The sequence below is a fragment of the Capricornis sumatraensis genome, chromosome 1 (genome assembly GCF_032405125.1).
Source record: "Capricornis sumatraensis isolate serow.1 chromosome 1, serow.2, whole genome shotgun sequence".
Classification (NCBI taxonomy): Eukaryota; Metazoa; Chordata; class Mammalia; order Artiodactyla; family Bovidae; genus Capricornis; species Capricornis sumatraensis.
In genome coordinates, this window is record NC_091069.1 from 102,129,235 (window position 1) to 102,190,182 (window position 60,948).

At 47.4% G+C, this 60,948-nt stretch overlaps 1 protein-coding gene across 1 annotated transcript; it reads left to right on the forward strand.

Moving 5' to 3' along the window:
• The first annotated feature begins 11,727 nt into the window (after positions 1-11,727).
• Positions 11,728-60,748, forward strand: CRACDL (CRACD like). Its single transcript, XM_068967361.1, has 11 exons — positions 11,728-11,797; positions 23,285-23,453; positions 33,065-33,200; positions 33,534-33,711; positions 35,175-35,181; positions 39,252-39,426; positions 43,530-45,083; positions 48,121-48,145; positions 58,066-58,229; positions 59,204-59,348; positions 60,587-60,748. Exons 1-11 carry the CDS (start codon positions 11,728-11,730, stop codon positions 60,724-60,726), a joined length of 2,763 nt encoding a protein of 920 aa, XP_068823462.1. The 3' UTR covers positions 60,727-60,748.
• Positions 60,749-60,948: the final 200 nt, after the last annotated feature.

Genomic DNA, 60,948 nt, shown 5'->3' on the forward strand with positions numbered 1-60,948 from the left:
GCCCCTTTTCGCTTCTGTTCCTCTTCCTTTCAGTTGTTGATGCCACAAAATAAGATCTTTAAGCACTGTGTGTCTAAAAACATAAATTAATAATTTGAAAAAATACAGTAACCTCTTAAATTAGATAGAAAACAAAATGTGGAGTTACATACAAAAGTTACAATAATACTAGCTCTTAGGCTACTAATTGCTCTTTACAAATGTGTAAGTGTCTTAAATTATGTGGAAAACAAAAAGTGGAGTCATGAATCAACCATAAACCAGTGTTGACCCTTGAACATTGAGGGTTGTTGTTAGGAACAGCAGCCCTCCACACAGTCTAAAATCTGAGTGTAGCTTTACCACTGGCCCTTCATATCTGTGGCCTATCCAGGGATTCCACCAGACATGGATCATGTAGTACTACAGTACATACTTGCTGAAAAAAAAAATCCACATATAAGTGAACCTGGGCAGTTCAAACCCATCTCGTTAAAGGGTCATCTCTACTGGCTTTTATAATTGCCCAGGTATTTCCCTCTACTAAGTTTTTAAGTTGGTTTTTTAAATTGAAGTATAGTTGATTTACAGTATTATGTTACAGGTGTATAATGTAGTGAATCACAAATTTTAAAGTTTATGCTTCATTGATCATAAAATAGCAGCTATATTCCCTGTGTTGTACAGTGTGTCTTTGTAACTTGTTTCATACCTAACAGTTTGTACCTCTTACCTACTTCCATAGTACCCCTTCCCCCTTCTCCACTGGTAACCACTTGCTTGTTCTCTATGTCTGTGAGTCTGCTTCTTTTTTGTTATATTCACTAAATCTTGTATATTTTAGATTCCACATATAAGTGATGTCATACAGTATTTGTCTTTGATTTATTCTTCCAAGTCCATCTGTGCTATTGCAAATGACAAAGTTTCATTCTTCTTTATGGCTGAGAAGTATTCTGCTGTGTTTATCTTCTTTATCCCTCTTCTTTATCCATTTTTAAAATACAGTTTCAAGTTACTGTCTAGCTCCCTTTTATTCCAGCCTGCAGGGCTCCCTTGAACATTTCCTGCAGGGCATGTGTAGCGGTAATGGACCCCTTCATCTTTTATTTATCTGGAAATGTCTTCATTTCTTACCATACTTTTCAAGGACAGCTTTGCCACATTTAGGGTTAGTGGTTGACATTTTTTTCCTTTTAGCACTTTGACTATATCCCCTTCCTGCCTTCTACCTTCCAGAATTTCTGATGAGAAATTTGCTGATAATCTTACTGGGGATTCTGTGTTATGTGATGATTTGCTTCTCTCTTGCTGCTTTCAAGATTCTTTATCTTTGGCTTTCAACTGTTTAATTACAATGTATCTCAATTCATTGAGCTCCTTAGGTGTTGTTATTTGTGTCTTTCATCAAATGTGGGAGGTTTGGGGCCATTATTTTTTCAAATATTCTCTTTACCCCTTTTTCTCTCTCCCACCTCCTTCTGGGACTCCTACAATGTGTATTTTGATCCATTTGATGGTGTCCCATAGGTCCCTTGTACTTCCCTTGTATCTCAGACAGTAAAGAATCTATCTTCTATGTAGGAGACCTGGGTTTGATCCCTGGGTTGGGAAGATCCCCTGGAGAAGGGAATGGCCACCCACTCCAGTATTCTTTCCTGGAGAATTCCATGGACAGAGGAGCCTGGTGGGCTACAGTCCATGGGGTTGCAAAGAACCAGGCACTAGTGAGTGACTAACACTTTCATTTTCATAGGTCCCTTACGCTCTGTTCAGTTTACTTCAATGTTTTTCTTTCTATTCCTCAGACTCTAATTATCACGACCTGTCTTCAAGTTTCCTGATTCTTCTACATGCTGAAATCTGTCTTGGAAACCCTCTACTGAATCTTTCATTCCAGTTACTATTTCAGTCGCCTTTTTTTTAGCCCCAGACTTTTTCTTCCTTGTTAGGCTTCCTCTCCTTGTATTAACACTTCCATTTTGTCCGTACGTTATTTCCTTGAGTTTCTCTACTTCTTTAGTTCCCTGAGCATCTTTAAGATCGTTGTTTTTAAGTCTTTGTCTAGTAGATCAGCCACCAGATCTTCTTCAGGGACAGATTCAAAACTGGGCATTTGAATCTAACAGTATGGTAACTCTGGAAATCAGTTCTCCCCCTTCATCTGGGCTTGCTAGGCTTTATTTTTTGTGCCAAGGATTGGCCTGAGGTATAATCTTAAGGGCCTCTAAGATCTTTTATAAGCCTGTGAGTTTCCCTGGGCATATGCAGTAACTTTCTCATTTCCCCCATATATACAATAGCTTTTGAATGTCCTTGGAGTCAATGTCTGGCTCCCAAAAGGGGAAATCAGAAAACTGAAGTGGGGAAGGGGGACATGGGGCACCCAGCCCAGCCCTTTAAACCTCCTAGAGGTTAGTGCAGCTAGAAGGGGAGGGGCTTGCAGCAGGAGGGAAGGCGCAACAACAGTGGCAGCCCACCACCTTGCAACTCTGTCCTCGTCAGCACTAATCACAGCACAGATCTCTAGCATTTGGAGAACTGGGTCCTTTTTGCCCACCATGGTTCCTTCAAGCTGTGTGCAAGCTGCTTTCAGATGCGTGGCTGCCTGTCAAGAGAGCTGGGAATGGGAGTGAGTAGATGCTATTGAACTTAGAGCTGAAATTGACTGAAATTACCTGCAGTTTACATACCAGCCCTCCTCTGGGAGTTGCGAGCCTTAGATGGACTCCGAAATAGCTACACCAAACAGATTCTGCCAGTGTAGTTGTTGTCTAGGTGGGAGAGAGATTCCTGGTGCCTCCTACTCCATGGTATTCCTAGAATCTTTCATAGACATATGTGTTTATTTCTCTAAGGTAAATACCTAGGGATGGAATTGCCAGACTGTATGGTATCTTTATGCTTTATGAGGTTTCTTCCCCAAGGAGCTGTTTTCCAAAGTGTCTGTAATGTTTTGCGTTTCCGTCAACAATGAATGAGGGTTTCAATTTCTAAATGTGCTTGCATCACTTGTTATTGTCTGTCTTTCTATTGAGCGAGTCTAGCGAGTGTCGAGTAGTATCTCACTTTGGTTTCAGCTTGCAGTTCCCTAGTGATGGGTTTCCTTGGTGGCTCAGTGCTAAAGAATCCACCTGGAATGCGGGAGACAGGGAGGATCCTCTGGAGAAGAAGTGACAACCCTTTCCAGGATTCTTATTTGGGAAATCCCATGGACAGAGGAGCCTGGCGGATTATAGTCCATGGGATTGCAAAGAGTTGGACATGATTTAGCGACTAAACAACAAACAATGGTCAAACATCTTTTCATATGCTTATTGGCTGTCTGTTTTCTTTCTTGTACAAGTATCTGTTTAAATCTTTCATCTACTTTAAAATGGATGTCTTTTATTATTGTTATAAGAATTATTTTTGCATTCTGGATACAAATCACTTCCCAGATACACGATTTGCAAAAATTTCTCACAGTATGTGGGCTCCCTTCACACTTTCTTGATAGATGGGTTTGAAACAAAAAGTTTATAAATTTGGCCTTTTAGTGCTGCATCTCAGTAATCATTGCGTAGCCCAAGATATAAATTTATTCCAATGTTTTCTTCTAGGAGTTTTTATAGGTTTAACACTTACATTTAAGTCTGTGATCCACTGTGAGGCAATTTTTATGTGTAGTGTGAGGTGGGAATATAACATGTTTTGGATGTGAATGTCCAGTTGTTCCAGCATTTGTTGAAAAGACTGATTCTTCCCACACTGAATTATCTTGGAACCCATGGTCAAAATCAGTTGGCCATAAATATATTTTATTTCTGAACCCTGAATTCATTTTACCTATATGTCTATCTGTATGCCAGTACCATGCATTCCTTTTTTATTTTTTAGTTGGAGGATAATTGTTTTACAATGTTACAATGTGTTGATTTCTGCTGTGCCATAATGGGAATCGGTCATAAGTATATACATATATATCCCCTCCTTCTTGAGCCTCCCTCCCACCTACGCCTCTAGTTGTCACAGAGCGCCAGGCTGGGCTCCCTGTGTTATATAGCAGCTTCCCACTTTCATTTATTTTTAATCAGAGGATAATTGCTTTACAGTGTTGTGTTGCTTTCTGCTGTACAACAATGAGAATCAGCCGTAAGTATACATATGTCCCCTCCCTCTTGAACCCCCATCCCACCTGCCCCCCAGTCCCAACCCTGTCGGTTGTCACAGGGCACAGGGTTGAGCTGCCTGTGTTATACAGCAGCTTCTCTCTTGCTATTTTACGTATGACAGTACCATGCATTCTTGACTGCTGTAGATTTGTGTCAGTTTTGAAACTGAGAAGTATGAATCCTCCATCTTTGTTTTTCACTTTCAAGATTGTTTTGGGTCCTTTGTTTTTCCATAGGAATTTTCAGATCAACTTGCCAATTTCTGCAAAAAGAAAAACAAAACAAAAATTTCTGGGGAAAAACAATCCACATGGGATTTTGATAAGGATTGCACTGGATCTGTTTTATCAATTTGGAAAGTATTGCCATCTTAAACATGTTTTTTCATCTGCGAACACTGGATAACGTTCTGTTTATTTGTGTCTTCTTTAATTTCTTTTAGCAATGTTTTGTAGTTTCCAGAGTACAGGTATTCTGCCTCCTTGGTTAAATTTGTTCCTGAGTAGTTTATTCTTTTGTATGCTATTGTCAATGGAATTTGGTTTTTTTAGACTTCATTTTTGGGTTGTTTACTCCTGGTGAGAGAGCAATGGATGTGACAGGCGTCGAAGCTCACAGCTTTGAACGTAAGGGCAGTGGTAGGCAGATACCTTACAAACAAGTTGCTGTTGACGGTTGTGGTGAGCACTGTAAAGACAGGTACAGGGGCTGAGAAAGAATATCAAACAGAGGTAAGCATAGCCTGGAGGGTGGTGTGGAATGAGTGGGTCTGTAAGAGTGAACACGAAGCCTTTTTTGTACATAATTATGGGCTCAGGGTCATGTACTCAGGATACAGATGTTTTTCTTTGCATTGTGTAGAGTACAATGCATAGGTCTCTTTAAAATACCGTAGTTAAAACCTGTTCTCATTCTTCACATGCATAAACTTCTGTAGAATTTTTTAGTATGAGCTGCAGCTAATGATAGAATTCTGCCAAAAACTGGGGAGAAGCCTGTGGTGAGTTAGGGTTCAGAGAGCAGGAGTGGGAGCAGCCCCCACAGGATCTTTCTTTGGATCCAGGACCCCCTTGGATTCTGTAGGCACCCAGTGCACACTGATGAGTGCTGTGTGGAGGGGGCTGGAGGCCAAGCACCCTCTGGAGTTAATGAGAACCCCTGAAGAGGCCCCCTCAGGCCCAGATTTGAAGAACAAGTTTTTCTGTTCTTGGACTTGTGCTGTCAGAGCAACAGAGTGGGAGGGGGGAGGGCAAAAGCTGGTTGAAGGAGTGTTGGGACCACTTGATCTGAACCTTGAGTTCCAGCAAGAAGCAGGAGGGATCCTGGGAGATACGGTATTTAACACATTGCTTTTCTATATAAAAGGGCTTCCCTAGTGGCTGAGATGGTAAAGAATCAGTCTGCAATGCAGGCAATCTGGTTCAATCCCTGGGTTGGGAAGATCCCCTGGAAGAGGGCATGGCAACCCACTCCAGTATCCTTGCCTGAAGAATCCCCATGGACAGAGGAGCCTGGTGGGCTACAGTCCATGAGGTCCCAAAGTGTCGGACATGACTGAGCAACTAACACTTTCTAATTAAGATTCTCCTGGCTGTTTTTTGAACTTTACTCAGGTGGGGGAACGTGTATTCAGCAGTACAGGTTATTGGGCTCAACAGAGAAGACATTCCCTTTATAATAGCTGCAGAGTGTTTGTGCCTGAAGCATCCAAGTGGAGGGGCCGGTTCTCCATCCTTGCACCCCAAAGTCTCAGGGGGTGGACATGCCTCCGTGGCCTGGAATATAGTTTCATCTGTTACTTGTAATAGCTGCAGAGTGTTTGCCCCTGAAGCATCCAAGTGGAGGGGCCGGTTCTCCGTCCTTGCACCCCAAAGTCTCAAGGGGTGGACATGCCTCCGTGGCCTGGAATATAGTTTTTCTGTTGCTTGGCAGCAGTTTTATTCATGATCCATTGAGCTATGGGGGCATTGGGAAGATCAGGGCTCATTTAGGAGCCCAGGTGTTTTCATCTCTGACACTGGTGGCTCTGAAGTGACCTGTTTGCCCAAGGAGACTGTGCCTTCATTGGACAGAATGGACCATCCCCAGGGTATACCTGTTATGTATATTCTTGTCTGCAGTTGTGCAGAGGGGTGAGCCTGTGGTGAGAAACGAGGTGTAGAAACCAACAGCCCTTCTCACCGGGTGCTTCTATATGCTGTATTCTCAGTCCCATTCAGTTAAAGTGTTACTTGGCTGTGTTTTGTAGATGAAGAAACTGAGGCTCGGCCCTCATCAGTGCTAGGGTGCAGCTTCAGCTCCAGGCCTGCCTCACTTTCAAGTCTTTTCCTTTTCTTCTGCACCATATTGACTGGTTCAGTCATTCTTGAAGGAAATCAACCCTGAATATTCATTGGAAGGACTGATGTTGAAGCGCCAATCCTTTGGGCACTTAATGTGAACAGCCGACTCATTGAACAAGTCCCTGATGCTGAGAAAGATTGAGGGCAGGAGGAGAAGGGGGTGACAGAGGATGAGCTGGCTGGACAGCATCTCACCACCAATGCAATGGACATGAACTTGGGCAAACACTGGGAAATGGTGAGGGACAGGGAGGCCTGGCGTACTGCAGCCCGTGGGGTCAGACACAACTCGGTGATTGAACACCAACAAGCACACCGTATTGCATTCTTATTCATAAGAAGACGAACGAGCAGGTTTTCAGACCTCCCACGTGCGGTGAGCCTGGCTTGCCGTCCCTTCGTCTGTGGGGTGACTTTTGCCTCCGAGCCTGAGTCTGTGAGCAGCCTTGCATCTGGTGCTGCTCTCTGCATCCGGGTCCAACGAGAAGAGCCCCGGGCTCTCCTCTAGGGTCCCCCGCCCTCCTTCCAACCTGCTCCTGACCCCCTGCCCTGGCACAAGGCTTTATCACAGCCACGTCCCTCAACCCAGGGAGCAGCACGTCAGAGCTCCTGGGTCTGTTCCACACTCAGTGGGGTGGACGCCCTCCTGCACACCCACCTCAGAGGTTTGTGCACACACTCACGTATGCCTTCACATTCTCAGCCCTTTCCAGAAAGGAGCCTTTTATAAAATGTGCGGATTTTGTGGCCAGTTTTCCATTTGAATTTTCAAAGTTTATAAATTTATAGCAGTAAAACTGTTGGGTACTGATTTCCCTCGTGGTGCAGTGGTTAAGACTTCACCTTCCAATGCAGGGGGTAAGGTTTGACCCCTGGTTGGGAAGCTAAGATCCCACGTGCCCCCTGGCCAGAGAACCAAAGCGCAAAACAGAAGCAGTACTCTAACAAATTCAATAAAGACTTTGAAAAAATATTGTGCAACAACAACAAAAAATGTGCCGAGGTGGACATTTTGAAGGTAATCGCATGGTTTCTCAAAGGCGTTAGTTGATAAATTATGGCAGCCTCAACCCCCGTTCTCTGGACTAAGATGCCCCGTCTGACCCAATGGATGGTCTCATGGGGCTCTTTCAGCCTCTGGACTCTGGCCTAATCCTAGACAGGGGCTACTCGGCAGGCGGAGCCATCTCCATGGGAGACCAGTGTCTTTTGGATTTCCCAGCTCCCCTTAAGCTTCTCTGGGGACAGCTCAGGATGCTCCTCTCCACTGGGTCAGCATCAGTCTCACACAGCCCTGCAGCCCCAGGCTTCAGAAGTGCCTTCCCATGCTGGGGATGCAGGCAACATGCATGTACAAGCTAGCATCTCTGCTTCACTGTTTTGGACCAGTTAATACATTTTTGTTGTTCTTGTTCAGTCCCTAAGTCGTGTCTGACTCTTTGTGACCGCAGGGACTGCAGCATGCCAGGCTCCTCTGTCCTCCACTGTGACCACAGAGTTTGCTCAAATTCATGTCCATTGAGTCAGTGATGCCATCCAACCATTTTGTCCTCTGCCACCCTCTTCTTCTCCTGCCTTCAATCTTTCCCAGCATCAGGGTCTTTTCCAATGAGTCAGTTCTTCGCATCAGGTGGCAAAAGTATTGGAGCTTCAACATCAGTCCTTCCAATGAATATTCAGAAGTGATTTCCTTTAGGATTGACTGGTGTGATCTCCTTGCAGTCCAAAGGACTCACAAGAGTCTCCTCCAACACCACAGTTCAAAGGCATCAATTCCTTGTTGCACCACCAAGGAAATCCCTACCCAGTAGTTTTACTGCTATAAATTTATAAACTTTGAGAATTCAAATGGAAGCTTGCCACAAAATCCACATATTTTATAAAACGCTCCTTTCTGGGCAAGGCTTGGTGCCCTTTATGAACCATCTCTCACATCCAAACGACTCCTGGAAAAACCATAGCTTTGACTATACGGACCTTTGTCGGCAAAGTGATGTCTCTGCTGTTAATAAACTTACCTGATACCTAATACAGGATCTCAATTTCAAAATGAGAATACTTAGAGTTCTTGGGGATTAAATGAGATAATTCAGTTGATAAGTCATTGCAGTTGTTAACTACAAATTCAGACAATAGAAAGCTCGAGCGCTTGTACTTTCTAGCTCACTGGCAACCATGGAAGATGGTACCCAAGGTAGTAGTTGGCACTTAACCAATCCTCACCATTTTTATTCTCCTTGCTCCTTGTATTTTTCTGCTTTCCCTTCTCTACTGCATCTTCCTTCAAATACTCTGGTAGCTGCCCCTTCCCCTATAGTAACTTTAAGCAGCAGGAGTCTATGGGATCAAGGATTCTGATGGAGTTTGCATTCAATCTGTAGATTGCTTTGGGTAGTATGGACATCATAACAATAATAAGTCTTTCGTTCTATGAACATGGGATGTCTTTGCACTTACTGACATTATTTTCAGTCTTTTGGCAACATGTTTTAGTTTTCAGGGTATAAGTCCTTTGTCTCTTTGCTTAAATTTATTCCTAAGTACTTTATTCTTTTTGATACTATTGTAAATGAAATTACTTTTTGAATTTCCTTTTTGGATTGTTCATTGTTATTTTATAGAAACAACTGATTTTTGTGTGTTCATTTTGTGTTCTGCAGCTTTGCTGAATTCATGTATTTCTTCTAATAGTTTTTTGTTTGTAGGGTGTGGATCTTTAGGATATAAGATCATTTCATCTATGAACAGATATAATTTAATTTTTTCCTTTTCAACTTGTATGCCTTTTATTTATTTTTCTTGTCTATGTGCTCCAGCTAGAACTTTAGTACTGTGTTGAGTAGATATGGTGAGAGTGTCTTGTTCCTGATGTTAGAGGAAAAATTCAGTTTTTCACTGTTGAGTATGATGTTAGCTGTGGCCTTTTCATATATGGCCTTATTACATCGAGGTAGTTTTCCTTTATTTCTAGTTTTTAAAATTTTTTGTCATAAAAGGTGTTGAGTTTTGTCAAATGGCTTTTTTGCATCAGTTGAAATGATCATATTTTTTTTTTCTTCATCCTGTTGCTCCAACATTTTTGTAAAGTCAAATTATATCAAAATCAGGAAGCAAGGCTTATGAATGCTTATTCACCTTTTAAGGAGTTGGCTGATCAGGGATGGACTGTTTGACATTAATATTAAAGGAGACCTAAACATTAGACTCAACTCTAGCGAAGACCTGCAACTTCTTTCCTCTGTTAAATATTTTTTAAAAATTTCTCCCATCATTTCCTATTGTGTACTGTGTATAAGTGATAAATGTTAATTCATTAGTTAAATATTTTAGCTCCCTTTTAAAGTGGGAAAATTCATAATGATTGCCAATAAGAAATAGCTTTCCAAGTAAATGATGAGTTAGTCTGTGTAGGATAGAATGTGCTGTTTTAAAAGTTAGCTATGGGGACTTCCTGCTAATTCAGGGGACACAGGTTCGATTCCTGATCTGGGAAGATCCCACGTGCTCGCCAGACAGCTAAGCCCCTGTGCCACAACTACCGAGCCTTCGTTCTAGAGCCCACGCGCTGCAGCTGCTGGAGCCCTCTTGCTCCAGAGCCTGTGCTCCGCAACAAGCGAAGCTGCCGCAGTGAGAGGCCTGCAGCCCCTGCTCCCTGCAAGCAGAGAAAGCCCATACACAGCAGTGAAGACCCAGCACAGCCAAAATAAACATATTAATTTCTTTAAAAAGTCAGCTATGGGAGGCAGGGGCACAGCTCAGTACTCTCTGGCAGGAATATTGGCCAGTAATCATTTTGCAGCCCACCAGGCTCTTCCATCCATGGGATTTTCCAAGCAAGAGTACTGGAGTGGGTTGCCATTGCCTTCTCCTCCATGAAAAGTCAGAGGTTTTTAATTTAGGAAGAAGCCAAGTCCTTATGGATTAAAGGATGATAGTGTCTGGGATGATTCACTTTGAAATGACCTGGCGGAAGTGGGAGGGGATAAGGGGTTAAGATGAGCAAGAGTCATATGTATTAGGTTCATTACACATTCTGTGTACTTTCGTTTGAAATTTTTCATAAAAAGTTCTAAAAAGAAATAAGGTAAATAAATGATGGTGCAGCATCCAATCCAAACATAATGTAGCCATTACAATAACACATCAAGGATTTTACTGATGTGGGATAAGAAAATCAGGAAGTCAGTCTTACTAATGTGGTGCATGTGTGCTTGGCACATAAATATTTGCATAGAAAAATATTGGAAGGAAAAATATTAAAACATTGGCTGTGGTTAGTCTTCCTTGATTGGTGAGATAGTGATTTTCTTTCTCTGTGTCTTTCAAACTTCCTACAGTGAACAAGAGAAAAACGTAATTTCTTTTTTTTAAATATTAATTTATTTATTTTAATTGGAGGTTAATTACTTTACAATGTTGTATTGGTTTTGCCATGCATCAACATGAATCTGCCACAGGTATACACGTGTTCCCCATCCTGAACCCCCCTCCCACCTCCCTCCCCATACCATCCCTCTGGGTCGTCCCAGTGCACCAGCCCCAAGCATCCAGTATCATGCGTCAAACCTGGACTGGCGATTCGTTTCATATATGTAATTTCTGTTTAAGTTTTCTTAGGTTGGATTACAATTGCTTTACAGTGTTGTGTTGGTTTCTGCCGTACGGCAGCACGAGTCGGCTGTGTGCACACATGCGTCCCCTCACTCCTGAGCCTCCCTCCCACCCCCGCACCGCAGCCCTCTAGGTCCTCACAGAGCACCGAGCTGAGCTCTGTGTGCTGCCCAGCAGCGTGCCACGGGCTGGCTGTTTTACATGCGGTGGTGTAGATGCACCGGTGCTCCCCTCTCAGCTCCTCCCGCCCTCTCCTTCCCCCGCTGTGTCCACAAGTCTGTCCTCTCTGTCTGCGTCCCTATTCCTGCCCTGCAGATAGGTTCATCAGGGCATAGATTCCATATTAATACCCAGCGTTTGAGCAAAACATAATTTCTGAAAATTTTCCTTTCAAAGAAAGAAACCAAATCTGCATTGTATAAATTGGTGAAGCTTTCCCAGCTTTCTGTTTTCCATTAAATGGGTCTGGTCAGTGGTTAGATAAACACTGATGTGGTTACGAATCTTGAGCCCTGGACCTGTTTTTTGGCCTCTGTCTTTGCCAGGGTCATGGGCAAAAGTCAGTCACCATCTCAGTCATTAGCTTCAGTTAGACTTGTTCCTCTCACATGGCTTTCTCCCTGATTTTTAGTGAGCTGGACATGATTTCCACGAGGGTGATGGACATTAAGCTTCGGGAGGCTGCAGAAGGCCTTGGGGAGGACAGCACAGGTAAGGCCTTCTTTCACTCTCCCTGCCCTGGGAGGACCCTTGTTGGGTTGTGGGGCTGGCACAGGGGCTTCCGAAGAAGGGCTCCAGGTTCTCCGCGTGGAGAGTGGGTTCAGTTCAGGGTGTTCAGACACCCCCAGACGCCTCCCAGGGGCTGGAGAGCCCGTCCAAGACTGTGGATGGCCACTTGAGGGCCGTGCTCCTTTGCTTCTCCATCAGACACACCAGGGACAACGTGTGTGTATGTGTGTATGTGTGTGTGTGTGTGTGAGAGAGAGACCAAGAGAGAGATTAAGTCCTTTTCCTCGTTCTTGAAGGTGAACATATCCCTGGGTTTAGTTGACAGAAGCAGAGGAAGAGAGAGGCAATGGAATCATTCCTCATCCAGGAACATCCAGAGGTTTCAGTGAGACATTGGGCAAAGTCTTGGATGGTCTAAACATCCAGAAGAAATAACTGTATCAAGAGAGAGCCTTTGGTGCCTCTTTTATGGCTTTTATGCTCCTTCCAGAGACCTTTATTGTGCTTTTCTATGGAGCTGAATTCCAAGTCCATGAATCATCATCTCAAAACACTCCACAAGTTACCCAGTTATGTGGTTGGTTTACTGGTATCTGTAGATTGCTCTGTGTGTCTTGATAGAGGTGGAAAATTGACCTTAGGAAACACATGTGATCTCCCCACATGAGCCTCATATCAGCTATTTGTATTCACCTTTTTTTTTGTGGCAGAGGTTTCCATTTCTCTCTCTGTTATTTTAAGTCAAAGTACTAGTAGTGATTGTCTTTAGGTAGTTCAGGTGAACAGCTTCCAAAAATATTAAACCCTAGCTCTTAACTCTTAGCTTCAGATACTAATTTCATTAAAGACTTTGTTTCATATAATACAGATAGATTTTTCTTATTATCCTATATATTAGGATTACTTTTTTCTCTCACATTTCAGTACATGCAGTGGTGATTTTCTTTTCAACAAATGGTGCTAAAGCAGTTGGACATTCGTATGTTAAAAAAAAATGAAATTTGAAAGTTCACAGTTGGTTTGAATTCAAATGAGGGTACAAAAATTAATTCAAATGTATAATCAGCATAAATGTAATACTATAAATCTTTTATTAAAAGAAAACATAGGAGCAAATATTTATAACCTAGGATTAGATAAGAGTTCTTAGATACGATACCTCAGACTCTAAAAGAAAAGGTTGATAAATGGAACTTTCTCAAAATTTAAAACTTTTGTTCTGTGAAAGATACTGTTAAGAAAATGGAAAGTCAAGTCACAAACTGGGAGAAAATATTTACAAATCACATTTGACAAGAGCACTCAAAATTTGACAGTAAGAAAACTAACAACCCAATTAAAAATAGGTAAAGAATTTTTAAAGATGTTCTACTTAGGATATGCAAGTGGCAAAAAGCACATGACAAAGCACTTAACATCAATAGCCATGAGTTAGTGCAAATTAAAGCTATGATCAGATACCACCATACACCGATTAGAATGGGGAAAAAACCAACAGAAACACACTTGACAGCAGCAAATGCTAGGAGAACTCAAAGCAGCTGAAACCCTCTTACACTGCCGATGAAAATGCAAATGGTACAGCCACTTTGGAAAGTACTTGTCAGTTTCTTGTAAAATTAAACACGCACTTAGTCTATGATTCGCCAGTCTGACTCCTAGGTATTTACCTAAGAGAAATGAAACCGTATGGTTACACAAAAGCCTATGGCAGTTTTACTTTTGTTTACCACTTTGTTTATATCTATACAATGGAACCAACTCTTTGGGACCCCATGGACTATAGCCTGCCTGCCAGGCTCCTCTGTCCATGGAATTCTCCAGGCAAGTATACCAGAATACCAGAATGGGTTGCCGTTTCCTGCTCCAGAGGATCTTCCTGACCCAGGGATGGAACCCGCGTCTCCTGCATCTCCTGCCTTGGTAGGCGAATTCTTTATCCACTCTCCCACCTGGGAAGCCCCATGCAATGGAACAGTACTCAGCAGTAGGTAGGAACAAGCTGTTGATTGATGTAACAACATGGAGGAATCTCTAGCGTGTGGTGATAAGTTTAAAAAGCCGAATCAAAAGGATGCATGCTGTCTGAATGACTCTGGAAAAGGAAAAACAATAAGAGCAGAGAAGATATTAGTGGTTTCCAGGGGTTAAAGATAGGGGAAAGGTTGACTATAAAAGACAGCACAAGAGGGTGATGTGTAATTTTGGTGGTGATTATTCAACTCTGTGTACCCCTGAAAGAGTTAATTTTATTAATAAAAATTTTAAAACAACTTTCAAATGATGTACAGTAAGTCCCCTACATACAAACCTTCAACTTTCAACTTTCAAAGATGGGAACGTGTGTGCCACCCCCTGTATGGCAGCTGTTGTACTTTTTAAGGTACTGTGCTGTAATTTTGGACTTCCCTGGTGGCTCAATAGTAAAGAATCCACCTGCAATGCAGAAAACACAGGAGACACGGGTTCAGTCCCTGGGTTAGGAGGATCCCCTGGAGGGGGGCACAGAACTCACTCCAGTGCTCTTGCCTGAAGAATCCCATGGACAGAGAATCCTGGTGGCCTACAGTCTGCAGGGCCGCAAAGAGTCGGACACAACTGAAGTGACTCAGCACAGACATGCACGCATGCGCTATTAATAATAGCCAATTGTGTTAGTTGGGGTCCTAGGCTAACTTTGTTGAACTTGTGAACGAAAAGTTTACTTATGAACACATTCTTGGAACAGAACTCATTAGTATGTAAAGGGGCTGGATTTGAAAAATAATCAAGTGGGTTTTTTAGAAATAAGTAAAACTTTTACGATGAAAGATTCAATTGATGAGTTTATTAGCAGATTATATCAGCTTGAGGGAGATCACAAGGAAGTACACAGAATGTATCATAAGACAGTAAAAGGAAGGAAAATACAGAAAGAGGACAAGAAGCATGGAGATAAATGAAAGGGTATAACGTGCATTTGAGCACTGTCTTAGGAGAGGAGAGCATAGCTGAGAATTTTCTGGAATTCAGTTAAAAAAAAAAAAAAAAGATGATCCAATCTACAGATTTAACAAACTGAATGACTCCCAGGAAGGATAAATAAAAGGAAATCCACAAAGAATGAAAAAAGACAAAAGTGAAAAATCTTAAAATTAGTCTGAGAGAAAAAAAAAAAAAGGACCTTAAGAGGAGCAAGAAACTGAATTCTTGACCACACAACAGAAGCCACAAAACAGTAAAATGATGTCTTCAATATTATTAAAAGAATAACTTAGAAAAAGTAACTGCCAACCTAGAATGTGAAACCTAGAAAAACGATGTTTCAGGAAGGAGCTTCAGGAATAAAGTCATTTTCAGATAAACAAAAACTGAGTTTGTCACCAGGAGATCCTCAGATTCCAAAGGAATCTGCCTTCAGGCAGAAGGAAAATCATACTCTGTGGAGGGTCTGGACAAAGAAGGAGTGGCAAGCAGAGAAGATAAGAAACAAGCAGACACATCCAAGCAAACATGGAGGGACTTCCCTGGCGGTCCAGTGGTTAAGATTCTGCGCTTCCAACGCAGAGGGCACAGGTTCAATCCCTGGTCCCAGAACTAAGATTCCACCTGATGTGTGGCATGGCCAAAAACTAAACAAAATAAAAATTTAGCAATAAACAAAAGCAAATGAATATGGAATAGTATCTGTGAATTTTTAAAGATCAGAATGAAAACAGTAGGGTATTAAATAAGATGAAAGTATTCTAACTGACTAAAGAAATGACTTATTTGAAAAGACCCTGATGCTGGGAAAGATTGAAGGCAGGAGAAGGGGACGACAGAGGATGAGATGGTTGGATGGCATCACCTACTCAATGGACATGAGTTTGAGTAAACTCTGGGAGTTGGTGATGGACAGGGAGGCCTGGTGTGCTGTAGTCCATGGTGTCGCAAAGAGTTGGACATGACTGAGCGACTGAACTGAACTGAACTGATTCTAACTTTCTTATTTTGTTCCATAATAGAATGTGTAGTATAATTTCTAGGGTAACCCCTGAAAGAACAGAGATAAAAGACAAAGTTTACAAACTAGAAGTGGGAAAAAATGGAATGTTCTTTTAAAGTCAGTTAATCCAAAAGACAGAAAGAAAGATTTTAAAAGACCACAAAGATGGTAGACTTGTTTTTTATTAACATGGCAGTAACTAGAGTAAGGGCTTCCCAAGTGCCTCAGCTGGTAAAGAACCCACCTGCAATGTGGGAGACTTGGGTTTGATCCCTGGGTTGGAAAGATCCCCTGGAGAAGGGAAAAGCTACCCACCCCAGTATTCTTGCCTAGAGAGCAGTCCATGGGATTGAAAAGAGTCAGACCTGACTGAGCGGCTTTCACTTTCAAGTGATTCACTGGTAAGGAAGCTGCCTGCCAATGCAGGAGAAGTGAGTTTGAGCCCTGGGTGGGGAAGGTCTCGTGGAGGAGGAAATGGCAACCCACTCCAGTATTCCTGGCTGGGAGATCCCATGGAGAGGAGTCTGGTGGGCTGCAGTGCATGCGGTTTCAAAAGAGTTGGACGTGACTTTGCGACTAAACAACAGCAAACTAGTGGAAGTGGCAGTAGCTAATTATACTCATGCTCCAGTCAGAAGTTAAAGGCCAGATTGGTTTTCTGAAACTCTGGTGGTGGTTTAGTCGCTGAGTTGTGTCTGACTCTGTGACCCCATGGACCCCTCCAGGCTCTTCTGTCCATGGGATTCTCCAGGCAAGAATAACTAGAGCGGTTTGCCATTTCCTTCTCCAGAGGATCTTCCCGACCCAGGGATGGTACTTGTGTCTCCTGCATTGAAGGCAGATTCTTCACCACTGAGCCACCAGGGAAACCCACTCTAAAACTCTAAATCTCTTAAATATAAGGATTCGAAAAGTTTTAAGATAAAAGGGTGGAAGAAAATGAAACGTACTAACACTGGGCCAAAGGAAGCTGGAATGGTTCTATCAATAGCAATCAAAATTAAGTTTAAGGCAAAAAGCATTACTATTAATAAAGAGGGGCATTTCACAAAAGGTTCACTTCTACAGGAGGATATTAATTCTACCTTTCTATGACATTTATCTGGAGAAGAAAATGGCAACCCACTCCAGTGTTCTTGCTTGGAAAATCCCACGGACGGAGGAGCCTGGTAGGCTGCAGTCCATGGGATCGCTAAGAGTCGAACACGGCTGAGCAACTTCACTTTCACTTTTCACTTTCATGCACTGGAGAAGGAAATGGCAACCCACTCCAGTGTTCTCGCCTGGAGACTCCCAGGGACAGGGGAGCCTGGTGGGCTGCCGTCTGTGGGGTCGCACAGAGTCGGACACGACTGAAACGACTTCGTAGATGACATTTATCAACATAATGTCCAAAGTTATAGAGTAGAAATTGGCAGTTAAGTAAAAAGATAACTCTACAATCAAACTGGATTATTTTTAATACACCTAATTGATAGGACAAGTGTATTAAAAATTAAAGACATAAAGTACATGGACAGCACAATTAAAAAGAAAAAGACCTTGTCCTAATTGATGTGTGTGGGCCAGTGAAGAGAATACATTATTTTCAAGCACTCTAGGAGCATTTTCAAATTTATGGTAAGCCATAAAGCAAGTCTGAACAAATTTCAATGGATTCAAATCATGTAGTGTGTTCACTGACCGCAATGCAATTAAGCTAGAGTTCAATAACAAAGATTATAAGAAAATTCCCAAGTGCTTGGATATTAAGACATACTTTTCTAAATAACCTATAGGTCTAAGAAGGTATTATAATGAAAATTAGAAAATATTTTACCAAATATAAAGAAACTACATATCAGAACATGTGAACGCAGCTAAAATAGATTTAGCAGAAAATGTGTTTCCTTGAAGGTGAAAGTGTTGGCCGATCATTTGTGTCTGACTCTTTGCAACCCCATGGGCTATAGCCCACCAGGCTCCTCTGTCCATGGAATTCTCCAGGCAAGGATACTGAAGTGGGTCGCCATTTCATTCTCCAGGGGATCTTCCCAACCCAAGGATTGAACCAGGGTTTCATGCATTATGAGCAGATTCTTTACCATCTGAGCCACCAGGGAAGCTATATTGCCTTAAATGTGTGTGTATATTATAAAAACAGAGAACCTAAAAATTAATTAGCTAAGTATTCATCTCACTTCAGTTCAGTTGCTCAGTCATGTCCGACTCTTTGTGACCCCATGAAAGATAGCAAAGTAAACCCAAAGGAAAGTAGGAGAAAGGAAAGAAAAACTAACACAGAAATTAGTGAAATTTAAAAAATATTGCATTCATATTGTTAATGCAATAAAAATATTGCACTAAATTTTTAGTGCAAAAATCTTGCACTTATTCTTTTCTCATGTGAAAAGAATTAACAAAGCCAGACTTTTTTTTTTAAGGCAAATGAAATTGACAAACTTCCTATGTGATTGATCCAGGAGAAAAGGAGGTGCAGATAATACCAGGGCCAAGAAAAGGGGGCTATATTATAGATAGTACAGATGCTAAAGTAAAAGGCTGTTATTAATAACTGTATGCCAATACATGTGAAAATGTGTGAACCTAGAGTCTGTCATACAGAGTTACATTGTCAGAGAAAAACAAATAATCATATATTAACACATTATATGAACCGGAGAAAAGTGGTACTGATGAACTTATTTGCAGGGCAGGAATAGTGATGCAGACAGAGAGAATGGAATTGTGGACAGAGTGGGGAAGAGAGAGTGGGAAGAACTGAGAGGGTAACACTGAAATATATACACTCAGTTCAGTTCAGTTCAGTTCAGTCGCTCAGTCTTGTCCGACTCTTTGCGACCCCATGAATCGCAGCACGCCAGGCCTCCCTGTCCATCACCAACTCCCGGAGTTCACTCAGATTCACGTCCATCGAGTCAGTGATGCCATCCAGCCATCTCATCCTCGGTCGTCCCCTTCTCCTCCTGCCCCCAGTCCCTCCCAGCATCAGAGTCTTTTCCAATGAGTCAACTCTTTGCATGAGGTGGCCAAAGTACTGGAGTTTCAGCTTTAGCATCATTCCCTCCAAAGAAATCCCAGGGTTGATCTCCTTCAGAATGGACTGGTTGGATCTCCTTGCAGTCCAGGGGACTCGCAAGAGTCTTCTCCAACACCACACTTCAAAAGCATCAATTCTTTGGCGCTCAGCCTTCTTCACAGTCCAACTCTCACATCCATACATGACCACAGGAAAATCCATAGCCTTGACTAGATGGACCTTTGTTGGCAAAGTAATGTCTCTGCTTTTCAATATGCTATCTAGGTTGGTCATAACTTTTCTTCCAAGGAGTAAGTGTCTTTTAATTTCATGGCTGCAGTCACCATCTGCAGTGATTTTGGAGCCCAAGAAAATAAAGTCTGACACTGTTTCCACTGTTTCCCCATCTATTTCCCATGAAGTGATGGGACCAGATGCCATGATCTTCGTTTTCTGAATGCTGAGCTTTAAGCCAACTTTTTCACTCTCCTCTTTCACTTTCATCAAGAGGCTTTTAGTTCCTCTTCACTTTCTGCCATAAGGGTGGTGTCATCTGCATATCTGAGGCTATTGATATTTCTCCCGGCAATCTTGATTCCAGCTTGTGCTTCTTCCGGCCCAGCGTTTCTCATGATGGAGTCTGCATATAAGTTAAATAAGCAGGGTGACAATATACACTACCGTGTATGAAATAGACAGCTAGTGGAAAGCTGCTGTATAGCACAGGGGGCTCAGCTCGGTGCTCTGTGATGACCTAGAGGTGTGTGGTGGGGGGGGCGGCTGGGAGGGAGGCTCAAGAAAGAGGATATATATATTTACATATAGCTGGTTCACGATGTTGCACAGCAGAAACTAACACAACATTGTAAATCTACTATATCCCAACTACAAAATAAACAATAAAATAAAATTAGTGATGAACCTGGGGGAAAAAAATGAAAAAAGCAGATAGTTAGAAAAATAAAATAATAAAATGAGTTCAAGAAGCAGGAAACCCAGACAGTTCCTATAACCATTAAAGAAATTAAATTAAAAAGCCTAGTAGGTGAACAGATACAACACACAGGCCCCCACTGTATGGCCAACTAATCACGACAAATCAAAGTGTTCAGCCACTATACTGATCTTTGTAGCCACTCCCTTTAATCCCGAAGCACTATCTTCAACTGTAAAGGACTGTGAGGCTGCATGTTTGTTCCACCCTTCTAGGATGCATATCTACCTGTCAACTGACAAAGGCCAGGTAGTGTCCCATGATTCAGAAAACTCTGAGGAGCCTTTCCAAATAATAAGCTCTCTCTGAGGCCCATCAGGCTTCCCTGATAGCTCAGTTGGTAAAGAATCCGCCTGCAATGTGGGAAATCTGGGTTTGATCCCTGGGTTGGGAAGATCTCCTGGAGAAGGAAAAAGCTACCCACTCCAGTATTCTTGGGCTTTCCTTGTGGCTCAGCTGGTAAAGAATCTGCCTGCAATGCGGGAGACCTGGGTTCGATCCCTGGGTTGGGAAGATTCCCTGGAGAAGAGAAAGGCTACCCTACCCACTCCAGTATTCTGGCCTGGAGAATTCCATCGACTGTACAGTCCATGGGGTCGCAAAGAGTCAGACACGACTGAGCGAAGACCCATCAGTTAATAGCATGAACATTTTGAGGTTATAAAGGTTAAGGAAACTTCCACTAGAAGTTAAGAAAGGGTTTCCTGGATGGCCCAGTAGTTGAGAATACACCTGCCAATGCAAGGGACAGGGCTTCCATCCCTGGTCTGGGAAGACTCCATAGGCCCTGGGGCAGCTAAGCCCTTCAAAGCCCTAGAGCCCTGGCGCCGTGCTCCCCAGGAGGGACCACTGCAGTGAGAAGCCTGAGCACCACAAGTAGAGAGTAGCCCTGTTCCTGCCACTGGAGAAAGATGGCAAGACCCGGCACAGCCAAAACGTAATTAATTAAATAACACGTTAAAAAAGAAGTTAAGAAAACTTGACTGAACTGAGTAACACTTTAAAAAAGAAGTTAAGGAAAGGTGACTGTAGAACTCATTTCTTTTGGGGTACGGATATACTCCCCTTAAGGTAATACAGTAGGTACTCCTGCTATAGGATAATCCTAAGAAATTCTCCACGTGAAGGCAAGATCATGTAAACTTCCCAAGGCAGGCATTAATGTAAACAAATTATAAAGATCCTACTTTTTTTAGAAAGGAATTCACCTTACAAAATGATCTACTTATCAAATGAATCAATTGTGATCAAATTTTCAGGATATACTAGACAGCGTCCTGATAACTGGTGATGTTCCATCCTTCTGTTAGTTGTCATATTCAGAAGGAAAGGAATCAACGTTGCTGAGCTACTGAAATCTCAGGATCCTGAATATGATGGGAATTTGTGGGTGAGGACGAAGGCGATGTCAGAGAAGAGATCACGAAATGTTTAGAAGTATAGACCAGCAGTCCCCAGCCTTTTTGGCACCAGGGACCGGATTCTTGGACAACAGTTTTTCTATGGACCGGGGCTGGAGGGATGGTTTGGGGATGATTCAGACACATTATATTTATTGTGTACTTTATTTCTATTATTATTATATCAACTCCACCTCAGATGATCAGGCATTAGATTCCAGAGGTTGGGGACCCCTGGTGTAGATTCTGACACTCCAGGAAGCATGACAGAGCCAGCACTACCACCGCCAGTTGATGGGTTTTCTCCCCAAACGTTGTTAGCTCATCACAGCATTTGGCACTCCAGCAGCCCCTCCTGCCCCTGAGGCTGGGCCTCCTCTGATTGTCCATGATGCTCACATCCATGCTAAATGAAGCACTTGAGGATTTTTAAAATTTTTATTTTATTGAAGTATAGTTGATTTATGTTGTTGGGTTAATTTCTGCTGACTCACCTTATATACACACACACACATTCTTAGCATTTGAGGATTATTTTGAAAAATGATTTGAGTTATCATTATGGTCTTTACCTCGGCAAGACTTTTTGTTTTTGACCATTTTTATTTTAGGGATTAAAATCTGATTTTGCTTATACAATGGAATATTGCTCAGCGTTTAGAGAAAGGAAGACTGGAAAAAGCATGCATCTCCATGCAAAATCTCAAACACAATATATGGAGGGAAAGAAGCAACACACAAGCATATATGCTGTATGATTCTACCCAGAATGTGCTGTGTGGATTCAAGAATGGGCAAAACAAATATGGTGCTATCAATAAGAACAGTGGTTGCATCAAAACAATTGGGGATGGACATGTACACACTGCTGTATTTAGGATGGGTAACCAATAAGGACCTACAGTATAGCACAATAAGGACCTACAGTATAGTATAAGGAACTCTGCTTAATGTCCTGTGGCAGCCTGGAGGGGAGGGGAGTCTGGGGAAGAATGGATACCTGTGTATGTATGGTTGAGTCCCCTTGCTACTCACCTGAAACTATCACAACATTGTTAATTGACAGTGTGAAGTGAAAGTTGCTCAGTCATGTCTGACTCTTTGTAACTCCATGGACTGTACAGTTCATTAAGTTCTCCAGGCCAGAAGACTGGAGTGGGTAGCTCTTCCCTTCTCCAGGGGATCTTCCGAACCCAGGGTTTGAACCCAGGTCTCCCACATTGCAGGCAGATTCTTTACCAGCTGAGCCACAAGGAAAGTCCAAGAATCCGGGAGTGGGTAGCCTATCCCTTCTCCAGTGGATCTTCCTGACCCAGGAATTGAACTGGAGTCTCCTGCATTTTATACCCCGAGACAAAATGCAAAGTTTTTGAAAACAAACTCAGAATAAATTTAAGGACTTCCCTGTTGGGCTTCCCTTATAGCTCAGTTGGGAAAGAATCTGCCTAAAATGCAGGAGACCTGGGTTTGATTCCTGGGTTGGGAAGATCCCCTGGAGAAAGAAATGGCAACCCTCTCCAGTATCCTTGCCTGGAGAATTCCATGGACAGAGGAGCCTGGTGGGCTACAGTCCATGGGGTTCCAAAGATCAGACACACCTGAGCAACTAACACACACTGTTGGCCCAGTGTTTAAGACTCCACACTGCCAACACAGGGGGCCCAGGTTCAATCCCTGGTTGGGGAACTAAGATGCCGTATGCCATGTGGCAAGGCCAACGGATAAAAATAAATAGATCAATTTTGGAAGGAGTAATACAAATTTTTAAAAAGAATAAATTTAATAACCAAGGAAGTGAAAGACCTGTTGAAAATGATTCATTTTAAGTAAGAGGAAATTTGCTTGTGCTTTTGACTCTGTGATTCATGTTCCAAAGCTTTCTTGACTCCTTCATTCAATGTCCAGAATAGAAATCAAGATTTGTTTTCAGGTGTGAAAAAAAATGGTATGCTGTGTGCTTTGTGTCCTCCTGTGTGGGAAAAGGACTTACTGGAAGTGAATAATTTGTTTGGACAGAAATCTTACTTTTTCTCCTTGCACACATCTCATCCATGTTTGGCAGATACTTACGTGCATTCTTTCTGTGTAGGAAAGAAAAAGTCCAAATTCAAAACGTTTAAGAAGTTCTTTGGGAAGAAGAAGAGAAAGGAGTCGTCTTCTTCCACAGGAAGTAGCACCTGGAAGCAAAGTCAGGCGAAGAACGAGGTCATGGCCATTGAGTCAGGACCAGTGGGCTACGGCTCAGAGGACGAGCTGGAGTGAGTTGTCTTTTCCGTCCTTCAGGCTTGTGTGTTCCAGGGAGCAGAGGAGGACACAGGAGGACCCCAGAACTCAGGCTTATTGTCATGGTTACTCGATGGACTTCTGAGCCCACTCTCCTCCTAAATAATTCCACAGAAGGTGTTTGAGATTCTTCCATAGAAGTGGTGTTTTCTGTCTTTTTGTACACAGGGATGCAGAAAGTTGGTGGGGGGAGATTATTAGGTACCTGTTATGTGCCAGGTGTGTATGTATCAGACTTCTGCAATAAATGTAGGAGGGGAGGTAAGAGATGCCATCTTATAAGTGAGTAAACCAAGCTTGGGAGAAATTTCAGAAAATCCGCCCAGTGTCCTGCTCTGCAGAGTGGCAAGATTAGGATGTAATCCCTGATTTCATTTGACTTAAAACACTTTTTGAGGACCTGGATATTTTACCAGAAAAATACATCTGTCTAAGCCTAAACCTTGAATAACCGAAGAAGAAAATTTTCCGTTAGAGAGGAGTAGGGGGAAGGCTTTTTACTTTACTTCTTAGAAAAATCATCCAAAAAACATTGTTGCCTACAAAATCTGGGAAAGTTGCTTGGTCGTGTCTGACTCTTTGCGACCCCATGGACTATACAGTCCATGGAATTCTCCAGGCCAGAATACTGGAGTGGGTAGCCTTTTCCTTCTCCAGGAGATCTTCCCAACCCAGGGATCGAACCCAAGCCTCCCGCATTGCAGGTGGATTCTTTACCAGCTGAGCTACAAGGGAAGACCCTCCCCCCAAAAAACATTGTTAGGAAGAACAAAACCAATAGGTATAAAATATGGAAAAGTCTAGTGAAGAAATCCTTATTTCCTAACTTGTATTTCATCAAAATATAGTTATAATGCACATGCTTCAGTTATTCTAGCAGTTATTTCTGTGAGTAAAAGGAGGGGAAAAAAACAGATTTGTTGCCTTGTCAGGTTTTATGTTTCTTTTAAACAACCTTGACACCTTAATTTGAGAATAAAACTCTTTGGGAGGCATAATGACCCTGGTGGGTCACAGACCATACTGAGATGGGTTCACCGGTTCTCGCATCCCTGGGAGGGGTCCTGTCTCCTCCCTCCTCATCAGTCTCTTCGCCCATTTCTAGAGTAGAAATTACACTAGAGTGTTCCATTCCCAGGTGGCACTAGTGGTAAAGAACCTACCTGCCTGCCTGCCAGTGCAGGAGACATGAGAGATGTGAGTTCGATCCCTGGGTTGTAAAGTTCCCCTGGAGGAGGGCATGGCAACCCACCCCAGTGTCTCCTGTCCTGGAGAATCCCACGGACAGAAGAGCCTGCAGGGCTACAGTCCACTCTTCAACAGAGTCAGACGAAACTTAAGGAACTCTGCACACAGGTGCAGAAGTCACACTGACCGCTTGGTGGCAGCAAATGACTAAAGAGGAGAGGTTTGAGTTAGTCTTCCAGTGTTTCTCCTGCTGTGGGCGGGGAGCAAGAAGCACCCACATGGTGGCTTGTGAAGAGCGAGCTCTACACGCATTTTTAAAAGGCAGCTCCAGACTCTTGGGGAGCAAGAGATGATAATATTGCTCACTTTTACATGTCTTCATTGGGTTAGCCCCAGGGACATTATAACACTTGTGCCCCCGCCCCCCCCAACACACAGCCTGTCTCTCCACCAAAACACAGACAAGGAACGAGAGCACGGCTGGAGGGGTGAGCTGGGCTGAAATGACCTGTCCACTTGTCCATCTTATATCACCAGGCTCCATGGACGGTGCCCTTTTCATCTTTGTATTCTCGGCACCTGGCGGGGGCCAGTCCTGGTGGAGGTTCCCTGGAGCGCTGCTAGGAGAGGAAGCTTGCTGTGGGGTAGGAAACGTCCTTCAAGAGCAGAGATGAAACAACATCTTCTCTCTTTTATCCCAGATTTACTGAGAGATCACTGATACATAACACTGTGGGAGTTCTAAAGCGTACGCTGTGTTGATTTAATGCACTTATACGCTGCCAAATGATCACCACCATAGCATTCCCTAATTCCAGCATCACGTCACCTAATTACTATTTCCCTTTTGTGGTGAGAATGTTTAAAATCTACACTCGTCACAGTTTTCGAGTCTGTAATATGGCATAATTACCTTTAATTGTGCTGCTCCAGCTGTGCTCTAGCCCCTGAACTTACTCACCTCGTGGCTGGAAGTTTGTACCCTTTGACAACATCTCCCTGTTCCCCCTACCCCCCAGCCCCTGGTAACCACCGTTTAATCTTTGTGTCTGTGTTTGCGAAGTCATTTCAGTCGTGTCCGACTCTTTACGACCCTGGAGACCATAGCCCACTAGGGTCCCCTGTCCATGGGGTTCTCCAGGCAAGAATACTGGAATGTGTTGCTTTCTTTTTTAGATTCCACATGTGAAATCATAGAGTATTTGTCTTTCTCTGTCTGATATATTTCACTTAGCCTAATGCCTTCAGCATCCGTCCATGTTGTTGAAAATGGAAGGATGTCCTTCCTTCTCATGAATAAATAATATTCCATTGTACATATGTATCACACCTTTACCCATTCACCCATTGATGGACCCCTAATTTGTTTCCATAGTTTGGCTGTTGTGAATAGTGCTACAATGAACGTGGGAATTCAGATGTCTCTTCAAGATCCTGTTTTCATTTCCTTCAGATAAATACCCAAAAGCGGAATTGCTGGATCATATGATAGTTCTGTTGATACTTTCAACTTTTTGAGGAACCTCTATACTGTTCTCCATAGCGACTGCCCCAACTTACATTCTCAGCAACAGTGCAAAGGGGTTCACTTTTCTCCACATCCTTACTATCACTTCTCTCCTTTAATTTTTGTAAAAGCCATTTTCACAGATCTGAAGTGATGTCCCTTTGGTTTTGATTTGCATTTCCTTGATGGCTGGGGCTGTTGAGTACCTTGTCACATGCCCGTTGGTCATCTGTTGTCTTTGACAAAATGTCCGTTTAGATCGTCTCATTTTGTATTTCGATTGGGTTTTTGCTGTTGAGTTGTATGAGTCCTTTATATATGTTACTGTTTTGGATATTATCCCCTTACCAAATACAAGCTTGCAGATATTTTTTCCCATTCTGTAAACTGCCTTTTCATTTCACTGATGGTTTCCTTTGCTATGCAGAAGCTACTTAATGTGATGTATTCCTACTTGTTCATTTTTGCTTTCGTTTCCTTTGCTTTGATGTCAGATTCAGTAACTCATTTCCAGATGTCAGGGCGCTTACTCCCCATTTTTTCTTCTAGTTTTTCAGTTTCAGGCCTTACATTCAAGTCTTTAATCCATTTTTATTTTGGTGTATGGTGTGAGATAGTGATCCATTTCATTCTTTTGCCTGCAACTGTCCAAGTTTTCCAAACACTGTTTACTGAAGAGACTGTCTTTTCCCCATGGTATATTCTTGGTTTGTATGTCGTGGAGTAATTGACAGTATAAGAAACAAAAATTTAAAGGTGCTCTTTAGTCTCTGTAAAGAGTCCATAAGCCTGCTAGACTTTGTAGAAACTTCTCATCAATCACTATGGGCAAAAAGGTCCACGCACCGGGGTTTCCCTGGTGGCTTAGAGGTAAAGAATCTGCCAGTCAGTGCAGGGGACACGGGTTCGTTGGCTGGTCCAGGAAGATCCCCTGTGCCCCAGATCTGCTAAGCCTGTGTGCCACAACTGATGAGCCTGTGCTTCAGAGCCCAGGAGCTGCAGCTGCTGAAGCCTGCGTGCTCCGCAGCCTGTGCTCCGCAACAAGAGGAGCCGCTGCAATGAGAAGCCTGCGCACCGCAACTGGAGAATAGCCCGAGCTCTCCACAACCAGGGAGAGCCCACATACAGCAACAAAGACCCAGCACAGCCGAATAAAAGAAAACAAACTTATAAAGAAAAAAGTTCCACTTACCAAGGCACATGGATGCTGGCAAACCACATGAAGCCGTGTAGATTTGAAAAGTTGATGTCCATTTATTGAGTCAACGTGGTTATGCTTCTTGAGTCTCTTAATCTATTGGCTTGGCCAAAAAGTTTGCTCAGGTTTTCCTCACGATCTTATAGAGGGGACTCTTGTGGTGGTCCAGTGGCTCAGACTCTAAGCTCCGAATGCAGGAGGCCATGGTTTGATTCCTGGTCAGGGAACTAGATCCCACGTGCTACAGCTACAAGTTTGCATGCTGCAACTAAAGATCACGCATACTGCAACTAAGATCAGGTGTAGCCAGGTGAATAAATGTTTTTTTTTTTTAAAAGACCCCATAGAAAACCCTGACCAACTTTTTGGCCAACCCGATGTAGCAATTTTACTTCACCACCCCCTCCACCCCCGGCTTTGTTTCATGTCACTGATCTGATGGAGAGTATCCCACAATCTGCATCTGTTTTCTTTTCGTGTGATTGATCTCATCCCTATATTCTCTGAATTTCTTGTAGAGTGGTAGATGGACCTAGAAACTTGATTAGCGGTGGATTCGATGGCGCTGGCACTTACTGCCCCATCACACCATCAGGCACATGCTTTCTGCTTGTCTCACTTCTGGTGATGCCTAGGCTGAGTCGTGGACTCGGGGGTTCTTTCATTCTGATCCCTCCATCAACCCTCATCTGGTCGTTTTTACACCTGCTGATGGTCACTCCGTGCTTATCTACTCTTGCTTTATTGACTGAGTCGAAGCCTTTGAGTGTATGGATCACAACAGATACTGGAAAATTCTTAAAGAGATGGGAATACCAGACCACCTGACCTACCTCCTGAGAAATCTGTATGCGGGTCAAGAGGCAACAGTTAGAACTGGACATGAAACAACAGGACTGGTTCCAAATTGGGAAAGGAGTATATCAAGGCTGTATACTGTCACCCTGCTTGTTTAACTTATATACAGAGTACATCATGAGAATCGCTGGGCTGGAAGAAGCACAAGCTGGAATCAAGATTGCCAGGAGAAATATCAATAACCTGAGATACGCAGATGACACTACCCTTATGGCAGAAAGTGAAGAGGAACTAAAGAGCCTCCTGATGAAAGTGAAAGAGGAGAGTGAAAAAGTTGGCTTAAAGCTCAACATTCAGAAAATGAAGATCATGGCATCTGGGCCCATCACTTCATGGCAAATAGATGGGGAAACAATGGAAACAGTGAGAGACTTTATTTTCTTGGGCTCCAAAATCACTGCAGGTGGTGACTGCAGCCATGAAATTAAAAGACGCTTACTCCTTGAAAGGAATGTTATGACCAACCTAGACAGCATATTTAAAAGCAGAGATGTTACTTTGCCAACAAAGGTCCATCTAGTCAAAGCTATTGTTTTTCCAGTAGTCATGTATGGATGTGAGAGTTGGACTATAAAGCTGAGTGCTGAAGAATTGATGGTTCTGAACTGTGGTGTTGGAGAAGACTCTTGAGAGTCCCTTGGACTGCAAGGAGATCCAACCAGTCAATCCAGGCTCCTCTGTCCATGGAAACTCTCCAGGCAAGAATACTGGAGTGGGTTGCCATATCCTCCTCCAGTGGATCTTTTCAACCCAGGGATCAAACCCAGGTCTCCTGAATTGCAGGCAGATTCTTTACCAGCTGAGCTACCAGGGAAGCCCAATATGAGACTCTCAGTTACTAATATTAGACTTAGAATTACACTGAATCGCCAGGGAAGTCCCAACCCTTATTTATTTTCATGCTCACGTTGTCCCGTCTTATGCTACTGAGGGTCACTTCAGATTAGTTCCTTGTTCTTTTGATGTTTTGACATTCCGTTTGTTTCTGAAGGGGGTCTTTTCTTTCTTGCCTGTTGAGAAATTTTAGATTATTTTGCACATTTCCTGCCCTAGACCTGTAATCAGGCATTTCCTCACAGGTTCCTTTAGCGTGAAGTGGTTTTTAGAGACCACAGTTTGCCTGCCAGAGGTGATGATTGCTAGCTGTTCAGTCACTCAGTCGTGTCCGACTCTTTGCCACCCCGTGGACTACAGCACATCAGACCTCCCTGTTCTTCACCATCTCCCAGAGTTTGCTCAAACTCATGTTCATTGAGTCGGTGATGCCATCCACCCATCTCATCCTCTGTTGCCCCCTTCTCCTGCCCCCAATGTTTTTCAGCATCAGGGTGTTTTCCACTGAGCTGGCTCTTTGCATCAGGTGGCCAAAGTATTGCTCCATTTTCATCTTCAACATCAGTCCTTCCAATGAATATTCAGGGTTGGTTTCCTTTAGGATTGACTGGTCAGCTATCATTGCTTCTAAGCCTTTCCAGTAGATATAGCCAGGAAATATTTCTTTTTAAGAGAGAAAAAGAAATCATTAATTCACTGATATTTCCAGTTCAGATTTAATTGTACAAAAATTTTACTTCCTTAATTCTTTGTTTGAATTCATTTTTCTCTAATACTGGAAATGTTGGCTCTTAATGAGACTAACGAAATTATTTTCTTCATCATATAATAATTTTATTACTCCCTTCCCCACACAGAGGTATTACATACTATAAAGATTGTTCTGTGTTGTTTTTTTTAAATCAACATTGCTACTGATATAAGAACTACAATTTGCTGTCTTTGTGCTTTTTGGTCTTAGAATGTATCCTATTACGGATATAGAGTCAAAAGTAAAAAGTCTCTTGAAATTATTCTTTTCTCTGTGTGGTTATGCCAACAACGTGATATAAAATTAGACTTGTTTGTTTTCTAGTTTTAGAGACCAATTGATTTTCCTTTTTTTTTGGTTTTGTCTTTTAACTATGCCAAATGTTTACATAGTTTCAAAGATTAAATTGTAATTGTAAGTAAATACTGTGGCACCCTGTCTGCCCATCTTATTCTGTCCTTCCCCTTCAAGGAGACTATTTTTATTCATTTGTTCCTTATCCTCCATTTTTTATTTTTAAAAAAATTTACATGGGAACTTTCCTAGAGGTCCAGTGGTTGAAACTCCATGCTTCCAATATAGGGGATGCACTTGCAATCCCTGGTCAGGGAATTAAGATCCCACATGCTGCCCAGTGCAGCCAAGGTATTAAAAAAACAAAAACAAAAAACCTTTTAAAAAATACACACAAACACACGTATGTTCATATATGTTCACAGCCCTTTCCCAGTCAGAGCTAACCCACCATAAACACTGCTCCATGTTTATCTTTCACTTAGTAGGCTCTGGTGTCGCCTGTACCCAAGGATGCGCCTCACCCCTCGGTCGCCTGCAGAGCCTCTGTTGTCTGTTGCATGACATCCACCTGCTGGGGGACACGTGGCCTGCCTCCAGCCTCTTGCGCGTATAAACGCTGCTGTCGTCAGTGGCCTCAGACACAGGGCATTTCCACGCTGTCTCAAATTCTAGTTACATGCAGTGCGGAGGTGTTTGGGCAGTGATTATGGTTTCCAGAGGGCATGGCCACAGGCTGCCCACTGCGGGAGGGAGCCCCAGGTGTGCATGTGACCTCTGGGACAAGAGTTGTTGGCAGAGGGGCCCTCCTGGTTCTCTCACTGGGCCTCACTCTCTCCCAGACACGTGCGGGCACTTGGGAACTCCAAGTTCCCCACTGACACACTTACTGCCGTGGCTGGAAGTGTTGCTGACCAGGGCTCTTGGCCTCCTTAAGCAATAGAAGTGGGCTTCCCAGGTGGTGCTAGTGGCAAAGAACCCAGCCGCCAATGCAGGAGACGCAGGGGATTCGGGTTCCATCCTCGGGTCGGGAAGATCCCTTCAAGAAGGAAATAGCAACCCACTCCAGTGTTCTTGCCTGGGAAATCCCATGGACAGAGGAGCCTGGTGGGCTACAGTCCATAGGGTCGCAAAGAGTCCGATATGACTGAGCAACTTAGCACAATCAATAGAAATAGAGGCCAGAGAAGAAGTTCAGGCAAGGCTTTATGTGGGCCCCTGCTAAAACAGGGGGAAATGAAAAGAAGCAATAATTTCTCTTGCTTGCTGGCTTCTTGAGAAGGATGAACTTGTTCCTTATCTGGGGTGAGGGTAGAGGTGTGTCCAGGGGTCGGGCTACAGGGATGGCTTAGGTGGTGCTGGGTGCAAGGGACATGCGCGGCCCCCTGCTTTTGCTTCCCTCTCTTCAAAAGTAGCAGTTGGGTTTTCTGGTCTCTCCGTATCTTTTGTCCAGAATTTGCCCCAGCTGCGCATGCATGCAGTTATTTTCAGTCCGTACCGTTTCCTTGTATTTTGTTCCTCTCGAGGAGGTGTGCCCAGGTGCAAGCATCGCAGCTCTACAGCACAGGGCCCCAGGGTCCAGGCGTCTCACATCGCTAACCAGCACAGTTAGGTCTGTGGGGAGCAAGGGCACACCCAGGAGTCCCCAGGGTCTCCCAGGGGACAGGATGCCCAGGGCAGGGTCGGGGGCAGCTGGTGCTGAAGATGGCAGTGTCTGCGGGCCAGGCTTTCCTTCCTTCGTCTCGTCTGAGTCACCTCCTTCCACCTATTGTTCAGGTTGCCACTGCCACTAGGAACATCTGACACGAACTACCACAGCCTCTTAGGATGTTTTGCGAACATCCTGTGGGTTCCATTCCCAATTGGAGCCTGGAGCCTGGGGCCGGGGAAGGGGCTGCGCCGATGACGCCCGAAGGCGTCACGCTGGCCGAGTTGCACTAGTATCATTATCAGCAGTGAGGGGGCGTGGCTTTGCACTTGGCAATTTCGGTTCGTAAATTATTTATTTACTTATTTATTTTTGCCTGTGCTCGGCCTTCCTTGCTGCCCAGGCTTTTACTCTAGTTGTGTGGAGTGAGCAGGGTGGGGGCAGCGGGGGGAGGGGGGTGCCTCCTCTCGAGTCGCGGCACTCACTTCTCACTGCGGTGGCTTCTCTTGCCGCAGAGCATGGGCTCTAGGCTCTTGGGCTCAGGAGCTGCTGCTCAGGAGTGTGGCACAGGGGCTTAGTTGCTGCGAGACATGCAGGATCTTCCTGATCTGTCCTTTTGCTCTTAGTCACCCAGTCATCTCTGACTCTTTGAAACCCCGTGAGCTCTAACCCGCCAGGCTCCTCTGTCCTTGGGATTTTCCAGGCAAGAAATTGGGATGTCATTCCCTTCTCCAGGCTATCTTCCCAACCCAGGGACTGAACCTGCGTCTCCTGCATTGGCAGGCGGATTCTTTACCACTGAGCCACCTGGGAAGCCCGCCATCCTCATTTCAAATTCGTGATTGTGTATGTCCTAGACCACATGGTGAGGATGCCTCTGTCCAGCAGGCCCTCATTCTCCTGTGCAAACACAGCCTCCGGCCCCCCAAGGGAGTGCATGCTCGCCCACAGGGGACGACCTGACCCTCCCCGGGCGTGCAGCACAGCCCACTTCACAGCCTGCCAGCCAGCCCAGGCCCCCTGCCAGCCCTTCCTCTCTGCAGGCCTACTGTTCTGGACCTCTCACCTCATCAGACCTCAGTTTTCCCCTTAATGAAAAGAATTCACACCTCCTTCAGATATGTCAGGAAAATTCCTAGCTCTGCAGAGCTTCTAATAGTTGACTGTGGTATTTGATGGAATGAGCTGAGTCAGAGCAGTTACAAGCAAAATACGGCTGGACGGTTGCTGGAGGGTGTGCCCTTACCCTCATACCCGTAGGTTGATCCCAAGCCCAAACCCATAGTCGCAGTGCCTCTTTCTTCCTAGGGACTCGAGGGGCACGCTGGGAAGCCGGGCCCTCTCCCACGACAGTATTTTCATCCCTGAATCGGGGCAGGACCCTCCTCGGCCGGTGCGGGTGTTTTCCCAAGAAAACGTATGTGACCGGATTAAAGCGCTGCAGGTAAACTTTCCTGGGCAGCGGATATGCATTGGGAAGTCTTAAAATGATACCTGCTTTTCCTTGATATATTTTAAAGCCTAATCGAATGCACGTCACAGCTCTCCCAAGACTCGCCCAGTTGGTTACAGACGGGCCCATGTCTCCTTCTCATTCATAACCGCTCACTTTCAAGATAACAGCAGGGGAACTGGTGGCTGACACTGAGTTTATTTAGCTCCCCGGCCTGGGCAAGGATGTTAAAAATACCTCCGGAATGAATGAATTACAGCAGGGGAATTTGGGGAGAAAAGTCACTGATGAAAACTACAGCAAATGTTCTTTATTCCAATCTAGTTAAAAATACAGTGTAATGTGAAAATGGGGCCGCCGCCTCCTCCTGGGAGCCTTCCAACCAAGCGGGGAGATGATGCCGGCATGAGCTCTGAGGATGACGGTCTGCCCAGGAGCCCCCCCGAGATGTCCCTGCTTCATGACATTGGTTCCAGCACTACCATAAAGGCAAGTGCCACCTGCGCCACCCGGCTCCCTCCGCCTCCTCCCCCTGCCTCCACACAGGGCCGTGTGATTCCCGTGAAGACTCCTGCTCAGTGTGCCTGGAGGGGTTCCAGCCAGCTCACTGGAGCCCACTGTCCATCCTTGGGCTGTATTTATTTTCATTCTTTGAGCAGAAATTCAAGTCTCATTCAGGGATACGGTTTGGGGAGCATTTTCCACGGTGGTTGTAGATCTGATGCAGTCAACCTCATTCTTCCTGTCTGAGCAGATGACCAGAGCAGGTATCCCATTTGAAAACGGAAAACAGTTTGAGTCTGCTTTCTGTCCTCATGATATTTGGCTGGAGGGAGAAGGGAGCTTCCCAGGTGGCTAAGTGGTAAAGAATCTGCCTGCCAATGCAGGAGACATGAGTTTGATCCCTGGATCTGAAAGAGCCCCTGGAAGAAGGTATGGGAACCCACTCTGGTATTCTTTCCTGGGAAATCCCATGGACAGAGGAGCCTGGCAGGCTTCAGTCCGTGAGGTCACAAAGAGCTGGACACGACTGAGTGACTGCGCACAAGCAGCGAGTGGTAACACATCTGATTTAGTCTAGGCTCCTGCGTCTGCATTTGGGACTCTGAGAACTTGTTGGTTTAGGGCTAGAAATGTGAGATGTGGCGCTGGGGGACAGGGCAACAGGGAAAGTTTGACAAGCAGGAGAGATGTCTCTGACCCCATAAGGTGGGAAACTGATCCCAGAAGCCCCCCATCCGCTTTGAAATCCAGGAGGAAGAACTGAGCCTTTTTCCCTTGTATACAAACAGCACGGCTCACACTGCCACCACCTGAGTCCCTAGGGCAGGCTGAATGATGAAATATATGTCGCTGGTGTTACATGAATGCATAAGTGACCAAACAGACGACCATTTTCCCCTTGTAGACAAGCCTCCTGGTGGGGTGGGTGGAGCTGGCATTACCAGGGCCATCATCCGTTATCTAGAGCTACATCCCTGCCCTGTGTGCCCACAGAGGGTCCGAGTGCCCTGGTCAAGGGTCATCCTTGGGGGATTTCTGCAGATTCTGTGCTGCTCTGAAATAGCTTCAGCAGTCAGTTCAGCTGGGAAGCTCAGAAGTTCCCCTGCAAAGGCAGATTGTTATTGTTCAGTCACTCAGTCATGTTGACTCTTTGCAACCCCATGGACTGCAGCACACCAGGCTTCCCTATCTTCCAGTGTCCCAGAGTTTGCTCAGACTCATGTCCATTGAGTCGAGGATGCCATCCAGCTCATCCTCTGTCATCTGCTTCTCTTCCTGCCTTCAGTCTTTCCCAGCATCAGGGTCTTTTCCAATGAGTCGGTTCTTCACATCAGGTAGCCAAAGTTTTGGAGCTGCAACTTCAGCATCAGTGTTTCCTGTGAATATTCAGGGTTGATTTCCTTTAGGATTGATTGGTTTGATCTCCTAGCAGTCCAAGGGGCTCTCAAGAGTCTTCTCCAGCACCAGAGTTCAAAAGCAGGAAAAGGAGTATTTACCTGACTTGCGTGTGGCTGTGGGTTCTCAGAAGGCAGAGGAAGGGCTGTGGTATAGCTGAAGTGTGAACACACCCAGGGCAGGGGTTCCCACCTAGCAGGCCAGAGAATGACTCCTTCCAGAATTCTGCCCTGCTTGCTCCACGAGCAGGTCAGAGGGCAGTGGGCCACCCGCACCTGCTTTCCCAGCTGGACGAAAAAGCAGAGAAGACACAGAGGAAGGTGTGGCCCATTTCCTGGACTCCAAGCTCACCCTGCACCCTTTAGGTGCAGGGGAAAGGTGACAGGCTGATGGCCGTGTAAGGTGTCATCACCAGGTAACACACATATCTTGGCATCTTCATTGGTGGAGCCTCAGGAATGGATGTGATTTTGTGTTTGTACCATGTGGTGGGGGAACGTGAACCACCATAGACTGACTCACCTCCACTCCATCCCATGGTTCTCTGACTTTCCCAGCAATGTGGTTCTCTGCATTTAGCTGGGACAGTCAGCTGGGATAGACAGCATAGGAGAGTTGGTAGCTTCTAAATCTGTTAAGGATTCAAGTGTAAACCCAGCCTCAAACTCATAAAGTGCCATGATGCACAAATTTCATAGTCTGACTAGGAGCCATTCATACAGGGCAGGGCTGACTTTGTCTTCAACATCCCTCCTTTCGTGGTGACATTCTTTTTTTTTTTTTTAATTGGGTAATAGGACCCATTCACTGGCATCATCGGTAACCAAAATTTGAGCCTTTAAGACTTAAAAGAAAATAAAATATTTATTACTGTGGTTTTGAAGATGCATTGACCATATTTTGTGCCCTGAAAGTTTTTAGGGCCCAGTGAGTCAACCAAGAGGGGAAAACAACACACAGCATTTGATATAATGGAACCATAAACCCCAAAAGGATGGGACTGTGGGCTGTTTGATCTTTTCCTGTTGTGACACCTCACACAGGCCCACTTGCTTGACAGAGAAACTTAGTGAAGATTATTATGAAAAAAAGGTCTTCAGTAAAATGTGTTTGGTGACACTGCCAAGATAACATTTCCTGGTGAATGGGTTTTTCAGAAAATATATGGGATTATTTTTAAGTTGCACTAGCATGTGAGGTAACAATGGATGATGTTTGCTTAGTGATGTTTAAGGTAAAATTACACCTAAGAGGTCCTTGTCTAGGTTTCCTGCCATTAAGTAAGAAACAGGGGGTCAAGGGTGGCAGACTGGCAGGTCTCATTTGCTCTGAGTGATGAGGAAGAGAGCAAGGGAGACGGCCCAGCTCTGCCAGCCAAAGGCTGCACAGCCATCACTGCTGGTGAGGCCGCAGCCTGGCCCGTTGCCTCTGGGACCTGGGGGAGAACGGAGTGGGCTATTCCCCGTGCACCACACTCCACCCCTTCCTCAGTGTCAGGGCCCCTGTTTTTGAGGATGGTTAGGGTGAAGCAGCTGTCACCCAGGGTCACCCCACAGAAGCCTCTGAACCCCAGGCTACTTCCTCAGGGCTTTGATCCACAGTCCCCCAACAAAGAGCAACTTGTTAGACTCCTATTAAATGCTCTACTTCCAGAATCATCCAGAAGCACAGATTCCAGGAATACTGGGAACTGGGAGCAAGCAGTGTAAACATGAGCTCCAGAAGCTGCCAGCCCGCAGATAAAAAGACAAGTCAGCTTCTCCTCCTCTCCCGGATCTCAGCCCAGCTCACGTAGTTGCCTCACTGATCAGAGACAGAGCTTGATTCTCCTTAATCAGGAAGGGGCCCCAAGGACTCTCAGAACGACAGCTCAGACAGAGGCGAGGGCCCCATCCCCTTTCAGGAAGACGAGCCGTGGTGGCCAGCAGGTGGGTTTTTCAGGGACAGAGGCCCAAGTTCAGGGTCAGAGACGTTCAGCTCCTTCCCAGACACCCACCTCAGAGCCAGGGTGGACCATCTGCTCAGACAGTGCACACTTGGGAGCCCCATGAAGAGCAGGCAGGGAATGTTGGCCCTTCAGGTTTACAGAGGGGTGACCCCGGCCCACATCGTTGCTGGGGATCATTCTCACTCATGGAGTCACCCCATGTGCAGAGCAGTTCATCTTGTTTGCTCTCTTGAGTCCCAGACAGTAAGAAAGAAAACCCAAATCTCAGCAAGTGTGGATATCACTGTCCCTCCAGACAAGGGCACAGGGTTCTAACATGGACTCAGAGTGACATGGCCGCATCCTGCCATGACTTTAAGGAGAACTACCTTGGGAAGACATCACCTGTCCAGTCTCAGGTGACTTCCCGAGGCATCAGCAACTGGGTGGGAGTCAAGGCCATGGGCATAGAGGGAGACATGGCTGTGAGTCCTGTGGTTCATTTAAAAATCTTTCCTAGTTTATTCCCCTGAGAACTCGAATCAATAAAGCCACAGAACTAAAAGAGATTATGTTCACTTAGATTCCTCTCCTCCTCATTTTATTTATTTATTTTTACAAATAGTTTTGTTTTTGTTATTTTTAATTTTTGGCTGCACAGCATGTGGGATCTTATCTTAGTTCCTCAACCAGGGATTGAACCCGTGCCTCCTGCAGTGGAAGCTTGGAGTCTTAAACCACTGGCCTTCCAGGAAAGTCCCACCCCCTCATTTTAGTAATTGTCTTCTCCCAGTCGACAGGGATAAACTTTGTACTTGCATCAGATCAGTTCAGTTCAGTCACTCAGTCATGTCTGACCCTTTGTGACCCCATGGACTGCAGCACACCAGGCTTCCATGTCCATCACCAACTCCCGGAGCTTACTCAAACTCATGTCCATCAAGTTGGTAATGCCATCCAACCATCTCATCCTCTGTTGTCCCCTTCTCCTCCCACCTTCAACCTTTCCCAGCATCAGGGTCTTTTCCAGTGAGTCAGTTCTTCACATCAGGTGCCCAAAGTATTGGAGTTTCAGCTTTAGATCAGCATCAGTCCTTCCAATGAACACCCAGGACTGGTCTCCTTTAGGATGGACTGGTTGGATCTTGCAGTCCAAGGGACCCTCAAGAGTCTTCTCCAACACCACAGTTCAAAAGCATCAATTCTTTGGCACTCAGCTTTCTTTATGTTCCAACTCTCACATCCATACATGACTACTGGAAAAACCATAGCTTTGACTAGACAGACGGTTGCAGGCAAAGTAATGTCTCTGCTTTTTAATACGCTGTCTAGGTTGGTCATAGCTTTTCTTCCAAGGAGCAGGCATCTTTTAATTTCAAAGCATCAGACAGTAGGAGATAATTATGTTAGCAGGCCGCTGGCCACTCACATCGTCCTGTTGCTGCCTCGTTCCTGAGAAGACCATTGACTAAATCATATTGAGGTGCATAAACTTATGATCTTGAGTTAAAATGTAAACATTGTACCACCTCACACCCATTATGACAGCTACTATTAAAAAAAAACCCAGAAAATAACAAATGTTGGTGGAGAGAATACAGACATTGATACCCTTGTGCAGTGTTAGTGGAAATATAAAATAGTGTAGCCACTATGGAAATCAGTATGATGGTTCCTGAAAAAAATTAAACATGATGTTACCTAGTGTTAGAAGCGTTAGTTGCTTAGTCATGTCTGATTCTTTGGAACCCCATGGACTATAGCCCGCCAGGCTCCCCTGTCCATGGGATTCTCCAGGCAAGAATACTGGAGTATTCTTTCTCTTTTTTCACACCCCTGGGCCTTGCCCATGACTTTCAGAGATGGGGCCAAGCCTGACCCCACCCTCAGAGGAATCGGGCTGGTCAGTTTCATGGGAGAAAGTTCCTTGTCTGAAGCACCTATGCAGCTGCTGTGGGCGGGCGAAGGCAGAGTTACCCATTCATGGAGCACCTCAGACTCGGGTTCTTGGAAATGAGTGATGGGCCTGCAGGGCTGACCCACCATTTCAAACCCTGAGCCCAGAGATGAACATGATGAAAGGGGAGGCTGATGTGCTGGCTGTGCTGTTTGCTGTCTGTCAAGAGGCTGATGCTTGGCCTGTCTGCTCCTTGTCCCCTGAAGGTCTGTGTGGTTTCCTCATCCCGGCCGCAGTCTCCAGACCAGCTCTTCTCCAGGCAAGCGAGCGAAACTTCCGCCTCCCCTAGGACCTCGGACAGCAGCATGGTGCCCGTGGCTGACTTCGATTACCCCCCAGAGTTCTCCTCCTGCCTGGACAACTCTGCGGCCAAGCACAAGCTCCTCGTCAAGCCCCGCAACCAGCGGTCCAGCAAGATGAGGCGGCTGTCCTCGGTAACCGGCCAGAGGCAGGGTGGGCAGGCCCCAAGCACCCAGACACCCGGCTCCTTCCCTGTAGGGTCCCCATCCTCTGAACCACCATCTACCCCTGTGAGACCATGACCAGACTCCAGAAGCTGGGGGTGCTTGGGGTTTCAACATAAGTCAGATAAGCCCCTCCCAACAAAAGCACTTACTTATTTGTGCGGTCATTCATTCTACAACACGTGCCAAGAGCCTGCTGTGAGCCATGGGGCGCCTCCTTCGCACTGCCTTCAGTGTGATGTCCACACTGCAGGCCTGGCACAACCAGGCCCTGCCTGTTTACCTCTTCCTGTTCTCACCAAACATGTTTTGACTTCCTTTCTTCTTTTGGAGCTCACCAGGCTGTCTCCCATCCCAGGCCTTAGGACCTGCTGTTGTATCCCCTGCTTGGGACACCCCCTGTTCAGCCCTTGAGGGGATGGGCTTCCAGGTCCTCCCTATGAGGTTCCCCCTGAGCATCCTGTGGAAAGCAGCCCACCTGCCAATCACTGTGGGCCCTTTATCCACGGCACTGGCCACACACAGATGTGACCTTTGTCAGTGGAGGCGCTTGGGTTTCACTGGTGGTTGAGATGGTAAAGATTCTGCCTGCAATGCAGAAGACCTGGAGTCAATCCCTGGGTCAGGAAGATCCCCTAGAGAAGGAAATGGCAGTATTTCCAGTATCTCCAGTATTCTTGCCTGGAGAATTCCATGGACAGAGGAGCCTGGCGGGCTTCAGTCCACGGGGTCACAGAGTCGGGTAGACTGAGCGATTAGCACTTTTTCACTTTCTGTGAGAAGACTGTGCTTCTAGCTTCGAGTCACAGAGATGCCATCCCCATGGGTGTTAGTGGAACGCCTGAATGAATGATCAAACGTGTGTGAGTGAGCGACCGGGAAGAAGCTGAACAACTAGAATGGACACTGCCTGGGGTGAGGACCCACCTAGCGGCGGAGGAGTGGTGCCCTGTAAGGACGTGCTGCCCAGGGCAGGCATCAGCCGGTCCCCCGGGAGCTGAGAGCGCGCTTGTGCAGTGCATCGGGTTCACGGGACAGTTGTCCCCCTCACCACTGCCACGCCGCATCCCCAGATGAGCTGAGAAGCAGGGTGTGGGGCCAGCCTGGCCACCCAGAATGACAGGGCTAAGGAAGGGATACTCAGAGACTGACATCCCTTCCTCCTTCCCTCAGGACAAGACCATGAGGTGTTGATGAGGTACCAGGGCAAGCTGGACACTTCAGCTGGAGGCAGTGGATGGGCTCTCTCAGATTTCGGAGGCCCCCTGGAGAGAGCGGCTTTTCTTCTGGGCATGTGGAAGGCGCTTTCCTTTTTTTTCTCCCTGTCTGTCTCTTGCTTATTATATTATGGAAGTGGTTTATAATTTATGTTCCAGAATCAAAATTCTAGACTTGATATAATTGGTTTACAGACTAGATTTTAAATAAAGGGAATAGCAATGAACTCAGAGATGTTATAATTTACCCCAAGTCATACGGTAACTTTTGTTCCTCATCTAAAGGTTTACATGAAGTAATGTAGGATTTTCACATTCTTTAATTGTGGAAGGTGCTTTTTAAACTCATGCCATTAGGATTGAATTCTGAGAGAGAGAACGCTGCAGAAAGAAGGAGGCCATGTTACCCTCGGGCTAATGGCCTGTCCTGTCCCCCTGAAGACTGGGGGGACCTAGGTGTTTGGGCAAATGCTTCTGTGTGCAGTTTCTCTCCAGTTAAAGGCTCAGTGCCACTGGGACTTGCAAGACCCACTGACTCCAATCTGCCTACCCTCATGCCGAGCGCAGCCACAGGACAAGGCAAAGCCAGCTCCCTCTGGCCCAGGTCTGAGCTTCCTTCCCATGGGGATGTCTTTTGCCCTGGAAGGGTGTGTGTGTGGCCAGCCACTGCCTGCCCAGGACTTGGCAGCAGGAAGCCCAGCTCGTACTCCGGGTGGAAATGCATCATCCTCTCTTACTGTCCCCTGGGCAGAGCTCTTCCTCTTTCTTTACTTTTCAACTTGACTTAGCTCTTGAACCCCATCTTTTAGGATAAGAAGATTTCAGGCTGATTTACTGATTTACACAGACTGATTTAGGCAGTCTGTATAAACTCGGTCATTCCTCGATTTAAACTCCGCCTTCTGCACATCTTGCCCCCTTTCTGGGTTGGGAGCAGACGTTTTTGGAGGTGTCTGTATTTTCTGGATTACACAGAGGTGTCACTGGTGTCACTGTTGGGTCCATGCCAGCTTCCTCCTTCCTGGTCCCCCACTGTAACCCCCTTGGAGCTGCCAGTGGCTCAAGCTGGATGTACCCAAGCCAGGCCTGCTCCTCAACTTTATGTGGACTTAGCCTGAGTTCCAGTCATTTTAAAACATGACCCATATCCTAAAGGATTTCCACATCAAGGATTTCCCTCAGTAACAAAAGACAAGTAAAACCTTGCATGCTTGCTAAGTTGCTTCAGTCGTGGCTGACTCTTTGCGACGCTATGGACTGTAGCCCTCCAGGCTCCTCTGTCCTTGGGGATTCTCCAGGCAAGAATACTGGGATGGGTTGCCGAGCCCTCCTCCAGGGGATCTTCCCGACCCAGGGATCGAACCCACATCTCTTATGTCTCCTGCATTGGCAGGTGGGTTCTTTATCACTAGCACCACCTGAGACACCCCAATAACATCTTAGGAACCTGAAACCTTTGAAAATTCTTCTGGAAATTTCACATGTTCCTCTTTTCAAAACCAGAGGAATAGGATTGTGCATCATGGCATGGCTAGCTTTGGTGTCGTCACAAACACCCCGGTTATCTTGTGTTAGCAAGCAGATGCCAGCTGGGAAGTGTTAAAATAACAACCAAAACCTATTGCAGACAGTCCCCTGGGTGTTTCTTAAAAAGACAGAAGGAGGTCACTGCACGTGTGCAGCAGCCAGGGTGATGCTTGAAGAATCTAAAGACAGGTCTAAAGTCTTGTTGAAAACACCAGCATCAATGCTCTCGGCCTTTTGGTCATTTTCACATTTGCTTTGAATGATCCTGATTACCTTGATCTCCGTTCCTTCCTAAAAGAGCAGGAGTTGACTTTGTGGGTAGCAGGGAGGAAGTGGACCAACTGTAGACTCCAGAGACCTCTCGGAAGAAAACTAGCACGAGTGTTAGTCTCTCAGCTGTGTCTGACTCTTTGTGACCCCATGGACTGTAGCCTGCCAGGCTCCTCTGTCTGTGGGATATTCCAGGCAGGAAAGCTGGAGTGGGTAGTCATTCCCTTCTCCAGGGGATCTTTCTGACCCAGGTCTCCTGCATTGCCGGCAGATTCTTTGCTGTCTGAGCCACAAGGGAAGGCCCAAGGACTGTCACACCACACCAGGCACGGGTTTCTTCAGGAGTGAAATTGGGGATAGCTCTGGAGGTCCTGGGGGAGCCCTGGAGGTGAGCAGGGAGCAGCCAGCCGACCAGTCGCTCAGATCCAGAATCTGGCACATACAGTGGCAGGGGCTTGGCTTGACCTGAGTAGGGAGTGGGAGAAATAATTTAAAATGGAAGAATATACGACTTCAAATTTAGCTGAAAAGTTTGGGCTTTGTCCTAACAGAGAGGGTTTGCTACTGACTGTGTTGGACCTGATATGAACTGGCTTTTAGGCAAACCAGCCTTCCTTCACTATGAGTGTACAGCCCTGGAGAGAGACGGCACTGACATGGGACATGGGCTCTGGGGCAGCATGGGGGTCAGACAGAACAGCTTTGCCCTTCAGCCACCTATTAGCTCAGTCTTGGCGGAACCGGGGACCTCTTTGAGCTTCCAGTTCTCCAAGTGCAAAGAGGACATGGAAAGAAAAGTGAAAGTGTTAGTCGCTTAGTCGTGTCCAGCTCTTTGCAACTCCATGGACTTTCTGTCCATGGGATTTCCCAGGCAAGAACGCCAGAGTGGGTTGCCATTCCCTTCTCCAGGGCATCTTCCAGACCCAGGAGTGGAACCCGTGTCTCCTGCATTGGCAGCTGGGTTCTTTACCACTGGGCCACCTGGGAAGCCCTATGGGGAGGCCACAGGCTTCCTAATATTCATCCTAACGGTGCTGTCCATTGTCCCTTTACTTTCAGAGAGCACAGTCAGAATCTCTGAGCGATCTGACCTGCACCCCAGAGGAGGAGGAAGTCGATGAGAAACCGCCACTCCAAGTCAGCACGGAGGAGCAGCCCAGTTCTGGGCAGCAGGAGGCAGGTCAGGACGGAGGCTCTGAGCCAGAGGGGCCCGCCCCCATGTTGCCACCCGTGGGGCCCCGTGTGAGGCGGGCGCGCCTGCAGCACTGCCCAGCGCTCACTGCCAGCACCGAGGAGGAGAGCCCCCCAGGGGAGAACTCCTCCAGCCGCCCGGCCACCCCAGAGGACACCCCGCAGGGCACGCTGGAAGCCACCCTGGAGGTCATGGAGGTCACAGAGCCCCTGTCAGGCCGAACTCCCCACTCGGAGTCCCCATCTCGCCCAGAAGACTCCCCAGACCCTAATCCCAACAGCGAGAACCAGAGGGAGGACCTGTCCTCGGAAAGCGCGTGTCCCCCAGGTGGGGACACAGCGGATGAGGCGGTTTGTGCGTCGGGAGACAACGTCGAGGGTCGACTGTCTCCCTGCGTCCCCGAGGGGGACACGACCCCTCCTGAGCCAGGCCCAGCCGCCACCCAGGAGACGCCCCCTGGTCTGGACGGAACAGACAAGGCCGGCCAGAAGGAGCCGCTGCCGGCGCTGGACTTGCCGACGCCAGAGGGTGCAGGGCCGGAAAGTCCGGCCGCGGCCCCCAGCCCGCCGCCCCCCAAGAGCTGCTTGAAGCACAAGGCCCCCTCGCCACCCGCCTCCGAGGCGCCTCCCCAGGCGCCCGCGCCCCGATCCCCGGAGCAGGGACCCGCCCCCCCGGGGCCCCCAAAGACCGAGCGGGCGGGGTCCCCCTCGGGGGCCCCGGAGCGCAAGACAGAGCGCGGAGGCTGCGAGGCGCGCGGGGCCGCCAAGAAGTTCTCGGTGTCGTCTGGCCGGGAGTGGCCGCGCGCGGGAGGCCGCCTGCTGGAGCCCCGTGGCCCCGCCGTCCGGCTGCCGCTTCTCCGGAGCGGCCCGGCCTGGAAAAGCGAGGCCGCCCTCGACGACCTCCCGGTGCCCCCCGAGCCCCAGGGCCCCAAGCCCGGCCCTCGGAAGCCGCATGCCCCTGCCGAGCGCGGCTCTCCGGACACGGCCGACCCGGCTGCCCAGGAGCGGGCGGCAGGCGGGGAAGGAGGCCCGTTCCCCGTCAAGCTCCGCTCCACGTCTCTGTCCTTCAAACACAGAGAAGCTCCCTGCCCGGAGGGGAAGGCCATCAAGAGGTACAGTGCGGAGGTCAGGCTGGAGAGAGGAGGGCTGAGCTTGCTGTCCAGGGACGACAAGGGACCTCCGGGGAGCGGCCCCTCCACCCGAGGCGCCAGGCCCCCCAGTGAGCCGGGGAAGGCCAAGACCCTGCCCACGGAGCAGCTCAGTTCCAAGCCGCCCCTGCCCAGGAAGCCCTTGCTACAGACCCTCACCCTCCCGCAGCTGCCGGCGCCCCCTGACACCAGCTCTGGGGACCCCGAGAAGGTGGGGCTGCCCATGGATCCTCGGAAGGAGAGCCGGGCTGAGAGGAGGTCACCGCACAGGGCAGTTGGTAAGAGACCAGGTGGAGTGGCCTGGGGAGGGTGTGTGCAGAGGGGTAGGGGGAAATCAGGTCAGCTGGACCGTCTCTCTGGGCATCTCTAAGGTATGTAAATGCATTCGGTGAAAACCTTGCTGCTGGAGAACTGGAAAAAAAAATAAAAATTTCTGTTGATAGCACTAACATATTTGATCAAGAGTTAGGAATGGAGAGAACTTCCCTGGTGGTCACTGGTTAATACTCCTTGCCTCCAGTGCAGAAAGCACCAGTTCCATCCCTGGTTGGTGAACTAAGATCCCACGTGCCCTGTTCAGAGAAGTCAGGAAAATGTGGAAACATTCCGGGAGGAGGTGGGGTCTTCAGTGGACCACTCACATGCTTCTTCCTCTAGAGACCCAGACTCCGGGACATGTGTGTTCTCTGGATGGAGGTCCTCCTGGGGCCTGAGCTGGTTCTTTGTAATAAATGAAGCATCTGGCTCTGCTGTCACTTAGCATCATTCTGACCTTTCCTTCCAAGGAAAAACCTCCTCCTATTTAACAGTCAGGCTCCCAGGGCCCAGCCTCACACAGAAAGCATCTCCTCTACTGGAGTCGTGAGTCTGTGAGTTCCTCCACAGGTTAGGCATGAACTGTCCCCAAAGGGAGATGGTGTTAAGGTTGGGGTAGAAAGTAAGAAACTTCTAAAGCAACTGCCTTTTAAAATAAGACACAAAATAGATACCTTTCTGTGTCTTTGACATGCATCACTATTTATAGAAATAGTGTTGGAAACAGATCTGTTGGAAACAGATATATTCGGCAGAGCTAAAGAATCTCTCATTGCTGATTTCTTTTATTAATGGCAGTTGGTGTGCCAAAGATGGAACTAGGCATGCAAGTTGTGTGTGTGTGTGTGTGTGTGTGTGTGTGATATGGGAGTCCAAAGGAGAAATTTCTCCATGGTAGGTTTTATAAAACAGCACAACTTACAGGATCTTTTAAGTGGGTGCTCTAAGTCTGGCACTCCTTTAGGACTCATTGTGCGACAGCTGAGATAGAAGCCAGTTCTTCAGGATCTCACACCCTAAAAGAGCGATGAAGGGCACACATGAGACAGGTTCAAAGACGTTGTGGCCTTTCTCCTAAGATATTAGTAAAAGTGCCTTGTATAAAGGGCTCTGTGTGGACCCAGTGGGGGAAGGAGAGAGTGGGACGAATTGAGAGAGCAGCGTTGAAACACAGACATCACCGTATATAAAGTGTGAATGATGGCTAGTGGGAAGTTGCTCTGTAACACCCGGAGCGCCGCCTGGTGTTCCCTGACCGCCTAGATTGGGTGGGGGTGGGAGGTAGGTTCAAGAGGGAGGGGTCTTATGTATACTTAAGGCTGATTCATGCTGTTATATGGCAGAAACCAACACAACGTGGTAAAGTAATTATTTGCCAATTAAAAATAAATTTTAAAAAATCAGAAAATTATATTAAAAAAAGATAATCAGGGGCTTTAAATTCCTAAGGCAACACCCAAAGATGCAGGTGTTTCCAGGGTGAAGATTCCAGAATAACATCCCCGAAAGAGTCACCACAGGTAACTTTCCTGATTCAGACCCCTTGGCTGTAATTTGCGCTGCTGCTGTTGCATTAGAATAATAGGGAGCTTTGGGGGAGGTTCAAACTGTAACTGGTGATCCACTCTGCAGATTTCCAGATTACAGAAGCTATTATAGAGTGACTCAAAAAGCCACTGAACTAGCCACGGAGGAGGGGGCTGCAGATGAAACCCTGACCTCAGCATCATCCACCTTCGTGGCCTAGACTTGAAGGTGTCTTCTGTCAAGGGCTTGCCAAATGAATGGAACTTAAACACAGGATACTCAGCTTCGTGGTCAGAGCTGGAAAAGAAACTTCAGAGCGCGATGCTTGACACACTGATAATTTATAACTTCCTCAGCCCAAGCTGGGAGGGCTATTGTCAAGAACAGCTGGCTGGAATGGTCTGTAGTCACAGACCATAGGAAAAACCATCAGTGTTTTTCTTTCAATTAAGGTGGCACTAGTGGTACAGAGCCCACCTGCCACTGCAGGAGGCGTAAGAGACGCGGGTTCCCTCCCTGGGTTGAAGCACAGCTGAGCACACTGAAGCGACTTAGCGCAGCGCGTAAAATGCAATATCATACTTACTCATTTCTTTGCTTAAATAGTGGAAGAGAATTGTCTCATCTGTCTAACTTTGTTAGCATTCCCTAAGCCTTAGAAATAACTTACTCAGGTGAATTCTGGAAGGGAAGAGTCCTGGTCACTAGAGGGGGCACAGGGAGTGATTTTCATATCAGTGCAAAGACAGGAGATAATTCTTACATGCTTTTGGGAACTGACCCTCTCGGTTGTGGTTTAGTCACTCAGTCATGTCCAACTCTTTGTGACCCCGTGGACTGTAGCCTGCCAGGCTCCTCTGTCCATGGGATTCTCCAGGCAAGAATAGTGGAGTAGGTTGCCATTTCCTTCTCCAGACTTGAGGCATGAGAGGCAACAGAGGGCGGGGCTGCTCTCGTCCCACCTGGAACCGTGGAGTCTGGAGGCTGCCTCCCACAGGCCAGGGCAGAGTCTCAGAGCCCCGGCTCCTGGAGCCCATTAAGTAAAGTGGTCTCCACTCCTTCCCCAGACACTGAGTCTGCTTGTAGTTCAACTTGTTATTATAACTTCTGCTACCGTCCTTGCCCCCAAATTACAGCAGCTAAAGGCAATTAAATTCACATAAAACATACAGATAATAAAAAGTTGTAATAACATATTATCCAGTTTTCTAGGAAGGCCTAATTGTTGCTGTTCATTATCTCGTTATGAGCACTTTACCCAGAGCCCCCAGATGGGCTGCCACCTCCCCTGTCCCCCTGAGGGGGTGCAACCATAAGCTGGGTGATGGAGGGGCCCCAAGTGGGCCCCGTTCTGCCTCGGGGACTCCAGTTCCTTCCCCTCCTCTCCTCACACCCTGTCTGTCTGCTCTCAAGATGAAGAAACCCCAGGATGTGGTATTCAGGGAGAATATGGTTGTTGCAATAAACAGGAGCCCAGCTTGCCACCTGGGCTGAGTCTCACGGGGCCCCTTGGGGTGTTCACTGTGAGCCCAGCACATTTGTGCTCGTCGGCACGCAGGAGACCGGTGAACCTGCTCACCTCCCTGCCGCAGCCGGTGAATGGCCCTGGGTTAGGAGCCCTGCTCATGGGTGCAGGACAGCTCCCACGCCTCTGCTGGACCAGTCTGCGGAAGTGAAAGTAGTAGTCACTCAGCTGTGTCCAACTCGGCCATCCCATGGACAGTAGCCCGCCAGGCTCCTCTGCCACAGAACTCTCCAGGCAAGAAGACTGAGGTAGATGGCCATTCCCTTCTCCAGGGGATCTCCTCAACCCAGGGATTAAACCTGGGCCTCTTGCCTTGCAGGCAGATTCTTTATTGTCTGACCCAACAGGGAAGCCCAAATATTGAGGAGCAACCACCCACCATGGGGCTAGAACCCATGACCCTGGGATTAAGAATCCCATGCTCTGCTGACTGAGCTGGCTGGGACCAGTCTGTCCCACGGTCTAAATTACCAGGCTGGAAGCACCTTTCTGCTCACAGGATTAGAATTACCACAGGAAAAATGGTGAAATACTGAACACACATAGAAAAAGTCATCACTTTTCAGTTCATTCTCTGGATGTTATTCCTGTTGGCCTGCCTTCTAGTCGTGTGTGTGTGACTTATCTTCCGTGGAGTGGTGGACACTTGGTGGATATTTTGGAGAGTAGCTGGACAATGTGCTGTTCTCACCAGGGGCCTTGTTGGATAACCGGTCTCCACCTCCAGTCCAAACTCATTTCTTCCAGGCAGGGCTGTGGCACAGCAGGCCCGGGAGCCAGGCTCACTCATTCATGCATCTGGTCTTTCAGCAAACATTCACATACTCCTGCCTCACACACGGTGCTGTTCCGACCCCAAAAGGCAGTTAGGAAGAGCATGGCAGCCTTGCCGTCGGGGAACTTAGGGCCCAGGGAGGCAGCAGGTGGTGAGTATAGGTAGATGTCCCTCTTGTCTTTGGATGTCAGGGACATTTTCTGAAGGAAATGAGCTCAAAGAGGTTGTCACCTTCTCTAATGGCAGTTATTTCAGTGTATTCAAGTTTGTTTACGTAGAATACAAGGAGTTTGGTGGGTTTTTTTTTTTTTAATCTTTTTGGTATCCTAAAAATACATTCATGTCTTTTATTCTTAAAGAAAACCAACTTCATTCACCCCTACCCTTCTTTTTATCCTCCTCCTTACCCCCGTGGTCCCTTCCTGGCAAGTAAGCGCGGTCCACACTCTGTGCCTCAGTTCCCCTGCCTCCTCTGGGCTCCTCAGACCATGTGCAGCTGCTCATGCCTGCCTGCTGCCCAGTGTGGTGACTCTCCCCCGAGCAGAGCCGGGATGGACGCCGACCCCCTCAGCGGGTGTGGTGCCGGCGTCCTGAAGCTCGCCTGCTCTCACTACACTGAAGCTCCAGCACTTTGAGCACCTGAGCGAAGAGCCAACTCACTGGAAAAGACCCTGGTGCTGGGAAAGACTGAGGGCAGGGGGAGAAGGAGGAGACGGAGGACGAGCTGGTTGGATGGCGTCACCGACTCCGTGGACGTGCGTGCGTGATCACTTGCTTCAGTCATGTCTGACTCTGTCACCCCGTGGACTGCAGCCTGCCAGGCTCCTCTGTCCCTGGGATTCTCTAGGCAGGAATGGGAGATGGCGGGAGACAGGAAAGCCGGGTGTGCTGCAGTCCATGGAGTCACAAAGAGTCGGGCACCACTGAGGGACTGAATAAGTGGCTGCAAAGGGAGAGAGTTTTGGGGGGTGTTGGCATTGTTCTGTGGCCCATTTGTGGTGGCTGTCACAAGAATCTTAAGTCTGTATTCAAACTCATAGAACTGTATGGCAGAAAAATGAATTTCACTGTACGTACGTTTTGAAATAATCTTTTAAATGACAGAAAACGATTTAGTGGCCTCCTCTCCACGCACCTCTGAACCTCCCTAAGCCCCTCCCACACACATATACACAGGCAAAACGCACCACCATTAAGAGATTCGTCCCTATTGTTTCTCATGCCGGTTGTGGTCAGAATTACATCAATGTTGACAAGTAGGTGCAGCGATCTTTTTTTTTTTTGAGTTTTTATTTATTTTGGGGGCCACACCAGTGGGCATGCAGGATCTTAGCTCCCTAATCAGGAACTGAACCCACGCTCCCTTTAGTGAAAGCACAGGATTTCAACCATTGGACTGCCAGCGAAGTCCCCAGCAATCTTTTTTTTATCATAAAAATGCTATCCGTGTTAGCTTGCAATTAGACATTTTCACTCCACAATAAGGAGTGGGCATCTTTTCTGATCAGAGTGAGCCACTTGGCCTCATTCTTTTTAAGGGCAACGTGTGTGTGTGTGTGTGTGTGTGTGTGTGTGTAGTCACTCAGTTGTGTCTAACTCTTTGCAACCCCATGTGTGTGTGTGTGTGTGTGTGTGTGTAGTCACTCAGTTGTGTCTAACTCTTTGCAACCCCATGGACTTTAGCCCACCAGGCTCCTCTGCCCATGGAATTCTCCAGGCAAGAATACGGGAATGGGTTGCCATTCCCTTCTCCAGGGGATCTTCTCCACCCAGGGATTGAACCAGGGTCTCCTACATTGCAGGCTGATTCTTTACCGTCTGAGCCACCAGAGTACATATACCATATATTCTTTAGCCATTCTCCTGCCGAAGCGCATTCCGATTGTTGAGAGAGTTTTTTTTTTTTTTTCCTTTTGCTAACACTGCTGCAGTAACCATCCTTGTTCATTTTAGTTCTGTGTGTTCACACAATCATTTCTCTAAGCTAGGCTAGACTGTTCTTTTGTTTTGTTTTTTGGCCATGCCATGAGACTTGTGGGATCTTAGTTTCCTGACCAGGGGTCAAACTTAGTTCCCTGACCAGGGGTCAAAACTGGGCCCTCGGAAGTGAAAATTTGGAGTCATAACCACTGGGGAATTCTATCTCTAGGACAGATTTTTTTTTTTAAGATTCATCTATTTTTGGCCGTGCTGGGTCTTGGTTGCCGCTCGGGCTTTTGTCTGATTGTGGCGAGCGGGGGCCACTCTCGAGTTGTGTGTGCGGGCCTCTCATTGCAGCGGCTTCTCCTGTTGCAGAGCACAGACCCTGGGCGCACGGGCTTCAGTGACTGCAGCAAGTGGGCTCAGTAGCTGTGGCTCCCAGGCTTGGTTGCTCTGTGGCATGTGGGCTCTTCCCGGACCGGAGATCAAGCCCATGTCCCCTGCCTTGGCAGGCGGATTCTCAGCCACTGGACCACCAGGGAAGCCATAGGATAGGTTCTTAAAAGTGGATTTTCTGGCTCACAGAGCTAGAAAGTTTTAATTTAATAGCCAACTTCAGATGGCCCTGATAAAGGCTGCGCAAGTTTACGCTTCTAAGAGCAGAGATGAGACTGTTTTTGCACCTCTCATCTGCACTAGGTGTTGTCAGTCTGTTTTTAGTTTCTTTTCTTCCATCTGATGGATGGAGAAGATCAGTCACGTTTTACACCTTGGTCAGCGCGTCCTGGTCATCCTAATGTGCAGGTCTTTGTCCTCCCCTACCTCCCCCCAGGCCAGCTCTCAGCACCTTTAACCTGACCCCTGCAAGCGCCCTCTCCTTCCAACTCCTCACTCTCTCTTCCCAAGTCACGGGTCTAACCCTAGAACTTTCAAACTTGTGAATGTCAGTGGATGTCTAGGTTGCTTCTGTGTCCTGGCTATTGTAAATAGTGCCGCTGTGAACACTGGGGTACATGTGCCTTTTTGAATTACAGTTTTCTCAGGGTGTCGCTAGTGAGAAGTTGCTGTATAACACAGGGGGCCTAGCTTGGTGCTCTGTGATGACCTCGAGGGGGTGGCGTGGGAGAGAGGCTCAAAGGGGAGGTGACACATGTATACACGTGGCTGCTGTGCGTTGTGAGGCAGAAACCAACACATTGTGAAGCAATGTTCCTCCAATTAAAACAAATTTTTTACATCCTCTGGATGCCTCCCCATTATGTTTAGAATAAAATTCACACTCCTGTGTAAGGCATTTAAGGCAGTTTAGATTCTTGCCAAAGTCAACATTTCTGCCTCCCCAAGTTCATCTGCCACACCTTCCCTCCCTCTGACGTCTCCTCCAGCGCCCCCCGCCCCCCGCCAGCAGCTCCAAGAACATCAACGACTTCACTTCTCTGTAGGACATCTGTACCAGGGGCGGGATGGGAGGGGTGGCCCCCGACCTGCAGTGGGTGGCCCTCCGCCTTGTTTGTGCGACCAAGGGCAGGGATGAGGCAGGTTAGTGAGCCAGGCAGGCACTGGGTGGGGAGACAGAAGAGCCTGGGTTTGGAGGTGTGATTCTGGGGTCCACCCCTCACGGGTTGTGAGACTCTGAGCAAATGAGTTTGTCAACTGCTGTGTCTTAGCTTCCTCCTTTGTAAAATGAGGTTAGTCGTAACTCACAGGGCAGCAAGAGCATTTTAACTGCAGACTGTGATGCGGTTTCATACCATACAGTCACGCTTCCCAGGGATGTACTGAAACCTCCTCTTGGCTGTGTGGGAGGGTGTGGGAATGGGATTCTCCTGTCCCAGCTTTTTAAAAATTAATCTATTTATTTAATTTTGGCTGTGCTGGGTCTTTCTCTAGTTGCACAGAGGCGGGGGTCACTGTCTAGTTGCAGCGTGCAGACTTCTCGCTGCGGCGTCTTCTCTCACTGCGGTGCACGGGCTCTAGGGTGAGCGGGCTGCAGTGGTTTTGGCTCTCGTGCTCTGGAGCACAGGCCTGGTAGTTGCGGTGCTCAGCCTCGGTTGCTCCGAAGCATGTGGTATCTTCCCTGGTCAGGGCTCAAACCCATGTCTCCTGCACTGGCAGGTGGGCTCTTTACCGCTGAGCTGCCAGGGAAGCCCTCAAAATTGTTTTCAAATTACAGTGTCCTTCTGTCCTCATTGGAGAAGGCAATGGCACCCCACTCCAGTACTCTTGCCTGGAAAATCCCATGGACGGAGGAGCCTGATGGGCTGCAGTCCATGGGGTCGCTCAGAGTCGGACATGACTGAGCGACTTCACTTTCACTTTCTGTCCTCATACCCATATGAGGTCCTGGCTCCATCACTGGCAGGACAGGGAGATGGGTTGTCTCTGTGCTCAGGAGACTCTGGCGTTGTCTTCTGCTTAGAGACTGTCCTAATTGCACAGACAGTGGTGGTTGAGCAAATGAGCTTTCGATCCAGGTTCGTCCATGTCAGCTCTGTGCCCTGGAGCCTGTTGCTGGCTCCCAGGTCACCACCATGAGGTGTGGGAGTTGGGCTGGATGTTGGTACAAGGTCTGCCAGCCCTCACATGCTGAGGCCTGCGCTCAGGCCCTGAACTCAAGCAAAGAGCCTGACCAAGCGTCTGACCCTTGGAGCCTCCAGTTCACATGCCCTTGGGTGACCAGATGCCCAGCCCTGCACATCCAGATCCAGATGTGGTTCACACATTGATTTTTCTCTAAAAATGCTTTTTCACAAATTTTACCTATGAGTCACAGAGCCTTAAAAGAGTTATATGAGTGAGTGAGTGGGTTAGCGTTAGTCGCTTAGTTGTGTCAGACTCTTTGTGACCCCATGGACTGTAGCCACCAGGCTCCTCTGTCCATGGAATTCTCTAGGCAAGAATACAGGAATGGGAGCCATTCCCTACTCCAGGGGATCTTCCCAACCGAGGGATTGAACCCAGGTTTCCTGCACTGCAGGCGGATTCTTTACCATCTGAGCCACCAGGGAAGCCCCACCCCAAACTGTTAGAGTTGGCGCTTTGGAGCCTGCACAAACCCTGGCCCTGGACATGGACTGCCCATCTGTCCCCTCCACGAATACGTTGGGTTACCAGACCCTGGGCAGTGTTGACCCAAAACACTGTTTAACTCCATCAGCCCATCACCCCTTTTCACCAGGACCGGATTTGTTGTAAAACCTTGACACGCTGATAGTTATCATCACAGTTTAACTGTGTCCTCTGTGGGTCAGTGGGCACAAGATGCTGTACTGACCTGTCCGTAAGCCGGGGGCAGAGGGCACTGTCCAGGCCTTTCCAGCACTCACTTGTTATGATGTAAACACTCCAGGGGGAGACAGTGAAAGCAGCAGGGGCTTTTTTTCCCGGACGGGGGTGTGGAGGTTGTGAGAAAGGCGATGAGTAGGAGAAGGGAAGGTGGGTTCAGAAGAGCTGGGATGAGAGCAGGGCCTCCTGACCCAGGAGGAGGGGAGCGGCGTATGGACGGTCTGCCCGCCGCGCCCCGAGAAGAAGGCTGGCAGACACAGCAGCGCTTCTCTGGGAGCTGCATCGTACCATTGAGTTCGGAGAGGCAGGTTCTCTGCCCCTGCTGGTCTGGGGTCTTAGTTAGGAAATGGAAATGGGAGGGGGGATTCTGGGTAAGCCTTCAGAGAATTGCAGAGAAGGAGTAGGAGGGCGGGGGCCAACTGTCAAAAAAAGACAAGTGGTCCCAGCACCCCAGGCAGCGCGGAGGCCCGAAGGGGCGTAAAGAGGGTGAGCAGGGACCGACTTCCTCCCCTGGTCGCCGCCCAAGCACCGCGTGAGTCCTGATTAATTTGGAGTGCCTTTTTTTTTTTTTTTAATGTTTTTAAAAAGATTACATGATAAAGTAGGGGCTTCCCTGGTAGCTCAGTGGGTAAAGAATCACCTGCAGTGCAGATGAGCCAGGTTCGATCACTCAAAATAATTTTATTGACTGAGATAGTGAGTTTCAAGCCCTGTCAAAGCCCTGCTTTTCTCCAGTCTCCTTGTCCGAAGTGGAGACTGGCATGTGCTGGCTGTTGCCGGGAGAACTGTGTGGGCAGATGTCAGGGGCCAAGAGAGAGCAGAGAGCACAACCAGCCAGTGAGTGTGAAGAGAAGGTCTGGGAGGAATAAAAGGACCCCTCCCTGCAGGAAAACTCCAGAAAGACAGAGATTATGAGTACTCTCTGGAAGGAAGAGTTGGGAAAGAGGGATGAGACACGCAGACTTCCAGTGAAATGAGCCACGCTGCCTGCCTCTGTGCCGAGCGACTGCTCGGTTCTCTGGATGAGAAGCCGAGCGCAGAGTTACACCTTAGATAAGCTAATATTAGAACAGCACTTGATATGTAGTTACTGCCGGCTGTTTGTTAAGTAAATAAGCAGTTCTGGTGACCAAAAGCATATGTCAGTGGGGTGGTCGGTCAGCTGGCAGTTGTGTTTAGTACCAAACAGTGGAGCAAACGTCTCAGGAGAGTTCCAGCAGGGTTAGGACGGGGAATGTGTCCAACTGAGTGACCGGAACAGGCTTCCTGTAGGAGGCGATATCCAGACAGGAGCTTGGCAGACTTGAAGGGACGATCCTGGAGTTGCTGTCCAACCTCTCCTGGACCGTGGCCACAGCCTCCCACCCCTCTCCCTGCCTCCAGCCCCACTCACACTTACTCTCCATGCAATCTCCTCCAGAGTATACCCAGTGTTTAAACCTGGGTATTGGACAAGAAAAAGGCCAGGAAGACCCCTCAGTTGGCCCACCCTGTCCTTCAGCCCCTCTAAGCTGGCCTGCCAGCATCGCTGTCTTTTGTCCCCTTTCCTTGCCCGTCTTCTCAGCCTAGAAGTTTCCTTCTTCAGATCCCAGTTGCAGACAGTATCCTCAGCTCCCACCCATCGGTGTTACCCCGCGTCCACAGCACGCTGTGAAGTGCAGCGAGTTCCAGTCTTCGCCACGTATTTGTTTTTGGCTGCACTGGGTCTTTGTTGCTGCACACAGGCTTTCTCCAGTTGCAGTGAGTGGGGGCCTGTACTTGTGGCGTGCAGGCTGCTCATTGCAGAGCGTGGGCTCTGGAGCACAGACGCTGTAGTTGTGGTGCAGGGGTTTAGTTGCCACGTGGCATGTGGGATCTTCCCGGACCAGGGATCAAACCTGTGTCCCCAGCATTGGCAGGCAGATTCTTAACCACTGGACCACCGGGGAAGCCCAGAGCTCTTTAAAGAAACAATTTTCTCTTTACCATCTTAGTTTTTAAGCACAATCCATGCCCATAGCAAACAAGGAGTGGATGAATGAAGGAAGGAATGAGTGGGAGGGAGGAAGAAGGGAAGGAGGGGTGGGGAGTAGAAGTGCTGGGCTCTGGCTCAGAGTAGAAGGTAGGGCTGGATTACACATTTAGAAGCAATCTGAGCAACTGTGAGTGCTGAAGTTAGGAGCTGAGCAAAGAATACTTGGGAAGGAAGAGAGAAAGGCTGAGGATCAGGAACAAGGGGGAATTCCAGGTTTATGAGCAAGAATCCGGCAGGGTCCTGGCGGTGGGGTGCCCACAGGGGGCTACGTGGTCCCAGCTGAGCTGCAGGGGTGAAACAGCTGGAGGACAGGCGAGGCCCCGGATCTGCGGTCCAGTGGTTGGGCGAATGGATAGCATGGTGTTCACATCGTGTCTGAGTCCGGGGTTAGCTGAAGAGACACGGGCAGAGGAGAGTGGAGAACAGGGGCTGCGGGGAAGTGGCGAGGTTCTGGAGACGTTTTTCTCTGAGCTGTGGGAGACCTGAGCGTTTTGCAGAGTGCTGGGGAAGAGATGGGGAAGAGCCTGAGAGGGCTGCAGGGACTAGGGGCGAGTCGAGGCGATGGAGCGGGTCACAGGGGCCGAGGGCAGGCCTGTGCGGCGCAAACCCTGGTGGGAGAAGCAGCTCACAGGGCAGTGGCTCTCTCGCCCCTCCTGGGTGACTGGGGGTGGGAGAAGGGGACTCCGCGTTGAACTGGAGGCAGAAGCCAAACCAGACAGAGTAAAATTCTAAACACACCCGATCAAGGGGTGGTGTCTGTCAGGCCACAGAGAATAAGGGCACTGTCCCGCCCTGGATGTCCCCATGTGTGCTGTGTCATGGTACAGCCTGTGCCTGCTGAGAGGGGCGCCCTGTGGACATGGGTAGCAGGAAGAAGCCAGGCTGGAGATGGGGATTCGTGGCCGTCTGCTCTGTGGGTGGTGGGCAGATGCTCAGGGAGGCCAGCTCATAGGCCTTGAGCTCAATGAACTTTCCAGACACCCATGAGAAGCCACTTATTTAATCACTTGGTTTCCTTGAAAAAAAAAACTGGCTTCTTTTTTCTGTTGACGAAGGGAGTAAATTCTCATCATAGGAAATATAAAAATACAGAAGAGTTGAAAGGCAAGGGAAAAGGGGAACGACCCACAGTTTTACCACCCAAAGCAAGCTCTGTGAACGTGGAAGGAAACTCATCACAATGTTTTGTTTTAAAAGCATTTTTTTTTCTCTTCTCTCCCAAACATCAAGGAAAATAGTTGTGGCTTATTCTTGGTGTCAGTGTCCACAGGGGAAGATTCTGCTTCCAATTTTTAAAAGAAAAGAGAAGCATAGTGTTCCAAGCATATCGAGTATTGGGTAGTGTATACTGGTCCCAAGGGACAGGCCTGTCTTAGAGAAATCTTCTCTGTCTAGGTACTGACTCTTATCTCATTCCCTAACATCCCATAGGAGGAAGGTTGCTTTTAAATGTGTGTATGGGAGCAGTTGCATTTGATTTTTTTGTGGCTCGGACAGGAGAGGCATAAGCTCTTTGAATCATCTTTAACTAAGACCCTGATGCTGGGAAAGATTGGAGGCGACAGAGGATGAGACGGTTGGATGGCATCACCAATTCAATGGACATGAGTTTAAGCAAACTCCGGGAGATTGTGAAGGACAGGGAAGCCTGGTGTGCTGCAGTCCATGGAGTCGCAAAGAGCCAGATATGACTTAGTGACTGAACATAACATAACTGAGAAAACAAAGTCCCCGAAAGAAAAGGACTAGTGTCTCCAAGGAGGCTTGCAGACCCCCACCCACACACCCACCCCAGAGCCCCTGTGCCGTGTGCTGTGGGTGGGAGAAGTCAGGCCAGGCTGGAGGTGACCAGGATTGCTTTGTATGACCTGTGTCTTTACCCATAGAGAAGGTAGCAGGGCCTGGAACCAACAGCCAGCCTGTGCCTCCCTGGATCACCGTGGGGCGCCAGAAGCGCCGAGGACCTCTGGAGCAGCCCCCCAGCCAGGAAGACAAACCTGCGGCCCGGACCTTGAAGTCTGACACAGGAAGGCCCGCCAAGGTACCCGAGAAAACCCAGGTGCTTAGAGTGGACCCTCTGTCTCTCTGTGTATGCAGGGGAGTGCCCCAGGTGGGGGCTGGGGGCTGGGACCCCGTGATGGCCCCATGTCCTGCACGGTCATTATAGCGACCGTCGTGTGTGATGACAGCTGATGTCTGCCCCGTGCATGTGCCCTGCGCCCAGGGCAGCAGAGGAGCCGTGGGCCACTCAGGCAGTGCAGACAACCCTCTGTTTCCCGGCTCCTTGGCAACATAGCTCAGCATCTGGAGAAAGGGACCCGGGGTGAAAATAACTTCCCATTTGGATGCTAGGCAACCATGTCAGCAGCCCCATCTTGACTCATTTTGCAGTAAATGACCAAGCCCTGCATGTGCTGCTGCCCTGGCCACCCACTGGGGTCCGTACTCTTCACCAACGCCCGTAGGGCTGGACCCCGGGGGTCCCTTGTACACTCCAGACTGAAAACAGTTTTCTCCAATGCAAACAATGGTGCTTAAAAGCAGGCTGACACTCAGAGCTTTTGGGTTCTCCCCAGTCACCACAGTAAAAATCCCAGATCATGTTGCAGCCATGTGGGGAAGTGAGCTTGAGCTTTCAGTTGAACCTGCTTCTCTTCATCTTCACCAAAACCGCTGCTGTAGCCAAGCAGGCTTAGGGAATTTATAAAACAAATAGTCGCCAGTGATCCTGGCATCCACGGTCATCCCAAGTGTCCTACAAGTCATAAAACTATCTCCAAACATGGTTCCTTTCGCCTTTCCAGTGGAACCTGGCCAGGACCAAGGACAGGTCAGGAATCAGGAGCAGGCCGTGAGCAACTCCATCCTGGAGGCTGGATGGCAGCCAGTTGTGAACCAGAGCATCCCAGGAAGGTGCCAGCAGTGTTAGCCACGTGGGTGGAGGAGCCTTTATGGCTCGTCACCTGTGGGTATGCTTGTCCCCATCTGAGTCTCAGGCGAGGGACCGCATGTGTCTTTCTTGTGTCCTGACAGGAGCCCGGGAAGCATGCCGACTTTGTCCGCAGCAAGTCGTTCCTGCTGGCCCCGGCCAAGCCTCCTGCGGACCAGAGGCCGGGGGCAAAGCTCCGCCTCCAGGAGGGCCTGCAAAGAGGAGTCTCCTTGTCCCATCAGAATTTGGGTATGAAACCCGAAAATAGTGCTGAGCCCTTAGAAATGCATTTCCAGGTTTGGTCCTGCTTTGTTTTGTTCTGTTTTGTCTTTTCTGAATTATTTGCTGCCAAATTAATTTTTAAAAAATATTTATTTATTTTACTGCACCGAGTCTTCGTTGTAGCACATGGAATCTTTAGTTGCGGCATGTGAGATCCAGTTTCCTGACCAGGAATTGAACCCAGGCCCCCTGCATTGAGAATCCAGAGTCTTATCACCGGACCACCAAGGAAGTCCTGCCACATTGATCTTTCAATTATTTATTATTATTTTTTTTAACTTGCAGAAGAGTGACTTTATTTCTCTGGTGGCTCAGTGATAAAGAATCTGCCTGCTAAAGCAGGAGATGAAGGTTCAGTCCCTGGGTCAGGATGATCCCCTGGAGGAGGAAGTGGCAACCCACTCCTGTATTCTTGCCTGGGAAATCACATGGAAAGAGGAGCCTGGCAGGCTGCAGTCCACGCGGTCTTGAAAAGAGTCATCATCTAAACAGCAGTAATGATTGCTTTTTAATGTTGTATGTTGATTTTTTTTTAAACAGCTTTTATTGAGATAATCATTCACACGGCCCCCAAAAAAATCTCACCCATTTTAAGCATACAATTCAGTGAGTATATATTTATCAAGTTGTCCAACCATCACAGTCCAATTTTGGACCATTTCCTTCACCCTAAAGAGCTACCCCATACCCATTCACAGTCATTCACCATGCCCCCCTCCAGCTTAAGCAACCGCTAATCTCTTTTCTGTCTCTCTGTATATTTGCCTTTTGCGGGGGCCTTTCTTATAAATGGCATCATAAAATATGTGTTCTCTTGTTTCTGGCTGCTTTCGCTGAGCATAATGTTTCTAGATTCAGCTTTCTTGTGGCATGTAACCGTATTTTTCAGTTTAGTTTTCATTTTGCTAAAATACACATAACACAATTCACCATCTTAACCCTATCTTAAGTGTCCCTTTCAGTGGTGTTAAGAATATTTACACACAGAGTTCCTGCAGTTTTATCATGAAAGTTTCTCTCAACTCACCACATTGCTGGAACTGTAAATTATCCTATGCCGACATCTTCTTCACACATTTGCACTTTTTATGCTTGATACCATGGTTAAGACTCTAGACATGTTTTTTAAAAGGCCTCCAAGAAGCTTAAGTGCAAGTCCAAACTCTTCTCTCACGTTTCCGTTTGTTTTGTCTTCTCTCCAGCAGCCCAGTCGGCAGTGATGATGGAGAAAGAATTGCATCAGCTGAAGCGAGCCAGCTACAGCAGCACAGATCAGCCCTCCTGGATGGAGCTGGCCAGAAAGAAATCGCAAGCTTGGAGTGACATGCCCCAAATCATAAAATAGGTTTAACAGTGCTCGGGTAAAGAATGTCTACTTCCTTGACGAGTCACTTCCTTTCGAACTGCCACTCAATCAAGGCAAACAAACTGTGAAACTGAAGAGAGATTTTATCATCAGGTTTCGAGAGATCGAGCTCAGGGAAGAGGGAGGAACCAGGCAAGCAAGTCAGACGAACGCACGGCCCCGGGCCCCGGGCCAGAGATGCCCGAAGACAAGAACACCATT

Excerpts from the sequence above, each read along its gene's own strand:
- CRACDL (XM_068967361.1), top strand. The coding sequence starts at position 11,728 with ATGATTTCCACGAGGGTGATGGACATTAAGCTTCGGGAGGCTGCAGAA. Across the intron at positions 33,201-33,533 it reads ACCGGATTAAAGCGCTGCAG|TTAAAAATACAGTGTAATGT; the intron begins GTAAACTTTCCT and ends ATTCCAATCTAG. Across the intron at positions 48,146-58,065 it reads CAGCTTGCCACCTGGGCTGA|CAGGGCCTGGAACCAACAGC; the intron begins GTCTCACGGGGC and ends TAGAGAAGGTAG.